This window comes from Aotus nancymaae, unplaced genomic scaffold, assembly GCF_030222135.1.
Source record: "Aotus nancymaae isolate 86718 unplaced genomic scaffold, 86718_ANA_hifiasm-v0.15.2.pri h1tg000029l, whole genome shotgun sequence".
Lineage (NCBI taxonomy): Eukaryota > Metazoa > Chordata > Mammalia > Primates > Aotidae > Aotus > Aotus nancymaae.
In genome coordinates this window covers 5776148-5841816 of record NW_026988442.1, presented here as the reverse complement: position 1 = coordinate 5841816, position 65669 = coordinate 5776148, and the positions used below count along the sequence as shown (strand labels likewise).

The window sequence follows — 65669 nt, the reverse complement described above, 5'->3', positions numbered from 1 at the left end:
ATGACAGGCATGAGCCACCTGCCTGGCCTCGAGGATTTTTTAATAGGCATAGGATGGGGACATGGTGGGCCAGGGTGGTCTTGGAAAATGCAACATTTGAGCATAAAGGCAGGAGTGCCTTTCCTCACCTAGGTCTGTGGGCACAGGCCTGAAGGTGGGACCCTGCCCCTCTCCAGGGACACTGCCCTTCTCCCAGCACTTCCCTGCCCACCTCCTGTGATCAATTTGATGAATTCTTGTTTTATATGTAGTATTTGCAAACAAGATTGATAATTGCATTTATAATAAAATAATTGAAAAAGTCAATAATATTGATTAATTATGCCAGGTAAAGCTAGTACAAAAATAAATGTTTTGTCTTTAACATGCTTTGGTGTTAATGGCTGACATTGGGAGCTTTTCTAATTTGCTAAGCACTATTCTGTGCCATTTGGATAAATGAACATTTTAAATAATTAAGATAATTCTAAGAGATAGCCCTGATGTTGCCCTCATTTTACAAAGAAAGACATTGAGACAAAGAAAGGTTAAATAACTTGTCTAAGGTCACACGCTTTGGAAGAAGCAGAGTTGAGATTTCAACCATGACACTGGCTCAGAGTTCCAGCTCCTTAACACGAGGCTGTAGTGTTGCTCTTTGTGCTAAAGTGGTTTCAACATGTGGTCCTGGGACCAGCAGCATCAGCATCACCTGGGGACCTTTTAGGAAGGCAAATCCTCTGGCTACAGCCCAAATTACTACATCAGAAATTCTGGGGATAGGGCCCAGCAAGCTGTGTTGAAACAAGCCCTCCAGGAATCAGATGCATGCCAGAGTTTGACAATACTTGTTTACTGGCATCTATGTTGCAAGTGGTTTTGGCTTTACCTTTTAAGTTATGCATCATTTTGGGAAGTAGTAGAAACTTATACTGTCTTAGCAGCTACATAGGGAGTAATGGGTTCTACTACTCTCTTTTGAGACAGGAAGATGCTACAAGTAGTTTCCCTAGAACTTCATTTTCTCCTGTATAGATGGATAAGACTCTCTCTTCCCACGTTCCTGGAAGCTTTGTGGAGGATAAAGGAAATGTCATATCTGATTGGCTTTTTTAAAATAACAGATATGGTGTGGATAAAATTTGAAGTCCATGGGTAAGTCATAAAGCTGGCCATCCTTACCTGAGGATTAGTTGTACTTACACTACTGATAACTGAAGAGGGCAAAAGTAAGTTCTGTTCTCTTCCTTTTAAGTTGTTAACTTTTACTGGCATGTTATTTACTGTAGACAGATAAGGTTAGAATAAAGCAGTTTTTCACATTCCTTTCCCAAAACCTCCAAAGCCATAGAGTGAGGAGAGCGTTACCCCTGGCCTCAAACTGATGAGAAGCAGTTTTGCTGTCTTGTTTGATTTGTGTGTGTGTGTGTGCGTGTGTGTGTGTGTGTGTGTGTGTGTGTGTGTGTCTTTTAAGGCAAGCCTTTTCTGACACGCCAATTTTTACTGATCATCCCCTGGAGTTCTTTATTACTCTGACACAGAGAGAAGTAATTTATTCTCTTCTGCTTTTATCACCTGTCTCTTTAAGTTTTCTTTCCTCCTTTTTGGCGTTTTGAAGAACCACTGCATAAAATACTAAGCTTAGGTTTTTCTCTATGCATTTAATTTCAGTTCCTGCAGCAAATGCCATATGGACCAACCTGTTTGATGTTCAGTTTCTGCCCATTACCAAGTATAGCCTGAGGTAGGGAGTACAGTAGTGCTTCTCAAACTTTAATGTTACAAAAGGTACCTGAGAATTCTTACTGCAATACAAATTCTGCTTTTAACAAGTTCCTGGGCCCACACTTGGAGTAGCAAAGCTCTATAGTTGGCTTTTGACCCTGGCTGCACATTGGAATCATTTGGGCAGGAAGCTGGGGTGGGGGGAACATTGTTTAAAGGCTACAATGCTTGGGTCGCATCTCATAGACTGTGCCTCAGTTGATCTTAAGTGAGGCTGCGCATTGGTAAATTTTCTAGGTGACCCTAAAATGCAGCCAGAATAAGAGGAATCCTTCCCTCCTTCAGTGGCTCTCTGAGCTGTCCTCCACGCTACCCCCAGAAATGTGTTCTAACCGATCTGAGATAGAGCAGTGTAGTGGTTGAGAGCAAGACTCTGGATCCTGGCCTAATGGGTTTGAATCTCTATTCCTATGCTTACTAGGTGTATGACCATAAACAACTTAATTAGCCTCTCTGTCTTGGTTTCCCCATCTATAAAATGGGGATAAGAAGGTAGGTCCCGTTAAAGGGTTATTGTGAGTTAAGTATGCAAAGTGCTTAGAATAGTTTATTAGTCATCTATTGCCATATAATGAATTACTCAAAAATGTAATGGCTTAAAACAAGCTATTTATTACCTTACCATTTCTTTTATTATTTTGACTCTGCTTGATATTATTTCTATAGATCGGGAATTTGGGAATAACTTTGGCTCTCATGAAGTTGCAGTCAAGATGTTAGTTGGGGATGCACTGATCTCGACAGGAACTGGAGTATTATCTTCTTCTAAAACAGCTCAATCACATGAGTGTTCACTGGAGCCTTGTTTCTCACGGCTGAGGCACATTCACAGGGCTGCTTAAAAGGTCTTCACAATATGACTGCTGGCTTCCCTCAGAGTGAACGATCCCAGGAAGAGAGAGAGCAAGGAGAAAGCCAAAATAACTTTTTGTGACTGAGATTTGAGAGTCACACCATCACATCTGTCACATTTTACACATTCATTAGAAATGAGGCTCTTAAAGAGATGAGTATCAAAAAATTTATGGACAAATCTTAAAACTACCACAGGTGTTTTTTGGCTGATGGCAAGCAATGTGTTTTAAAACATTAGCTATTTTCATTAGCTGATATCATATCCTTTTCTGAATTTACTTAATGGTGCTGTGTTGTCTTCTGGAATCAGTGGAACTTTCACTAACCAATGGAACTTCCTGTGATGATGAAAATGTCTTATTTCTGCATTGTCCGGGATAGCAACCACTAGCCTCGTGTGGTTATTGAGGATTTGAAATGTATTTAGTGTGATTGAGGAACTAAGCTTCAAGTTATTTATTGAGACAGAGTCTGTCACCCAGGCTGCAGTGAAGTGGCGTGATCTCAGTTCTCTGCAACCTTTGCCTCCCAGGTTCAAGGGAGTCTTGTTAGGCTTTAACTTTTATTTAACTTTAAGTAATAATAATTTAAATTTAACTAGCACGTGTGGCTAGTGGTTACTATATTGGGTAGCTCAGTTCTAGCACCTTGTTTTCTAAAGTGTGCTGCTGAGACCAGCAACATCTATGTCACTTGGGAGCTAGTTAGAAATGCAGAATCTCTGGCCATATCACAGAACTCTAGAATCCAAATCAGAACAAGATTCCCTAGTGATTCTAATGCACATTAAAGTTTTAAAACTACTGAGTTATAGTTTGAAATCTTTAAATTGCAAAACCCTTAAGAACCTGGGGCTTCTCACGTTCCAAGTCCCTTTCTAGTACCCTTTCCCATACATTCGATTCAATGTCTCCTAAAATAAGGACTTTGTCTAAGTTGTTTCATATTTCTGGAGGGTCTCAACCTGGCAAACCCTACTCATTCTCCAAGACCTGTTCCATGACATTTCCCTTCATCTCACTCAAGAAGTCATTGCTCCCTCACTGGTATTCCTCGAGAACTTTATACGCCTTCCTCAAGATGTCCATGATGTAATATAGTTTGTGTATGTGGGTTATTTGAGGCTTAGGATCACATCTTGATTTGTTTTTTTGTTGTATGCATCTAGCATAATGCCTCTTTTATCCAAAACCCTCAAATTTTAGAAACTGATCATGGTAAATATATTGCATACTTCCTAACACTGAAGCAGAAATCTGCAATCCCATACATGTATATATCTATAGAGAAATTTATAGATACTCACACTAAGTGAGAAGTTGGCCTGGTCTCTTCCTAAATTGTTGACACCATTCAACTGTATTGTATGCTCAGACGTAGTGATGGCTGACAGGAGCATTTTGAAGCATTAGCCCTCAGTTCTTCAGAATCTATAGAATTGAGTCACTCAAGAAAACAATGAAATTTCCTAGGGCAAGGCCGAGCTGCATTTTGTCAGATGAATGGCAACATCCAATTCCTTTTTTTTTTTTTTTTTTTTTTTTTTTTTTGAGACGGAGTTTCGCTCTTGTTACCCAGGCTGGAGTGCAATGGTGCGATCTCGGCTCACCGCAACCTCCGCCTCCTGGGTTCAGGCAATTCTCCTGCCTCAGCCTCCTGAGTAGCTGGGATTACAGGCACGCGCCACCATGCCCAGCTAATTTTTTGTATTTTTAGTAGAGATGGGGTTTCACCATGTTGACCAGGATGGTCTCGATCTCTTGACCTCGTGATCCACCCGCCTCGGCCTCCCAAAGTGCTGGGATTACAGGCGTGAGCCACCGCGCCCGGCCCTCCAATTCCTTTTTCTTGCTGCTCTCCATATGTAGAAAATGCACTCTAGTGATACTTGTGCCTCAGGGACACAAGCTGGAGAATTGGGGAGGCCTGAACTGCCAGCCAAGAAACCGGGACCTTACCCAAGGCTGACATTGTTCTTGCTGAATAAGTTTCCTTTTGAGTGAAATCCTAAATCTTCTCTTGTTTAGGAGGCAGGTGGTTGAGATGTTTACTTCTGTTTTTGCTTGACTCTAAAAGGAGAAGGCTGACATCTGTAGTTCAAAGTGCGGATTTATTTCCAAGTCTTAGAAACCAGGCAAAGATAGGGAAGTTGTGCAGTGCTTTTGAACAGAATATCCTTTATTGGCCCCAATGTCCATATGAATTAGCCCCCAAATATTACCTTTTTACTTTTTGTTCTGCAAGCACTGTCCCTCCAATGCTAGAATTTGCTGAAAAGTTTTAATTGGCCCTGCTCAGCTCCAAAATTAAGCATGTCCCATTCACTAAATCTTAATCCTGAATGCAAATCAAGTTCTCTTCCTCCTACCCCTTTTCTTATTGTATACCAAACAGAGGCCAAAACCTTAATAAGAATGACATCAAAGTAAGAAGATGTAGCTTTCTATACTTTGTCAGTTAATGATTTAACCCTATATTCGCCCTGCAATATGCAGGTAGCATAACCAGCTATTTGCAAAAGTCTGTAAAACTTTCTTGGAAATCTGATATATTGTATCCAATGTATGAGATTTTGAATAAGCACAGGAGAATAATTAATATACATTATAGTCTATTTTCTGAGGTCATAGGAGTATTATACTTTTTTTTTTTTTTTTTTTGAGACAAAGTCTTGCTCTGTCACTCAGGCTGGAGTACAGTGGTGTGATCTTGGCTTACTGCAACCTCCACCTCCCGGGTTCAAGCGATTCTTCTGCCTCAGCCTCTTGAGTAGCTGGGACTATAAGCACGCACCACCACGCCTGGCTCCTTTTTTTGTATTTTTAGTACAGACTGGGTTTCACCATGTTGGCCAGGCTGATCTTGAACTCCTGACCTCAGGTAATCCACCCACCTTGGCCTCCCAAAGTTCTGGGATTACAGGGGTGAGCCACTGTGCCTGGCCAAGAGTATTATAAAATTAAATGTTCAAGTCCAAGCACTCGAGGTCACCTGGTGGTCTAAACAGACACATGATTTCTTATATTACCCACATCAGAATTCCCAACTTAACCACGAGCAGGTGAAACAAGTGTGTTTAAATCAGCAGGAGCCAAGCTTCTTGAGCAGTGACGTAGCTTAACACCTGTCTTTAAAGATATTGCACATGTGAAACAAATGCATTTTCAGGCATTTAGGCTTATGAGCTTCCATTTTACATTTCCTTCAGCCTACTCACTAAAGAGCTCAAATCTTCATCCATGGTACAGACATCTTCCCTCAGTTCCAGAAACATGTTCATCTGCCTGTTGGTATCGTCAGCTGAATGTTCTACAGTTATCTGAAACTCAGTCTGTCCCACGCTACACTCATCATACTTCCTGTACTCATTCTTTGACAGAAAGTTGTAAGTCCTCTCAGATGCCCCGTCTCCCTGATTCCGTAATTCCTAAGTGATCATAGAGGAACACAGGAAGTAGCCTTGTTGTACTACATTTTGCCAAATTGTTTTCTGAAGAGTTCTACCAGTTTATATTCCTATCAGCAGTATATACAAATTTCTGATTTTTTTCTGAATCCTGTTGAACGTTTGAAATATTAGGTTTACATTTTTTTCTGATTTGATGAGTGTGGAGATGATAACTCATTTTGGTTTTATTTTGAATTTCCCTGATTATTCTCAGTGAGACTGAGAATACTTTCATGTATTTAGTGTACATTTTTTTTTTCCTTCTGTTAATTGTCTAATAATACCTTTTGCCCATTTTCCATTGGATTGCTTCTCTTTTGGTAAAAGTACTATATATATTCTGGGAACTAATCCTTTGTTGGTGTTATATATGGAAAAGAACTTTTTCTAGATTGTGTCTTGTCATTTCTTTTTCTATGCTGATTTTCATGAGATGAATTTAAAAAATTAGTGCAGTAAAGGTTTCAATCTTTTATTATCTGTATTGTGCTTTTGTATATCTTATTTAAAGGGATCCTTCCCTACCTCAAGGTCATAAAGACATTCTCGTACATATTCTAATTTTTAAAAGTTTTGAGTTTTGTATTTATGTCTTTAACTCAGCTGGAATTCATTTCCTATGAGGTGAAAATCTAATCTGTTTAAAAAAAATATGGACAACTAATTATCACAGGAATTAATGAATAGCCTATAGGTCTGTTTCTATATGTGTGCAGTGCCCTTTCTATCAAATATTTTGTGTCTGTGTATGTTTGGGTCCATTTTTGGGTCCTCTGTTTCGAGCAATAGTCAATTTATCCACCTTTGTATCAAATACGCTTTCTAGATTTCTATAGCTTTAAAATCTTTATATTTAAAAAGGCAAGTTTCTCTACTTTAAATTTTCCTTGTTTTTTTTTTTTTTTACTTTTTCTCTGAAATTTAGAATCAGTGTATCAAGTATGACAAAAATGTATAGACTAATTTGAGTTTTAAAAATTCAAATCTTCCTACTAATACTGTATCTTGTTTAAAAAAATTCAATTTCCTACCTCTTATGGCGCATAAAAATACAATTGATTCTTACATATTCTGTTTTTGGCAACCTTACTAAACTTTCTAATTAATAACGGTAAATTCTATGCATATTCTTTTGGATTCTCTACCTCAGTAGTTGTACCGATTTTTAAAAAGTCCACAAATTTTTTGATACTTCTCTGTTCGAGAGACAGAACCTAATCACTCTGCCTTTAGTATGGGCTAGACTAAGGAACACAATTTTAACAAATAGAAAAAAAAAGATGGAAGTGACGGTGTCACTTCTGAGATTTGGTTGTAAAAGACACTGCAGCTTCCATTTTGCCCTCTGTCTCTCCATCTCTTTCTCTAATGGCTTTCTCAGTGGGGAGCCAGCTACCGTCATGAGGACACTCAGGCAGCCTTGTGGAAAACCTCATGTGGTGAGGAACTGAGGCCACCTGCCAACAGTGGGAGGAAGTGAGGTGTTCTGCCAACAGCCGTGGGAGCGAACCATATTGAAAATGCATCCTCCAGTCCCAGTTAACCTTTCAGGGGACTGCAGCCTTAGCAGACACTTCAACTACAACCTTCTGAGAGACCTGGAGCCTTTATGCTGCTTCTAGATTCCTGACTCTCAGAAGCATCTTTGTTTGGGCAGGAAAAACTTCAACATATATTTTATTATAACTATATAAATATTACAGCCAAGTCACATAGTGTACTAAGAAGAAACTTACTTTCCTATGTAACCTTTTGCTTTTCCTAGAGCTAATAATTGTTTCCTCTCTTTTCTGTTTTATTTGCTTGTTTTCTTTGAACCTCTTAGCAATTCTTTCATGTTTAATGTTTCAGTTACTCTCCATCCTTGGGCCAAGTTTCAGATTTGCAAACACAGTAACAACTTTTAACTTTCAACTTCATAGGAAGCTCACTTTATACTCAGTGAGATATAATTCTTGAAAAAACTATTGACCAAAGAAAGTCTATTTTTTCCTCATTTATCTCTTTTAATAGCTTTATTGGAATATTATTGACATAACATTTTATGTACTTAAGCAGTACAATTTGATGTATTAATATATGTATGTATTGTGAAATGATCACCGCCTTCCAGCCAATTATCTGTCATCTCTACAGTTACTATTTTTGTTTTGTGTGTGTGTTAAGATTTACTTTAAAATCTATCAGTTTAGCAAATTTCAAGGATGCAATATAGTATTACTATTGTCACCATGATGTACATTAGATATCCAGAACTTATTCATCTTGCATAACTGAAACTTTGTGCCTTTTGGGCACTATAACCCCATTTTTCCCTCCCCTGAGTCCCTGGCACCCACCACTCTACTTTCAACTTCTATGAGTTTATTTTAGATTCCACATGTAAATGAGATCAGATAGTATTTCTCTTTCTATCTCACTCATTTTGCTTGGTATAATGTCCTTCATTTCCATCTCTGTTGTTGGCAAATAGTAGGATTTCCTTCTTTTTTCAGGCAGAATCACATTTCATTGTGTATGTAAACCACATTTTCCTTATCCACTAATTTGTCAAAGAAATTTAGGTTGTTTCTATGTTACTGTTATTGTGACTAATGCTGCAGTGAACATTGGAGTGCAGATAGCTCTTTGACATATTGATTTCATTTCCTTTAGATATATACCCAGAAGTGGGATTGCTGGATCATATGGTAATTCTTTTAATTTTTTAATGGATATTCACATTGTTTTTCATAATGGCTGTACTAGTTTACATTCTCAGCAATAGTGTACAAGGGTTCTTTGTCCCCACATCCTTACTAACACTTGTTATCTTTTTTTTTTTTTGAAAAGAGATATCCTAATAGGTATTACACGATACCTCATTGTGGTTTTGATTTGCAGTTCCATGATGATTAGAGGTACTCGGCACCTTTTCATGTCCCTGTTGGCTACTTGAATTTCTTTTTTTGAGAAATGTCTACTTAGGTCCTTTGGCTGTTGTTTACTCAGGTTATTTGTGTGTTTACTATTGAGTTGTAGGAGTTCATTATATATTTTGGACATCAACCCCTTATCAGATATATCATTTGTAAATATTTCCTCTCATTCTGTAGGTTGCCTTTTTACTCTGTTGGTTGTTTTCTTTGCTGTGCAGAAGCTTTTTGGTTTGATGTTGTCCTTCTTGTCTGTTTTTGCTTTTGTTGCCTGTGCTTTAGGTATCATATTTAAAAAATTATTGCCAAGACTTATGTCAAGACGGTTTTCCCCCATTTTTAGAAAAGGGTTTTATGGTTTCAAGCGTTACCCTTAAGTCTTTAATCCATCGATTTGATCTTTGTGTATAGAGTAAGATAAGGGTCCAATGTCATTCTTTTGCATGTGGATATCCAGTTTTCCCAACATTTTGGAAGAGACCGGCATTTTTCCCATTGTGTGCTCTTGGAACCCTTGTTGAAGATCATTTGACCATAAATGTGTAGGTTTATTTCTGGGTTATCTCTTCTGTTTCATTAGTCTATATATCTGCTCTATGCCAGTCTCATACTATTTTGATTACTATAGCTTTGTACGATGATTGATGTAAGGAAGTGTGATACCTCCAGCTTTTTTCTTTCCCCTCAAGATTGCTTTCTGTGTTGGTCTGTTTTTGTTGCTATTAAGGAATTCTTGAGACTGGGTAATTCATAATGAAAGAAGTTTAATTGACTCACAGTTCTGCAGGCTGTAGAGGAAGCATAGCAGCATCTGCTCCTAGTGGAGGCCTCAGGAATCCAATCCTACAATCATGGTAGAAGGCAAAGGGGGAGCCAGGATATCACATGGTTAGAGTGGGAGCAAGAGAGAAGGGAGTAGGGGGGCTGGAGGCGTCACACTCTTATTATTTTATAATTTTTTCAGAAACACTGTTGATTTATTATCACTTCATGTGTCAGACCTGTGAAAACATACAACCTTTGTTCTGTGGTCTCCAGTAAAAGACAAGCATCATTAAGATCACATAAAACATGAACAAACAAAATACAGACAATTTCATGATCAGCTATACCACTGGAAACACATGTGGCGTACGAGTTGGTGATAAAACTGAGGTCATTAGAGCCAGGTGAGATAGTCTGCATAGGTTTCTCCATAGAATTGCATTTTGAGGGAGATTTGTTGGGATTGAAGATAAACAGAAACTGAGAAAGAAGTTTGGGCAATTACCTGGTCTAGCCCCAAACAAGTGAAAATAAAGTCCTGGCTGTTGAGGAAAATCCATACATCGGTTCTCTCTTAGATGTCAAAATCAGAATCTCCAAGTGCATTGATTTAATAAAACAGTTTTTATCAACCTAATGATAAATATGTTCTCATGTATTAATCCCCTTTAAGTCCTTTTTAACTTTTGTGGTACTCTGAAGATGCAAGAAGCTAATTAGTATCATTTTCGTAAAATCTAATACATAAGACAGGAGGCTTATATAGTGAGTGATAGTCAGTATTGTGTCACCTAATGGCCAAAAATAACTCAAATCATTGAATCTTTCATCACATATCCTGTTTTGATCCTGACAATCATTTTTAAGAAAATTGAAGTCAGCTTTAAGAATTTCCAACATTGACAACTCTTATAAAAAGCATCCAAGCACAGGACTCAGAACTGTAGCAAACAGCATTCTTATGGATAACTAACAGACATTAGAACTTCCACCCTTCTTTGAGACACCTGAGCTCACTGTGAACTCTGCTTCCACGTACTCCTTCAAAGCACACCATAATCTTGGTTTATGTTCTCAATCTATCAGCTTCAGTTCATACTACCACACTTACATATCAGTAACAGAAGAGAACACACACCGTACAGCATTCACAGCAGCTGACAAAAGGATAGGGGTATACAAGTATTGTTTCACTTAACACATTCAACTAATGTGGGTTACCTAAGAACAAAACTCACTGAAAGTCTTCCAACACATGTGGTTGTCCTGTGAATGCAAAACAAAATTTATACATTATTTGCTATTATTGCTCTCTGTATACTCTTTCACCAAGGTCACAGGATTGAGAGACAGATCTCACCAAGTTAAAAAATATTCATGATGCACCATCCACTCTCTGCACGCACTCTCTCCTCCTCTTGCTCATATTAGCCTTCCATGCTTCGGCACCACCACCAAGCCCACACAAAGTTTCAAAAGTTCAGACAGCTTTCTGGTTCCATATTATAGCCCTGTGTTGATGACAATACGATTCCATGAAATAAAGAGTAGCGGATCAAAATGGGAACATCCACTGTCAAAGACGCAGCCTGTGAAGCATGATGATGAATTCTTGAATAAGAAAGCATGTAGACGAGTATTTCTAGGGCAGGATAACTACAGTGCTACTTTCAATAAAATACTTCTTTGGTAAACATTGGAAGTGAGATGCACTGCAGAGATTAAATAAAGGCTTCATATTGTACTTTTGTATATGTGGGGAACAAGTGTTTAAAAACAAAAACAAAAAAATCAAATACTGTGACACCATGATGTCCCAAAGGAGATTTTTCTTAAGGAAAAAAATCATATGGTAGGGTTCAAATTAAGACAAGGAGAAATGAATGTAGTTCTAATCAATGGTTTCCATTTTGAATATGCAAAGAATTCACTTGATAAGTCCAGAGATAAAATATTACCAGTATCAATTATAATATATTAATATATTGATTTTCTAACAAACAGCCATTCACTTTCAACCACTCAATATTTCAACTCTTTATGTATTCAACTCTTAATATATTCAACTCTTTGTGTAACTCTTTATGTAACGAAACTTACACAATTCCTTTTTCTTCCTTTTTCTGAAGAAAAAATGTCAAAAATATTGCTGAATATACTCCACACAGAACAAATCAATTTTGAAAATTTTTGTATCTTACCATATACTTACCATGAGTCTAGGAAAATTTGAATTCCCACCATTCCGTACCAACCAACCATAACCCCACTGTCTACATTTCCCAGCCGGAAGATTTAGAATCCATGCTTGACCCAAAGCCTCAATTAAAACCATTGTTTGATCCTGCATTTGATGCTGATTCCCAACCAATTGCTGTACCAGCATTAGAACCACTGTAAGAGTCATTTCTAGACCTACAAACCTGATTTGGCTCCCTCTGCATGTTGCCTTGACTTTGGTTATTACCTGATGGGCCTGACTGGTTCTGCTGGCTCACATGTTCGTCGTACCCTAACTGCTCTGCGGTGCTGCCTGGGCTGCAGCCATCATGGCTGGATTAATGCTGAGCACACCAAAGTTCATCCACCACCTATTAGTACCTTGATTGTTTTCCAAGGTACTAACTGTTTTCCAAGCCCCACCACTCTGCTGTTACCAAATCCACCCAGATTCTCAAATCTTCCTCTTCTATCTATTGCTATTGTGTGATTAGGTTTGGCATTGGATATATGTATGCTGAGTCCTTTAATGACCAAGTCCTCTCCACAAAGAGATTGGGCAAATACAACAAAGGCAAAGGCCCTGAATGGCTTGGGAACAAAGACATCCACCACTTCTTCATACTGAGAGAAGAACTGCCATAGTTCATCTGGAGTCATGTCCTCTGTACGGGGCCCCACAGACACTTTTCTGCTTCTCAAAGATTCATCTGGGCTTTCCTTAGAATTGGGAAATTTACAATCATACCATCATCCATCTGTCATATGTCACTGTGACAGTAATCTCATGTGTGTTTGATACTTTGTAAAACAAACAAAGCCAAACCCCTTTGACCAGTTTTAATATCTATCTTGACTTGCACATCTCCAAAGGTACTAAAATATTCTTTCAGATTCTGTTTCCATAGGGGGAAAAGCAAATTCAGCACAAACTCACTAATTACCAGCACTATTAAATAAAATGTTTTCTGGGCTGCTCTTCACTTTCACTGATGTCTCATCCATTTTTCTTTTGTTGGTTTTGGGATAGTTGACAACATAGACCAGATTTCCACAGTCAGCATCAGGGGCATGCAGAATTCCTTCTGCCAGCTAGATACCTCTCATACATTGAGACACTGGATTCTTATAGTGAAGCCCACATGCCCCCGGAAACTGGACTGTAACCATGGACAGCAGCACCTTCCCATTGTCTTCTGATGATATTTCAATGAGTTCCTTATTCTCACCTTCAGTTACTTGAGTGTATTCAGACATCTTTTATTTCTCCACTAGGCTACTGCTAGGAAGCCCAACTGGGACACCGAAGCAGTGACAGATCCAGGCACAGCTTAGTTTGTTCTCCTTGATAATCATTTTTATTGTTCTTCCTGGGACTCATTTCAAGACTTTCTGGAATTCATATTAACTCATGGCCAAACATGAAAATAAGCTGTAACAAGGGGGTGTGTAATGCAGAACATTTGGAAGCGCTGTCTCCTGGTCCTTCCCAGCCATGGTCCTTTGGATGTTTAGCTTGTCAGCAGCAATCATCATGGTTGATTACTTGATCTGCATCATCATTTCACATAAGCAATTGTTATGTCTTCAGTGATGACCTGAGAGGAGAATATATTCCAGTGACATGGTAAATGCCCTTTCTGGAGGAGGGACAAGAAAGATTCAGGATGCTGTAATTCAGGAGGCTGAGCTCTGACCCTTAGCCCCTAAACCCACTATCCATGAGAAGCCATGCTGAAATTTAGACAGCAGTACATCATAGATCTGTGCAGGCATAGAGCTGGCAGGTCATTGCTCATTGATGGTAGGTGCAGTGTTTACCGAAGTATGTAATGTGAAGTGCTAGTGCACAAGAAGGGCCCTGTAGTTAAATGTGCTTGAAAAACACTACAGGCTATATCCACTGGCCACACTTTTAAACAACCAGATTTTGTGCAAACTCAGCACAAACTCACTAGTTACCATGAGGATGGCACCAAACCCTTCATGAGGGATCTGTCGTCACGACACAAACATCTCCCACAGGCCCCACCTCCAGCATTGGGGATTACATTTCAACATGAGATTTGGAGGGAACAAATGTCCAAACCATGTCACCTTGGCTATTTGGGGTCCTTTGTGATTCCATATAAATTTAAGGATTGTTTTTTCTATTTCTGTAAAAGATGCTCTTGGGATTTTGATAGGGATTGCACTAAATCTGTAAATAGCTTAGGGTAATATGGAGATTTTTAACAATATTAATCTTTTAATCCAATGACAAGAGATATCTTTGTTTGTGTCTTTTAAAACTTCCTTCATCAAGGTTTTATAATTTTCAGGGTACAAGTCTTAGATATTTCATTTTGTTGCTAGTGCATATGAGACTGTTTTGTTAATTTCCTTTTTGGCTATTTCATTGTTGGTGTATAGAAATGCCACTAATTTTTGTATGATGATTTTGTACCCTGCAGCTTTACTGAATTTGCTTATTGGTTCCAACAGTTTTTTTTTTTTTGAGTTTTGAGAATTTTCTATGTATATGACCATGCCATCTTTAGAGATAATTTTATTTCTTCCTTTCTGATTTGTATGCTTTATAATTTCATTTTCTTGCCTGATTGCTCCAGCCAGGACTTCCAATACTATGTCGAATAGCACTGGCAAGAGTGAGCATCCTTATCTTGCTCTGGATCTTACAGGAAAAGCTTTGTTTTCCCCAGTGATTATGACTTTAACCATAGGTTTTTTATATATAGTTTTTATTGTGCTGAGGAAACCTCCTTCTATACCTATTTGGTTGAGAGTGTTTACCATGAAAAGATGTTGAATTTTGTCAAATGCTTTTTGTGCATCTATTGAGGTAATTTATGTGGGTTTTCTCTTTTATTTTGTTAAGTGTATCACATTGATTGATTTTCATCTTAAACCAGCTTTGCATCCCAGGAATAGATTCCACTTGATTATAGTGTGTGATCCTTTAAATGTGCTGTTAAATTCAGTTTGCTAGCAATTTATTAAATATTTTTACATGTATGTTCATCAGAGATAGTGGCCTACAGTTTTCTTGTATATGTTTATTTTTTTTCTGGCCTTGGAATTGGGGTGATGTTGTCTTTATAAAATGAGTTTGGGAGTGTCTCATCTTCTATTTTTGGAATAGTTTAAGAATGGTTAGCATTAGCTCTTCTTTGAATGTTTGATAAACTCATTTATGAAACCATCTCATCCTGGGGTTTTCTTTGTTGGAAAGGTTTTGATTACTGATTCAATCTCCTTGCTTGTTATTAGTCTCTTTGTCTTTCTAGTTCTTGTTTCAGTCTTGATAGCTTGTATGCTTTTAATAATTAATCCATTTCTTCTAGGTTATCCACTATGTTGGCATATAATTGTTCACAGTAGTCCTTGTGATTCTTTTTGTTTTTGTGTCATCTATTGTAATGTCTCCTTTTAAAAAAAATTCTGATTGTATTTATTTGAGTTTTCTCTTTCTGTTTTGTATTAGGCTAACAAAGGGTTTTATAATTTTACCTTCTCAAAAAAAATTATTAGTTTTACTTTTTTCTGTTTTTTGTTTATTTCTGCTCCAATCTTTATTTCCTTCCATCTGCTAACTTTGAGTTTAGTTTTTCTATTTTTAGTTCCTTGAATTGTTAAGTTGTTTGAGATATTTCTTGTTTTTAAGGTAGGCATTTAACACTATAAGATTTTTGTCTTAATGCTGCCTTTACTGCATACCATATACTTTGGTAAGATGTGTTTTTGTCTTCATTTATCTCAAGGTAATTTTAAAATTTCCTTTTAATTCTTTTATTCAATGGTTGTTCAAGTGTGTGAGGTTTAGTTTCTATGTTCCTGTGTGAATTTTCTTGTTTTCTTGATATTATTGATTTCTAATTTCATTCCACTGTGGTCTGGAAGATACTTGATATAATTTCAGTCTTCTTAAATTTTAAAGACTTGTTTAATGATCCAACATATGACCTGTTCTGGAGAATATTCTGTGTGTCCCTGAAAATAATATGCATTCTGCTGCTATTGGGTGGAAAAGTCTATGTCTATTGTCCATTTGATTTGTAGTGTTGCTCAAGTTGGTTTCCTTATTGTTTTTCTGCCTTGATGTTCTATTCATTCTTGAAAGTGGTGTATTGAAGTCTTCAATTATTATTGTATTGTGGTCTATTTCTTCCTTCAGATATATCAATATTTTATATATTTAGTTGCTCTGATGTTAGGTGCATTTATTTCTCTTGAATTGACTTTTTATCATATATAATATAAAAAATATGTATCATATATATCATATAATCATCTTTGCCAATTTTTGACTTAAAATCTTTTGTCAAGTATAGCTCTCCCTGCTTTCATTTTTTTTTTTTTTTGAGATGGAGTCTCACTCTTTCACCCAGGCTGGATTGCAGTGGCACGATCTCAGCTCACTGCACCCTCTGCCTCCTGGGTTCAAGTGATTCTCCTGCCTCAGCCTCTCAAGTAGCTGGGACTACAGGCATGTGCCACCATGCCTGGATAATTTTTGGTGTTTTTAGTAGAGATGGGGTTTCACGATGTTAGCCAGGATGGTCTCAATCTCCTGACCTCATGATCCACCCACCTCAGCCTCCCAAAGTGCTGGGATTACAGGTGTGAGCTACCGCACCTGGCTCCTGCTTTCTTTTGGTTGTCATTTGCATAGACTATCTCTTTCTATCCCTTCACTTTTAGGCTATGTGTGTCCTTACATTTAAAGTGAATCTTTGGTAGACACTAAGTCACTGTATTATGTTTTTTAATCCACTCAGCAACTCTGTGCCTTTACATTGGATAATTTAATCCATTTACATTTAAAGTGATTGCTGATATGTAAGAACTTACTATTACTATTTTGTTAATTGCTGTCTGTTTTCAGTTCTTTTGTCCCTTCCACACTTTTGGTGTCTCCTTTTGTTGTCTAGTTTTTTTTTTTTCCTGTGGCAGTTTGGTTGGGTTCCTTTGTCTTTGTCTTTTTGTGTATCTATTATAGACTTTTCTTTTGTGGTTACCTTGGGGCTTATATAATTCTTGTAGTTATAAGCATCTATTTACATTTTATTTTATTTTATTTTATTTTTTTTAGGGCTGGTTTTTTTTTTTTATTGCATTTTAGGTTTTGAGGTACATGTGAAAAACATGCAAGGTTGTTGCATAGGTACATATGTGGCAGTGTGATTTGCTGCCTTCCTCCCCTTCACCTATATCTGGCATTTCTCCCCATGCTATCCCTCCCCAACTCCCCACCCTCCTCTATCCCCCCCTCCCCCCCAACAGACCCCAGTGTATAGTGCTCCCCTCCCTGTGTCCATGTGTTCTCATTGTTCAACACCCACCTATGAGTGAGAACATGTGGTGTTTGATTTTCTGTTCTTGTGTCAGTTTGCTGAGAATGATGGTTTCCAGGTTCATCCATGTCCCTACAAAGGACGCGAACGCATCGTTTTTGATGGCTGCATAATATTCCATGGTGTATATGTGCCACATTTTTCCTGTCCAGTCTATCATCGATGGGCATTTGGGTTGGTTCCAGGTCTTTGCTATTGTAAACTGTGCTGCAATGAACATTCGTGTGCATGTGTCCTTATAGTAGAACGATTTATAATCCTTTGGATATATGCCCAGTAATGGGATTGCTGGGTCAAATGGAATTTCTATCTCTAGGTCCTTGAGGAATCGCCACACTGTTTTCCACAATGGTTGAACTAATTTACACTCCCACCAACAGTGTAAAAGTGTTCCTATTTCTCTACATCCTCTCCAGCATCTGTTGTCTCCAGATTTTTTAATGATCGCCATTCTAACTGGCGTGAGATGGTATCTCAATGTAGTTTTGATTTGCATTTCTCTAATGACCAGTGATGATGAGCATTTTTTCATATGTTTGTTGGCCTCTTGTATGTCTTCTTTTGTAAAGTATCTGTTCATATCCTTTGCCCATTTTTGAATGGGCTTGTTTGTTTTTTCTTGTAAATCTTTTTTAGCTCATTGTAAATTCTGGATATCAGCCCTTTGTCTGACGGGTAGGCTGCAAAAATTTTTTCCCATTCTGTTGGTTGCCGATTCACTCTATTGACTGTTTCTTTCGCCGTGCAGAAGCTGTGGAGTTTGATCAGGTCCCATTTGTCTATTTTGGCTTTTGTTGCCAATGCTTTTGGTGTTTTGGTCATAAAGTCCTTGCCTACGCCTATGTCCTGAATGGTTTTGCCTAGGTTTTCTTCTAGGGTTTTTATGGTGTTAGGTCTTATGTTTAAGTCTTTAATCCATCTGGAGTCAATTTTAGTGTAAGGTGTCAGGAAGGGGTCAAGTTTCTGCTTTCTGTATATGGCTAGCCAGTTTTTGCCTCCTCCCAAGCCTAAACCAGGAAGAAGTCGAAACCCTGAATAGACCAATAACAAGGTCTGAAGTCGAGGCAGCAATTAAGAGCCTACCAGCCAAAAAAAGCCCAGGTCCAGATGGGTTCACAGCCGAATTCTACCAGACATACAAAGAGGAACTGGTACCATTCCTACTGAAACTATTCCAAATAATCCAAAAAGACGGAATCCTTCCCAAATCATTTTATGAGACCAACATCATTCTAATACCAAAACCCGGCAGAGACTCAACAAGAAAAGAAAACTACAGGTCTATTTACATTTTATAACAACTCAGTTCAATTGCATATAAAATTCTGCACTTTACCCCCTCCCACATGTACACTTTGTGTTCTTGAAATCAGAATTTACTTCTTTTTTATTATGAGTCTGCTAACAATTTTTTTAAAAAGTATTTTTTAATCAACACAAAATTGTACATATTTATGGAGTACATAGTGATGTTTTAATATATGCAATGTATAGTGATCAAATCAGGGTAATTAGTATATTTATCACCTCAAACATTTATCATTTGTGTTGAGAACATTCAAAATCTTCTCTTGTAGATATTTGAAAATGTATAATGAATTATTGTTAGCTGTAGTCATCCTACAGTGCTATAAAACACTGGAACTTATTCCTGCTATCTAGCTGCAAATTTTTCATCATTTAATAGATCCCTCCTATTCTTCTCATTCATCTCAGCCCCTAGTAGCTACTATTGTACTCTCCACTTCCATAAGATCAGTAGTTTTAACTTCCAAATAAGAGTGGGAACATACACGCTACCAAATTTTTCTGTTTATAGTTCCTCCTAATACTTTTGTCTTTTAACTTTTATGTTAGGCTTATAGGTACTTTGCATACCACCATTACAGTGTTACATCATTCTATATTTGACTTTATTTTTACTTTTACTGGTGAAATTTGTACTTTTATATGATTTCACATTGTTGTTTTGTGTGTTTTTAATTCCATTTGAAGAACTCCCTTTGGCATTTCTTTTAAGGCAGGTTTGGTGGTAACAAACCATCCAGTTTTTTTTTTTTGGGGTCCTGAAAAGACTTAATGTCGCCTTCATTTTTAAAAGATTAGCTTTGCAGAGTCAAATATTCTATGCTGGCAATTATCTTTCCTTTTATTTTTGACAAAGAAGAGGAATATACATTCTTTCTTGATTCCTTCTGACTTAAGAATGAGGTTATTTGTAGTGTGTACATGGCTCCAGAATATTTTTCTTCTTACAGAATGTTCAACATTCCAGCTTACTCTCTGTACTTTGAATATATAATTTTACTTTCTTCTTGTCTGTAGGTTTTACGTTGAAAAATCTTCTAATTGTGGTGTAGATATTTTTGTATTAAACCTATTTGGTGTCCTGTATACTTCTTGAGTCTGAATGTCTGTTTACTTTCCCAGATTTATAAAGTTTTCTATTATTATTTCTTTAAATATACTTTCTTGCACTTTCTGTCTCTTTTTTGGTGACTCCTGTAATATGTATATTGGTTCACTTCACAATATGTATATTGTTTCCATAAAATTCTTAGTCTTTTTCACTCTTTTTCATTGTTTTAATATTTTCTCTCCTAATTGAATAATTTTAGATGATTTGTCTTCCAGTTCATGGATTCTTTCATCTGCTTGATTCAGTCTGCTATTGCAGTGTTCTCTTGCATTTTTAGTTCAGCCATTGTATTCTTAAGGTCCAGCATTTCTGGTTTTAAAAAATGGTTTCTATTTTTTTGTTGAATTTCTCATTTTGTTATTATATTTTCCTGATTGTTTTTTGTGAAATTTGTTTATGTTCTTTTGGGCACACTGAGCTTCTTTAGAACAATTATTTTGAATTCTTTGTCACACAATTCATGGATTTTCCTGTCTTTTGGGTCAGGTACTGGAAGTTTAGTATTATTATTATTTTTGGGGATGTTTTCTTGATTTTTATTGTTTCATGCTTTTATTGGTATTTGTGCATTTAAAGAAACAATCACCCCTTCTAGACTTTATAGACTGGCATTGGTAAGGAAAGAATTTCACTTGCAGTGGGGAGGGAGCATGGGATTCCTGGAATTGGGCATGGGAAGGCATGCTGGAGTGTGCTATGGCACACCAGATCCAGTGGTGTATGGGGCTCCAATTTGGACGCATGCAGAAGCTCTGTGTCCAAGGGAACTTCATGATTGGTGTCTCACGTAGCAGGAGTCTTTGATATGGGAAACTTTGTGGTCTTTGGCTTCAAAAGCTTCAAGGGAGTCAACAGTGACTGTAAAGGCTGTTGGAGTCCTCAGTAGTGCTTCTTGTTCCAGTGGCAAGTATGCTTTCTTAGGAGAGTCAGGGCAGGTGGTGGCAGGGGCCCGTGTTGGTGGTTGTGTGCACACTACTGGTATTGGGGGCTGAGGCTAGTGGCATGTGTTTGCTCAGCTGTGGAGGCTGGCTGCAACCACACATGTGGTGGTGGGGGCTGGCAGTGATGATTGAGGTTGGCTGCATATGTACACAAGGTGGTTGCATTAAGTCTCAGGATTGGGGTGACCATGGCCACCACACTGGCTGGAATGGCTCTAATGGTGGGAAGTGGGGAACTGCAGCTGAAGCAGTCATGGTCTGCAATGTAAAAACTGCACTGCCCTCACCAGCAAAAGCTGTGGGATGTCTGTGGCAGCTATGATGGCTATTTGTTTCTTCAGAAGCATCTGCACAACAGGCCTCTGGGGACCACCATGGGTTCTGTGTGTTGGGTAATAATGATAGTACCACCCTTCTTCTTTGTTTCTAGCCATCTCCAGATGTCTTGGTACACTGATCTCAGAAATCTGAGTGGAGTGAAACCAAAGTAAGTTTTTTCAGGAAGTACCTTGAAAGGCTGGGGAAGCTGATTCCTTACCTTGCTTGTTTCTCATGAGAGAAATTCATGGGTTGAAGAGATCTCTTTGGTACTTAGCTGTCCTTCCCTGGGGGATGGGCTGATGTAGGAAAAATAAAACTGTTCTTCTTACCTTTTTTATGTGGTTATTCAATTTTTTTTTTCAGTGTGCTGCTGCAGATTTTTAACTGCACTCTTGAACTCTACCAGAGCTATTTTTGTTCAGGGATATCTGTCTTAGTTGTTATTTTTGGGGGATGTTGAAGGCTAGGATCTCCTACTCCACATCTTGCTAATGTCCTCCAAAGATTTGTTATTTGAAACAGTTAAATGTTGGGGTAACTTGATACATAGCAATTGGTAATACTATATTATTAAGTATTATTGTCATACAGCCTGCTAATAAGGACAATTACCTTTCTCTCTCTCTCTCTAAATGTAGCTAATTTATGTGAATGTTCCACATGTACTTGAGATAAGTCTGTATTTAACAGGATTCTATATATGTCTATTAGACCAAGTTTGTTAATTGAGCATGCTCTATATATTTTTTTCCTGCATAATTTACTGATTACTGACAGAGTGTATTTAAATCTTCATTTCTCTTTGTTTTCCTTCCATGCTTTTGGCTTTATATAATCTAGTGCTCTGGCTTTTCAGTTGCATGTAAGTTTAGACTTACACAACTTTCTGGTTGGGTAAATGACTTATCATCACCTCTTTATCTTTGATAACTCATAATTTTAAAGCTTATGCTAAATAGAATTAAAAACAAAAACTATATAATCTCAATAGGCACAGAAAAAGCAGCAGATAAAATCCAACATCCCTTTATGATAAAAATTCTTAACAAACTAGGAATTGAAGTAACATACCTCAAAATAATAAGAGCCACCTGTGAGAAACGCACAGCCAATATCAGACTGAACAGGCAAAAGCTGGAAGCATTTCCCCCCAAGAGCAGAAACAAGATAAGGATGTCCATTCTCACTGCTCCTATTCAGCAGAGTACTGGAAGTCCTAACCAGAGTGACCAGATAAGAGATAGAAATAAAAGGCATCCAAATAGGAGGAGCAGAAGTCAAATTATCTCTTTCCTGATGATATAATTCTATACTTAGAATACTCTAAAGATTCTGCCAAAAGACTCATAGACCTGATAAGCAACTTCAGGAAAGTATGAGAATCAAAATTGACATATAAAAATCAGTAGCATTTCTATACACCAATAATGCTGAAGCTGAGAACCAGTTCAAGAGCTCAGTCTCATTTACAATAACCACTAAAGAATAAAATTCCTAGGACTGCATCTAGCCAAAGAGGTAAAAAAAAAATTTCTACAAGGAAAACTATAAAACATTGCTGAAGAAAATCATAGATGATAGAAACAAATGGAAAACCATTCATGCTTATGGATTTGAAGATCAATATTGTTAAAATGGCCATGCTGCCTAAAGCAATTCTATAGATTTAATGCTATTTTTATCAAATTGCCAACATTATTTTTCACAGAATTTGGAAAAACTATTCTAAAATTTATATGGAACCAAAAAAGAGCCCAAAATAGCCAAAACAATCCTTAGCAAAAAGAATAAAGCTAGAGACATCACCTTAGCTGGCTTCAAACTATATTATAAGGCTACAGTAACCAAAACAGGATGGTACTGGTATAAATCAGACACATAGACTAATGGAACAGAAGAGATAACCCAGAAATAAAGCTGCACACCAACAACCAACCGACTTTTGACAAAGTTGACAAAATTAAACAATAGGGAAAGGACTTTCTATTCAATAAATAGTACTGAGATAGCTGGCTGGCCATATGCAGAAGAATGAAACTGGATCCCTACGTCTTACCATATATAAAAATTAACTCAAGGTGGATTAAAGACTTACATATGTAAGACTCCAAATTATTAAAATCCAGGAAGAAAGTCTACAAAATACTCTTCTAGACATTGGCCTAGGCAAAGAATTTATGACTAAGTCTTCACAAGCAATCACAACAAAAACAAAAATTGATAAGTGGGACCAAATTAAACTAAGGGTTTCTGCACAGCAGAAAAAACTATCAACAGAATAAACAGACAACATACAGAGTGGCAGAAAAATTTGCAAACTATGTATCTGACAAAGGACTATTATCCAGAATCTATAAGAAACTTAAATAAATCAAAAAGAAAAAAAAAAAACACATTAAAAAGTAGAAAAAAGACATGGAGACACTTCTCAAAAGACACATAAGCAGCCAATGAACATATAAAAAAGGTTGAACCTCATTAATCATCAGAGAAATGCTAATCAAAACCAAAATGAGATACCATCTCACACTAGTTAGAATGACTGTTATTAAAAAGTCACAAAATAACAGATATTGGTGAGGTTGCAGAGAAAAAGGAACACTCATACACTATTGGTGAGGTTGCAGAGAAAAAGGAACACTTATACACTGTTAGTGAGATTGTACATTAGTTTAACCTCTGTGGAAAGCAGTTGGGGGATTTCTCAAAGAGCTAAAAATAGAATTACAATTTGACCCAGCAAACCCATTACTGGATGTATACTCAAAGGAGAATACATCATTCTACCAAAACACCTGAGCTTGCATGTTAATAGCAGCACTATTCACCATAGCAAAGACATGGAATTAACATAGATGCCCATCAATGATAAATTGGAAAACCAAAATGTAGTACATACATACCATGTAATAATCTGCAGCTATTAAACCCCAAATCATGTCTTTTGCAGCAACACGGATGCAGCTGAAAGCCATTGTTCTGTACAAATTAATACAGAAACAGATCAAATAATGTATGTTAACTCATAAGTGGGAGCTAAACACTGGATACTCATGAACATAAAGATGGGGACAATAGACACTTGTGACTTTAAAAGGAGAGAGAGAAAAGAGGGAGGCAGGGTTTGAAAAACTATATATTGTTTACTGTGTTCACTGTCTGGATGATAGGTTTAATTGAAGCTCAAACCTCAGCATCATACAATATATCCATATAACAAACCTGCACGTATAAAACCTTCATCTAAAAGTGACTTAAAATAAAACAAAGCTTTTGCCATCTGATGTTAATATTGTTGTACCAGTTTTCTTTAGATATTTACTTGGAATGAGCTGTTTATGTCACTGAACTCAATATTTCTGTTTCTTCTTATCTGATATTTATCTTTGGTTAACAGCAAATAGATGGATCTGACCTAAGAAACTTTCGCTTTAAACTGGCTAATTTAGTCTAATAACATAATTATGATAATGGATATGCTTACTTTATTTCAAGTATATTTTGTATTTCACTAATTTTGTATTTTGAACTCAATTTTCTATGTTGCTTTGTTTTTGCCTTCTTGCCCTCTTTTTGGTTAGTAAACTTTGTTACATTTTCCCTCTACCCTTTGAAAGTTTTATACTTTTTTTGATGGTTATTATTAAAATGCTAATATGCATATCTAAAGTCTAAAGTTAATATTTCTATCCTCCTCCATGCAATTCAGGATCATAGAACAGTTTAATCACCCGACCATTGTAAACTTTGTTGTTTTCCAGTATTTTATTCTAATCCTTAGTTTAACATTATTATGGTTATTTTATGTACTTCCTATTTGTAGAGGTTATATATTTACAGTTTATTTACTCACCATTCCTGCATCATGGACTTTTATTTATGGATAGTTTTCCTTTTTCCTGGAGTACATTTCTTTAGTAAATGCATCTAAGCAGTAATCTATTTCAGTTTTGGATTTCTGAAGAGTCTTAATTTTACCCTCAGTTTTGATTATTTAGCCATGTATAGAACAGGTTGACAATTATTTTTTTTCTTAGTATTTGATGATATTACACTAATGTCTTCTAATTTGCATAGTTGTTGAGATGTCAATTTCTGTCAATCTGTTGTACCTATGTAGATAACTAATAATAAGGTAACTCTTTAATTCCTCAATGTCCTCTGAACACCAGGAAGTGTGCCATTTCCCAAATGAAGATGGAAGAGGAAGAGCTGTAGTTCGAATAAAAAGAAAAGATAAGAAATAGTCATCTGGTAGAGTGAGCCTTGTGAATGAGTAAGAGAATTGTAAGATCCCTGGCACATGAGCAATCCACTTAAAAAGAGACCAGTCAGCATGGTTGTATATTTTTTGCTGTCCGTGTTGAACAACTCAAGGATAGGTTTACAGAAGGTGAAAAATTAGATTTAGCAAGGGCTGAGGGTCTGCTGTTCTGTAAAAGGGCCGTATAGTCAAAATGACCTACAAATGCCGAAGGTGCCAAGAAACCATAGAACAAGGCAGACAAGTCCAGTTTATCAGTGAAGGATGTCTTGTTGGAGGAACTTACAGACAGAAGGATGGTCTTGGGCCACTGCAACACAGATCTCCACATCTGTTACTCCCAGACCTAAGGTTTATATGCTATGGGGAAAAGGTATACATGCTCTAGCAAGACAAGCAAAAGCAAACCCGAACAGACAAGAATACCGTGTGTGTCACAGCTTATAATTTGTGTGATAACATCAAGATGACATGTTCTTACACTAAGGACAGTAAATAAAGTGAGAATCAGGAGACATTCACAGGACTGTGGCTAATCAGAAGTCAACATGGTGAATTAGCGCCCACAATGGAACCAACTTTGTCTCCACATCTGCTAAATAAATTTATTAATAAGAAAAGGAAGGGGAGCAAGTTGAACAAAAAACTTGAGGGTTGACGGTGGTGAAAAAGGTAAGAAAAAATGCAAAGGTGGTGAAAATGTTGGAAAATCAACAGGTTCAAGGTCTCGGCAGGTTTCATGGATTGTTCTAGTTGGGGGTACTAGAGAGGTGAGCTGGAAAGATAGAAGATGGTGGATAAAAGTGAGATGCTTAAAAGTGAGATTAATTGAAAACTAGATGTTTTTTCTATCCCTTTGCTCATACAGATGTTTTTAATTATTTCAGTTGTTTAATAACTCTAAGCCACTTTAATGTTGAGTTCCTTTTCCTTCAAAGTGTCTAGGCTACTCTTGTCCTTTGAGCCTACTGAATAAATTTTACAATCATATTGCCCAGTACCTTGAAAAACCCTGTTAGAAGAGCTTACAGAGGGCTGGTATGCCCATGGAAACTTTGTGCAGGCTGTGAGAGGCTTCTGGCCATTTGCTGGTTAGTGAGATATCCAACTTTGGCTACAAGTGATGCCATAGCATCTAAAGGAGACATACTGTCACAAATACTGGGTTTGTGCTCTGCACTGATATATGATACAAATATTGATGAAAATAGTACTGTTGCCCTCCTACCGAATGGGAAATTAATTTTATCACTGGATAAAGGCACATAGGAAGAAACTGGATTTCCAGGTTATCTATTTAATGAAGAGCTTACACCAGTGTTTACAGATGTTGACAAGCTTGTAGGACTCATACAGGACTGTTCATGAGGCCAATCAGAGAGAGGCCCTGCAGCAGACCCTGGGCCAGAACTGGGAGGAACATGTCTCTTTAGTGACTTGGATAGAAGTCAGAATTATATATAGAAAGAGTGAGAGAGGGAGGGAGGGAGGGATGGGGGAGAGAGAGAGGGACAGCATGCCACATGCACCCACCCCCTACACACACCCCAAGGGGCTACATGGAGCCTCAGCTCCTGGAGACCCCTTACTGGACTTTGGACTTGGCCCCAGTGGATGGCCAAGAAGCTGCTGGCTGCACCAGCCATCCAACTTTTTTAGGCATTCACTGCCTGGCCACTGGCAACTCTACTTCCCCCTCTTCCTGGTTGAGGAACTTCAAGGAGTTCCATGGGAAGCATCAGATTGGGTATCAAGCTGTGACACCAGCAGTGGAGCCTGATCATGGAGAGTGTGGTTCCCTTGGACAGTGGCCATTCCACCTGCATGGTGGAGAACAAGTTTTGTAGCATCCAACAGATGTACATGCTATACCTATTGGAGACTGTCAGCCAGCCAGAGGGTGGTGCTGGACAGTGAGGTGGAGTTGCACTGCAAGGTGTACAGAGACTTAGCATGTAGAGGTGAAAGGCAGCAAAGTGGGCTCTGAAGGCAACTCTACTTCACAGTGCTGAAGTAGCATCTGACAAGCTTGTGGGGTTTGGGGCAACTGCAGGAGGAAGGCATTCTTTCTTGTTCTGATAAGCGGTGGTCAGGTCAGTTTGTACTCAAGAAAGTTCAGTCTTTGGGATGTGCAGTTCCTTGGGTCTGAACCAATGTGTAGTGTCTCCTATACACTCCAGCACCTCAGGGAGCAGCTTCTTCATCCTGAAGGTCCCCAGTGTGTCCCCTTTGTTATCAAACTCTCGCCACTCTGTCAGCACCTGGCAACCACTGATTTGTTCTTAGTCTCTATGGTTTGGGTTTGGCCTTTTCCAGGATGACCTATGAATTGGAATCATGCTTTGGCTTCTTTCACTTAGTGAAATGCACCTAAGCTTCATTCATGTTAGTACGGATTCAGTGGTGTCTTCCCTTTTTTTCACTGAGTTGTTTATGGGTGTACCACCACTTCTTTCTTAATTCCCATGCTGAAGACCATTTGGTTGCTTCCAGGGTTTAGTGATTATGAATAAAGCAGTGAATGTGGCCTGAAAGAAAAAAAAGAAAAACACTGTTAGCAATTTTGTTTGGAATTATAGACCAATTTGGAGAGGAACTAACTTCTTTTTGCTGTTGTCTTTCCATCCAACCTAATCCCTTTCATTTAGGTCACCATCTCCAGCTTTTGATTGTTAGTTTTCCCCATTAAGGACTCTCATGTCTTTTATTCAATTTTTTTCTATTCCTAAATATTTAGATATGTTTTTGTTGCTACTGTGCTTTGTATTTTTTCCCTGATTAAGAAAAAAATTTTTTTTCTGATATTTAAGGATTTTTTTTTTCTGATGTTTAAGGAGACTTTTAATTTCTGCATGTTGACCTTTGTCTAGCAACTTCTGCTGAACTTTAAAGCTTTTAGTAGTTTGAGTATTTTCTTGTGTTTTATGTTTAGGCAATGATGTGACATGATTTTACTTCTTATATCTTTTATTTCTTTTGTCATCTTAATTTATCATACAACTCAGAAATCTAGACCAATGTTGAATTTAAGCAATAATAGCAGAAATCCTTTCTTTCCTCCCTGAATACTAAAGTAATGCATCAATCCATTTCAATTAAAAATGATTCTTACTGTAGATTATTTGGTAGGTACTCTATTACTAAGGTCTTTGACATCCACGTCTAAATGTTGGTATGTTTTCTTTTGGACTGTTGAGTTTCCCTAGAGTGGAACATTTAATCCTCTGCCTGCAGGTGAAGCCTGGCTGTCAAATATTCTCACTGCCAAGACAAGAAAGGCACTTGTAATCTTACCATGAAATTATCTCTCTTTTCATTTTGGCTCCTCTTCCCTGCTTCTTTTCACTGTGCTTCTTCTGATAGATATGAGCCTATCTGATACGGCTCTTCCTGGGAGTAGATTTATCTTTTGTTAGTCTTGAGAGGTCCTGCATGAGAGGGAACAAGTTTCTTAGAATTTAAAACAAACTTTCATCATTCGATGCTTTTCATCATTTGGATTCCATAGATACTTGATGCCTCCATTTCAGGTATTTCTGGGTTTCTGCTATGTGAGTCAGACACTTCATATTGCCTTCTTTACCCCACAGACTGGCTGTTAATTTTCAGATTTTTCTGCTCTGTTGAGCCAGTTGGCACTGATCCATCTATGTTCCTTCTTCCAAAACTTTATTGACATTTCTCATTTCTTCTATTACTTTGTGTTTGTATATTTATTCCTTTTTAAAATTCCTTTTTGGGGCTTTAGGGGGAAGTAAGGATAAATAATTGGATTGAGTTTCTATGTTTAACTGGAAGTTCTGATTCATCTTTTCATCACTCTTTCATAATTTCAATTTCATCTATGTCATATCTACCACAAATAGCATATAGCTGAATAAAAATTGATAAAATTTCAATCTTAGAATCTTTGTTTTTTTAATCAGTGAGTTTAACTCATTTATATTTATTGAGAGTATGGTTACACTTTATTTATTTATATTACGTTACTTCATTTTTTTTTTTTTTTTGAGACAGTCTCGCTCTGTAGCCAGGCTAGAGCACAGTGGCACGATCTTGGCTCACTGCAACCTCCGCCTCTTGGGTCCAAGCAATTCTCCTTCCTCAGCCTCCCAAGCAACTTGGACTACAGGCATGTGCCATGATGCCCAGCTAATTTTTGTATTTTTAGTAGAGACAGGGTTTCACCATATTGGCCAGGATGGTCTCAATCTCTTGACCTCATGATCCACCTGCCTCGGCCTCCCAAAGTGCTGGGATTACAAGCGTGAGCCACTGTGCCTGGCCTATATTTTTTACATACATAGTTTTTTCTTACTCTTCTCTTTTTCTGCTATTTTATTGAATTTTTTGTATTCCCTGTTTTCTCCTCTCTATTAGTTTAGAAATCATAGCTTCTATTTCTGTGGTTTTAGGGATTACACTTAAATGTTAAATCAGTAAGAAAAAAACATCCCATTAAAAACTGGGCTAAGAAACTGACACAAAAACACAAAATCAAACACCGCATGTTCTCACTCATAGGCGGGTGTTGAACAATGAGAACACATGGATACAGGGAGGGGAGCACTACACACTGGGGTCTGTTGGGGGAAATAGGGGAGGGACAGCGGGAGGTGGGGAGTTGGGGAGAGATAGCATGGGGAGAAATGCCAGATATAGGTGAAGGGGAGGAAGGCAGCAAATCACACTGCCACGTATGCACCTATGCAACAATTTTGCATGTTCTTCACATGTACCCCAAAACCTAAAATGCAATAAAAAAAACTGGGCTAAGGACATGAATAGACATTCTCAAATGGAGCATACAAATGGCCAATAAACATGAAAAAATGCTTAACATCACTAATGATCAGGGAAATATAAATCAAAACCACAATGTGATACCACCTTGCTCTTGAAGAATGGCCATAATCAAAAAATCAAAAAACAGTAGATGTTGACGTGGATGTGGTGAACAGGGAACACTTCTTACACTGCTGGTGGGAATGTAAACTAGTATGGCCACTAAGGAAAATGGTGTGTGAAGATTGCTTACAAAACTGAAAGTAGAACTACCATTTGATCCAGCAATCCCACTACTGGGTATCTACTCAGAGGAAAATGAGTCATTATTTAAAAAAGATACCGGCATATGCATGTTTATAGCAGCACAATTCATAATTGAAAAAATTGTTGAACCAACCTAAATGCCCATCAATCAATGAGTGGATAAGGAAATTGTGGTGTGTGTGTATATGTGTGTGCGTGTGTGTGTGTGTATATATATATATATATATATATTTATATATATATATATATTTATATATATATATTTATATATATATATTTATATATATTTATATATATTTATATATTTATATATATATATTTATTTATATATTTATATATATATATTTATATATATATTTATATATATATTTATATATATATTTATTTATATATTTATATATATATATATTTATATATATATTTATTTATATATATATTTATATATATATATTTATATATATATTTATATATATATATATATTTATATATATATATATTTATATATATATTTATATATATATATATATATATTTATATATATATATATATGATGGAATACTATGTATCCATAAAAAGGAATGAGTTAATAGCATTTGCAGTGACCAGGATGTAGACCAGAGACTATTATTCCGAGTGAAGTAACTCAGGAATGGAAAACCAAACATCGTATGTTCTCACTGATATGTGGGAGCTAAGCTATGAGGATGCCAAGGAATAAGAATGATAGAATGGACTTTAGGGACTTGGGGGAAAGAGTGGAAGGTGGTGTGAGGGATAAAAGACTACAAATATGGTGCAGTGTATACTGCTTGGTGGTAGGTGCAACATCTCACATGTCACCACTAAACAATTTACTCATGTAACCAATTGCTATGTGTACCCCAATAACTTATGTAAAAATTAAAATTAAAAAATTTGTATACTCGATTTAACCAAATTTAAACTTAACCAATGCCTCTACCCTTATCCTGATCAACACAAGCTCCTTAGAATCAATAATTCTGGTTACCAACTCTTGATTGCCATTTTCTTCCATCTTTCAGGATTCGTTTGCCTTATGTTTAGCGATATATTTTTCTATATACCCAAATGAGTCATCATTGATTCTTATTATTATTGTAACTGTGTTTTTAACAACTTATTTGCTCACAATTTTTTCTTGCATTTAACATTTTTCTTCTGGGCTCAGTTAATATGTTACTGAAGAATATGATTTAGTAATTCTTTCAGTAAAAGTCATCGAGTAATACATTCTCTTTAGACAACTAAAAATGTATTTTTTTCACTTTTCATTTTGAAATCATGGTTAGCTGGGTACAGAGTTTTAAGGCTATAGCGAGCTCTTTCTACACATTGGAGATATTTTTCATTGTCTCTGATACCTGTTACTGCTTTGGAAAAGTATTCTACTTGTTCTTTGTAGTTACTTTCCCTTTATTATTTTTTTTTTCCTGTAAGACTGTCTCTTTTGTTTTCCAGATTTGTTAAAATATATCCAGGCATGGATTTATTTTTATTTTTGTTTTATTTATTTGAGGCAGAGTCTCACTCTGTTGCCTAGGGTGAAGTGCAGTGCCACACTCATGGCTCACTGCAGCCTTAACTTCTCAGACTCAAGTGATCCTCCCACCTCAGCCTTCTGAATAATGGGGACTACAGGTGCACACCACCATGTCCAGTTAATTTTTTTTTTCCATAGAGACAGGGTGTCTCTATGTTGTCCAGACTGGTTTCAAACTCCTGGGCTCATGGGATCATCCTGCTTTGGCCTCCCAAAGTATTGGGATTACAGGTGTAAGCCACTATGCCTGGCCTAGTTTTATGTCTACGAGATTAAAACAAAACATTTTTGGTGTGAATTTATTTCTGTTTTTTATGCTTATATGTTTTGTGCTTCTTTAATCTGGGAGTTATATTTTGCAATTCTTGGAAATTCCTAGCCATTATCTTCTCAAATATAATCTATTTTTTTTTAAACTTTTTTGGTGGGGATACCTGTAGTTTTTTGTATGTTAAATCTTCTCATTCTGCCACATTTCTACATGTCTAATTTAAAACAAAAATTTGTCTCTGGATAATTCTCTCTGCTCTATTTTCTATAATACTAATTCTTTAAATTTAACCAATCTGTGTTTTAACCCATCTGTTGAGATTTAATTTCAATTTGACTGGTTCTTTATGCAAACCTTTCAGCTATTTTTTTCCTGAGAGTATTCTGTTCTTTCATTATAGTTTCCATGTCTTTTGTTAGCTGTTTATATAAAACATATTTTTCCTAATCTTTCTCAGATTATTTTACTATCTCAAATTCTTGGTATGATACAAGAATTTGATTGTATGATTCCAGTTTGTTGGTATGATTCCAGTTTGTTGTATTTGCTGACTTTCTCCAATAGTGGAATTTTTTCCTCATGTGTTGTATAATTTTTGAATGTGAGTTTATTTTCATCAGTGTTTAAAAATGCTTTGCATATGTGTATACGTGTTGTGTGCAGCCTAAACTGCAGTTTTATTTTGCCTCTGCCTAATGCCCTTGGGATTCTTAGGATATCCAATCAGCCTGGAACTCTGACATCAATTGAATGGTAGAACTCCAGAATTGCTCAGGCTTGACATTTTAATTTTTTATGAGAAAATTATATTTTATTTCACCCAACATTTTGGGAACAGATAAACTTCCTTGATACATCCCTAGGCCAAAACACTGATTATTTAAATTTTTAACACAGCAGCTACTATTATCAGTGTAAGTAAAAATTTTGTTAGGGAATCTACTTAGCATTAACTGCTGTGTGGGAGTCCACTGGATTAATCTTGCAGATGGTCTTTCTGATCACTGATCCTCAAGAGGTGGTAAAGGGGGACTAGAGAGAAAAGCAAGACTAGTGCATCTTGAGGGTCTTTTAGGGGATAATAGCTCCTTTGACATATTCTTTAGTGGTTCCAAGACAAAATTGTTCTTTTTTAAGGTCATTTCATTTCTGAAAGTCAGTAATTGATGAGATTCCTTTGAGTTTTTCTGGTTTATATTCCCCTCTCCTTGAAATCGTTCTTTCTCTGAAGATGCCCTGCCTGTACTGTATATGACTGACTTCATTTTTAATATCAGTTTTACCTTTTTGTTCTTTGCTATTTTGGTAATCATCAGTGATGTATTATCTCTGATGGCTAGTCTCCATGTGTGGTATTACCTAATCTAAATTTCTCTAAATATTATTTAAGCCTCAGAATTCTGAGTCACACTTTTCTCTCCTCTTTCTGGTGTTCTTCGTTCTTAGAGTTAGTAACACATCATTTAGCACTTCATTATTTCCTGCTTGTATTGCTCAAGTTATGGTGAATGATTTAAAATTTGGGGTCATATCTTGGGGAAACTTTGTAGTTCAGATCAATCTAATTCATGATATTGCAAATCATGGATACTTCTTTTCTGAGACACATTTTTTAGGCTCCTAAGCATATTCTTTTTTAGTTCATATCAATTGTCAAAGGACAATCTAGGTATTTTAAAAATAAATGGTGGAGGGCTATGAATATTCTTCCCCTCCTTATTAGGACTAGAAATATAATTTACTGAATTTGGTCTTCTTTTCCCCTTGTTTATTCTTTGCTAAGCAAAATATATTTTTGGTAGTATGTAAAAGATAAATGCAAACAAAGCAGCTCTTTTAAGTTATAAACTACATTTTCCCTACATTTTGAATAGTTACACTATTCAAAAGCCAGAGGAATGAGATAATTTGCCTACATTAATAGAAAAGTATCGCTAGTTTTTATATTTTAAAGTTTCTACTTTAGAATTTATTGAGATTATCTCAGACAGCATTAAATATGAGGTTTTCAATGATGGCTTTTTTTCTGATTTTTATTGTGGTCTTTTAAAATATACCTATTAGAGAACTGACATATTTCTACTTTTCCTCAGAAGTAAAGGACAATAGTATTATTTAAGTACTAACAGGTATTTATAGAGATGCATGCGTGTCTGTCTAGTTCACTTTGTTTTTCTTAGACACAGAATTTGAAGAGAAATATAGACGTTCTAGTCAAACAATTAACATGTGGGCAGAATATATTGGTTTTTCTTTAAAAAGTCAGAATTTCTTCCATATTCCCCAAAGTGTGTTATTAATTCTCTTGGCAAGTTACACAGCAAAATGAAAGTATTTATGAATGTGGCTACTTCTTTTAACAAGTTCCAATAACTGCTTCCTAAACCTTGTGTTTTTATATCAATTACATACAGTAAGCACTGAAATCAACCAAAGAGAACTGCAGAGGCCAACTTGAGATATTCTCGTTAAATGAGGACTGCTGCCTGCCAAAAGTAAAATGTGGATATAATTTTATAACACCATTTTATAATTAAAGTCATAAGTGAGGTTTCCTGCTATTGTTGAAAAATGTGTCATGACAAATTTAAATCAAAGATACAGGCAAAGAAAGGTCTGCAAAGTAACAGATGAAGGCAACTCAGATGGTACAGGAACAAGGCCTGGTGCAGAAAAGAAACACATGCAAACAATTTTAGTGAAATTACATTTATTGTAGAAGGATTTCTGTTTTAGAAACTATAACCACTTAGAAACGGTTTTCATTCATGTCAGATTAAGGTTAACTTGTTGGTACTGTCTGTCTATAGAAAGATTCTTTTTTTACCAGCAGGGAAATTTAATACATTGATTTAGTGATAAGACTATATCTTCTGACCACTCACTCACCAAAGAAAGTTCTCTAAAACTGAAGAATGTGACTGTAACATGTGGAAGTCCACAGTAGTTAGCATTTCCAGATTTAGGAAATAAAAAATACAGGACACTCAGTTGAATTTAAATTTTAGATAAGCAATGAATACTTTTTTAATATAAGTGTGTACCAAATATGACATGAGACATACTAAGAATGTATTTGCTGCTTACCTGAAACTCAAATATAACTGGGTATTCGGTATTTCACCTGGCAACCTTAGCACATAGAAAAATACAAATTTTGGGAATGAATTTTGTATTTCTGAACTAAATATTTGACAGAGAATAAATTTAAGCGATCCGAGCAGAGAACGAGGTGAATTTATTTTTGCACCGTCAGCCTATTAAATTTCTAACATTCACAGTTATATCAATGATGATTTCTGTTCAGTGATGAGGAAGATTTTTGCCTTGCTGCTGGACCCACTTTGCTGCTGAACACGGCCCATTTAAAAGAGCTTTTCCCCAAAGGAGACATGTTGATTCACATACATGGATAGATTTAATCACTGGGACATTCCTGGCTTTAGTAAGTCGTGTTCGTCTAATGTGAAGCCTGTTCCCAATGTATCAATTCATTCATATTGTCTCTAATACAAGCCATGTGTTTCATATGGGAGTTGAAAGGACATTAATCAGAATCTCCCCCTCAGCCAGTCCAAGGGATGCAAAGTCTGTGGTTACATCTCAAATGTCAAGATATGGGGAAATGGAAATAACATTCAAAGCATCTCACTTGTAATCCATACCTTTGTTACAATTGCTATGAAGTATGTTGGGGATGGGAAGGCAGTGTACCATAAAGCAGTGTCTGTTCAGTGGAAACTGGTTAGAACGGGCTGAAGGAGCTGTATTTGCTTTTCCTCAGCACACATCACTCCCATTGAATCTATGAGAAGGCAGAAATTCGTAGCCAAACTTATGTTTCATTCCTTTAAGAGTATAGAAAATGTATAGTCATCTATACCTCAATTTTCCTGTTACAGGTCAGTGGTTCTCCATCTTGGCTGCACATAGGAACCACTTGGAAATTTTTAGAACTTCCAATGCCAAGGCCACTCCCAAGACCAATTAAGTTATCTTTGGGGTGGGAACTCGGGCATCAGTTGTTATCAAAACTCCCCAGGAGGTGCCAATATGCAGCCAGATGTGAGAACCACTAGATCAACATAGGAAATTCTGGCCATAGACTCGGGAATACTTACTGACTCATTGTCATCTATGGCGTTTGTTTCTTACCAATTTACCATGTTATATTTGGCATCTACTCTACTTTTTTTTTTTTTTTTTTTTTTTTGAGATGGAGTTTCGCTCTTGTTACCCAGGCTGGAGTGCAATGGCGCGATCTCGGCTCACCGCAACCTCCGCCTCCTGGGTTCAGGCAATTCTCCTGCCTCAGCCTCCTGAGTAGCTGGGGTTACAGGCACGTGCCACCATGCCCAGCTAATTTTTTGTATTTTTTAGTAGAGACGGGGTTTCACCATGTTGACCAGGATGGTCTTGATCTCTTGACCTCATGATCCACCCGCCTCGGCCTCCCAAAGTGCTGGGATTACAGGCGTGAGCCACCGCGCCCGGCCCTACTCCACATTTTAAAAACTTTGCCGGTTCATCATCATCACCATCATATCATTATGATCATCTCTTATGCTCTTGGAGGAAAAATGGTAAATAGTTAAACAACTTGTAATTAGATGTTAAAATGTAAAACGAATGAAATGTACCAGGTGCTGAGTTAGGTGGTCAGAGAAGACCTTCTCTAGAGGGGACATTTAAGTAGAAATATAACACAATGGTTCTCAAAGTGCAGTCCCCACAGTGGTTCTCAAACGGTGGCCCCAGGACCAGCAGCCTCAACATCAACTGGAAACTTGGCCAAAATGCAAATTCTCAGGCCCTAACTCGGCATTTCTGAATCGGAAACTCTGGAGGTGGATCTCAGATGTCTGTATGCTAAAATAAGATCTCCAGGTGATTCTCATGCCTGATCAAGTTTGAGGCTATAAATATTTCTCCAAATACTGATTTACAGTTTCCTATAGGAATTTGTGTTTTCACTTATTAAAATATGTACTTTCAATTTTAGTCTATCTTAAGATTAATATGGATATATGTTCTAAAATTCCAAGCTGGATGACTTGTTGATTTCCAGTTTTTCTTGTATTGCATTTAGATAACATAACACAAGTGATCTTTAGTTTTTGGGTTTAAGTGAACATTTCCTTGGGGCCATCCAGACCAATTTTGCAATGTTTCATAGGCTTTTTTTTTTTCTTTTTTGAGGCAGAGTCTCTTGCTCTGTTGCCCAGGCTGGAGTGCAGTGGTGCACTCTCTGCCCACTGCAACCCTCCACCTCCCAGGTTCAAGTGATTCTCATGCCTCAGCCACTGGAGTAGCAGCTGAGATTACAGGCATGTACCACCATGCCTGGCTAATTTAATTTTAATTTTTTTTGTAGAGACAGGGTTTTGCCATGTTGGCCAGGCTGGTCTTGAACTCCTGACCTCAAGTGATCCACCCACCTTGGCCTCTCAAAGTGGTGGCATTACAGGCATGAACCACCACACCTGGTGTTTCATAGGTTTCTGAAGAGTATGTATCCTTTTTGAGTATGTGTATTTGTATCTATTAATTCAGGCTTGCAGATTCAGTTATTTATTGTGTGCTTGATCTATTTCTGACTATGCAGAAATGAAAGACTTCACAACTTTGTGATTTGCCAATTGTTCTTTGACTTTCCAAAAATCTTTGTTTGGTATATTTCAAAACTATGCCCTTAAATAAAAATTTATGACTGTTATATCTTCTGGATAATTTTATTAGCATAATTGTACTTTATTAGCTTATATTATTCTACACTAATGTTGTTTTTTCCATTGATTCTCTTTTATGTGATATTTAATTTGCTTAACATATCCCTTTTCATATTTCCTTTCACACCTTAAGTGTGTATCTAAAAATAACAGACAGTAGATATCTTTTAGCTTTGTTAATTTTTAATACAATTTGTAAGTCTGTGTTTTTAACACCAGAAATGAGCCATTCATGTTAACTGTTTTTGAAATGTTAAAATTGCTACCTTATTTTTGTTTACTATGTTTGAATTGTTTTATTTTTTTCTGACTTTTAGCCAGACTATATATTTTTTTGTGTGTGCTCTCTCTTTAAACTGCTAGTTATTTTTTGGAAATAATATATCTGAAATAATTTAAGAACTTGTCTGCAAGTTCTTTGACGTTTCCCAGTGAGAGGTGGAGTCTAAATCCTTTCCTCTTGAACACTGGCCAACCTTAATGACTTGCTTCTAACCCAGAAAATGTGATGGAAGTGATATGAATAGCTTCCAAAGCGGGTTCACTAAAGACATTATGTAATCTTGCCTGGTGCCCTCTCTCTCTCTTTCCCTCTCCCCCCACCTCTCCTCTCCCTCTCCTTCTCTCTGTTGAGATACTTTCCATTGGAACCTAGCCACCATGCTTTCAGGAAGCCCAAGCTGCATGGAAAGGCCATGTCTAGGTGTTCTGGGTAACGGCTTCTGCTGAGGTGCCAGTGGAAAGTCAGTACCAGTTGCTGGATGTGTAAGTGGAGGCTTTATGCTTAGTTGTGCCAAGTCATCCCCCAAACCATGAACGATGAGAAAGTAATTCTTGTTGTTTTAAGTTACAGCAATAGATACTGAAGAAAATTTTTATTTTTATTCTTCTATTAAAGTAATTGTCAAGCATTTATGTAGATATAACATCAAATATTAATCAGTATTTATAACCTATAATCAGAACAAGGCAAGATTTTTAACAAAGAGAGGAAGGAAAGAGAAAGGGCACAAAATGAATAGCAGCACAGCAATGAACCCTCTGGTCTACTCATTGGCAGAGAGCAAGAATGAGCATTATGAATTTGCGATGTGTCACTCAGAGTTGAGCATCTCATCAGGCTGAATGTGATTATAACATTTAAAGATTTGTGCTATTTTCTGTACCTTGTGCACTCTCAGTGCAAGTCAAGAACTTTATTTGGTGCTCAAGTGGAAAACTAAGATCTGTTCCAATGCTGGAGAGAAAGCTGTCTTGAGAGGCAGCATCTCTATAGTCTCTGGCAATTGAAGGCATTTTTAAAGTCAGTGATGATGCCAGTCCATTTTTGCCTTGCCTAATAACCTTTGTGGCAACCTCCTTGGGGACCTGTCTGACCACATGGAGGTGGCAATTTTTTAAGCGCCTGCAGGCTTGTTCCATTCCCTGTTTGTATTCTTTGCCTTGTTAACTCAGAGCTTGAGAGTCTTTGGGGCCATTTGAGGAAGTTATTTTACCTATATAAACTCCTATGCAAGGTCTACTTTAGGGTGGGGTTTTTCTCTGTTCCGTTTTCTATGTTAGCCTATTCTTTGTCTTTTTTTTTTTTTTTTTGACAATGTCTTGCTCTGCTGCCCAGGCTGGAGTGCAGTGGCACCATCATGGCTTACGGCAGCCTCGCCTCCTGTTCTCAAGCAATCCTCCCAGCTCAGCCTCCAGAGTAGCTGGGACCCACAGGCACATGCCACCAGCATGGTTAATTTTTTATTTTTAGTAGAGATGGAGTCTTGCTGTGTTGCTCAGGCTGGTCTTGAACTCCTGGGCTTTTACATTATTGAATTTCATCTGCCTACATTAAAACAATTCTTGTTTTTGAAACTGCCTATTAATCCATTCTCCTTGTTAAAATTTCAAACCATAGAAAATTATAAGAAAGGCCTTCTTCGACCAATCTAGAGTAGACGTCAATCCCTTTCTTTCTCATCACTCTGTTAAATTTCTATTCAAGTGTATTTTTTAGAACTTGATTGTTCTTGCCCATACGTGTATATGTGCATAATTTGTGTGTGTGTGTCTTAGCTATCTAGTGGTCTTTTTGCTCTTTTACAAACAACACCAAACTACATGGCTTAAAACATTTATTTGACTATATTTCATGGTTCTATGGGTTGGCTGAGGAGTAGGTCAGTTCTTCTACTGGCCTTGGTTAGACTTCATGGACAAAAATGTCTACAACAGTGTTCTCTATTCTGTGTACCCATTGAGAGTCTTGCCAGGCCTGGATCAAATGGTTGAATCCTTCTCTTGAGCTGGGTAGGCCATTGTGAATGGCTCAACTAATAGAGTATGGCAGAAGAGATGCTATGTGAATTTGACAGTAGTTTACAAAAGATAATGCCACTACCCCTCGCTCTCTTTTGGGACATTTTCATTTGGAACCCAGACACCATACTTTGAAGAAACCCAGGCCAGAAGAACCCTCAGTCCTGGCTGAGATTCCAGCTGATAGCCAGCACCAACTTGATACCCAAATAAGTGAGCCAGCTTGGATGTGAATCCTTTATTTCTCAGTCGGGTTTGCTCCAGCTGATGCCATGTGCAGCATTACATGGAGATGCCAGGCTCTGCCCAAATTGAAGGTTCATAAGCAAAATAATGTTATTGTTTTGAGTCACTATGTTCTGGGATAGTTTGTTATGCAGCAGTAGGATAGATTGTCTTAGGCAGTTGCAGTCAGAAGGTGATGTGGAGTTGGATATAGGATGCCTTAATATTCTTCCGCAGGGCCTGTCATTCCAGAATGGGAGCCTGCTCACTTCTTGTGGCAGCTCAAAGCTTCAAAAAAAAAAAAAAAGACAGTGAGAACTTCAGCACTTTTTGATGCCTGAACTTGTACATCCTGGAATGTCAGTTTGTCCAGATTCCAGGTGAGGAACCATAAGCTCTACTTTCTGATAGGAGGAACAAGGAATAGCATGTGTACACAGAAAAGGAAGGGATTGACAGTGGCTATCTCTGGAAATCAGCCAACACCCCGGCCCTTATTAAAATATTAGGTCCATGAAGGCCCTAACCTTGTCTCCTCTGTTCCCCATTGGATCTCCAGCGCCTATTGCTGTATTTGATACATGTTATCTGTGAAAGTATTGCAAAAATGACTAAATACATAGTGCAAGAGTGAAAGCATACAGCTTTTGTATGAGCCTATTTCCACTAGAGTACTTTCTTCTCTTTCCCTAAGCTCTCTCATTCTTTATCAAAACTCAGTTTAAATGCCATTTCCTCCATGGCCCATGCAGTTAGTTACCCTCTCATCTTGGCTCCCTTAGTATTTTGCTCATGTCTCGTTGTGTTGGACATTTGTTGGTTTCTCTTTGGGAGGATCTCAAAATGCAAAAATTACATCTTAGTAATATCTTTGAATGACTTCCAGCATCTCACAGGTAGTATGCTCAGAAATACAGCCATGGCCTAGAGCAGACAAACACTCAAAAATGGAATCAATTAATTCTATTTCTGGGCTCCACAACTCAATATGGAAATTAAAAAATTTGAAGTACATTTTAAGGAGAGCTGATGACTAAAAGGCCTTGGGTGGGGTTGAGGATAAGTGGGAAGAGAAAGATTTTTAACCTAGAAAGGGAAAGTGATTTCTAAAGAAAAATACTGAGATTACTGAAATATTAAAAATACTTACATGAACTCCAACAACAGAAATATCTAATCGGTACTTCATCTGTAAAATGGGGGATAATAGTCCTGATGATCGTTTAAAGTTGATGTAAGGAATAAATGAAATAAAATATACATAGTGCTCAGACCAGTGCCTGGAACACAGTGTTCAGTAAGGGTAGCTATCATAATCAACCTTCCAACAATATCTGCCACTTGTTCACTGACCACTTGTGCAGGAACTGTATTCAGTGATAATATGGATGCCAAATAATGAGTGTTTCTTTATGAAAGTAATTCAACATGAAGCAAGAAAGGAGGAGAGGCCTTTCCTGAAACATCAACAAGGTTGGATGTCACTTCCAGGATCTCCCTCCTATCATTTTTCAGTGTCACTTTTCAATGGCTAGCGTCTTCTCCAATGTAAGATTGGAGGAAAGAGCAGGTAAAACAGATTTGCTGATTCTGCAATTAGGTGAATAGGTAAGAAAAGTGTGGTACATGCTCAGCTGTCACTTAGAAGAGCAGAGAAACCCAGCAGCAAACGGCTCACACCTGTAATCCTAGCACTTTGGGAGGCTGGGGTGGGATGACAGCCTGAGTTTGGAAGTTCAAGACCAGCCTGGGCAACATAGCAAGACATTGTCTCTAGAAAAATAAAAATAAAAATTAGCTCGATGTGGGTGGTGCATGCCTGTAGTCCCAGCTACTTGAGTGACTGAGGTGGGAGGACTGCTTGAGCCCAGGAAGTTGAGGCTGCAATGAACTGAGGTAGTGCCACTATACTATAGCCAGGGCAACAGAAAGAGACACTGTCTCAAAAAGCAGCAGCAGCACAGAGAAACTGACATCTGATAAGAAACCTCCAGGCCTAAGATTTCTAGCTCTTGAACATTCGAGGCTTGCTTTATATAGCAATTCCTTTCTGTCCATTTATAGAGCGAAAAATCAGGTGGTTATATCACAAACTAGCCTTCCAATGAGAGTTACTCTGAATAGAGAACTGGCAGAGACTCAGCTTAACTACCTTGGAGATGCTGATAAAGGATCCAGTATGTGTCTCGGGCAGCCTCTCATGCAACCTCCACAACTAAACCATCAACGTTTTCAGAGAATCCATCATCAACTGAAATTGCTTTGTTTGATACCTTAGGCAGTCAGTTCAAGGGCACACTGCCCAGACAGACCTCTTTGCTAGCTGCCAGGTAATTAATTTACCTCCAAAAATGCAAAGTAAGCCTCATTGTTCTCACTGTTTCTTTTTTTTTTCCTTAAAATAAATCCTGTTTTTTACCTTTGTTCATTGATGACAGTATAATAACCATCTCCTTTATATACAAGTAAATTTTTTGGCATGCAGATAATTAACTGTACATCTGTGTCATTCTTTGACATATGACATCATGGAGATTCACTGTCATCTTACATGCAGTCCTTTAGGTGATCAGTGAATGATCTGTTTTGATTTTTTTTTAAGATATAAATTTTATTTTTGGAGCCTAGGCTTATAATAAATGAAAAAAGTTGCCTTGTTGAAATAGGATGGCTCATTACACAAGTGGCCCTTGAAGACTTTTTGATCTGGATGCACAGATACAAAAAATACTTGCAGATGCTTTGGCTAAAGATACAATTAAATGGGCCGGGTGCCGTGGCTCACGTCTGTAATCCTAGCACTTTGGGAGGCGGAGGTGGACGGATCGCAAGGTCAGGAGTTCGAGACCATCCTGGCTAATGTGGTGAAACCCCATCTCTACTAAAAGTACAAAAAATTAGCTGGACATGGTGGCATGCGCCTGCAATCCCAGCTACTCGGAAGGTTGAGGCAGGAGAATTGCTTGAACCCAGGAGGCAGAGGTTGCGGTGAGCCAAGATCGAGCCACTGCATTCCAGCCTGAGCGACAGAGCAAGACTCTGTCTCAAAAACAAAAAATGCAATTAAATGTTTTAATGAGTACTGTTCAGTTAACAGGGAAGGAAAGTTATTTTCTGAGCTCTCTAGGGCATCTGAGATCTCTGAGATTCTCAACTGAGGGACAGTTTTGCCCTCCAAGGGGCATTTGGCAATGGTTTGGAGATATTTTTGGTTGTCAAAACAGAATGGGGCAGTCAAGTGCTACTGTTATCTAGTGGGAAAAAGCCAGGGATGCAGGTAAACATCCTACAGTGCACATCTACTCACAACAAAGAATTACCTGACCCAAAATGTCAGTAGTGTCAAGGTTAAGAAACCCTGCTATAGGGCTAGAAGTCCTATTGATAGTCACCCTGGATTGCATTAATTAGTTTAAGTGTACCTTTTATTCTTATCCCATATCTTTGATGTATTACAGTCTTCTACCCATCTCTAAGCCAGTATGAAACACAAGGCCTAGCATATATTATTATTCAAATGTTTCTTCCTTGAATAAATACATGCTTGTCAGTGAACATCTGTTGAATGGACAAAGGGATTAAATTTAACAGCTAATTGCAGTATTTATGCTACTTAAACACGGTGAGCTTTCTAGGTGTTCTTGCCTCAGTTTTTGAGAGCTTTGCTCCTTCACTGGGACTTAGGCTTCTAATTATGAGGAGTTAAACTCTACAGAGGTGTGGAAAGAGTAATGAAGCTACAGACAGCAGGGCAATAATTAATATTTCTCTGCTTGGATACTGAGTTTTCCATACCTGCTGGATAACAGTGAATTTATAAGGGATTATATATTTAATGGTAACACTTATACATAAAATACATTTATTTAAAAAAACTCACATGAATTAACTAATCTCTACAATGTTCCTATATGGGATCTTCTATCAGTCTTTGTCTTTATAAGCATTTATTAAGCAGCTTTTGTATACCAAGCACCAGTTATTTCCCCAAACTTTGGTGAGACAACAGACTTTATATCTTTAGCTAGTGAGTTCTAAAAGTCTAAAAGTGTTGGCTTACTTAGAACCAGTGAGTTCCATCTCTTTTGTGGTGCTGGTCAGATTTTGTAAAGTGTAGCTTCTTGTTTATTTATAATGGACTTTGAGATCCTTGGATGAGATGTATTACATATGTGTGAAGGATTAGAGGGCACTTTTTAATAACAGGAATAATACTGCTTTGTGCTGCTAAACTGTAGATCTTTTCTTCAAAGATTTAAAGCCCATTATAGACATAATGTGATTGTTGCTCTATTGCAACAGTTTTTCCTTCTCGCCTCATCCAGGCAGATTTTTTGTCTTTATTAAAGATGGCATGAATACTTTCTCATGTTATGACCTCTTTGATAAACAGCTCAGGATGTTATAAAAGCAAAGCAGGAGATGTCTTAAATAATTAGTGGCAGAAAGCTTGCTGCTTCTCGGGTGTTAATCTTGCCAGCAAGCTCAGATATTTGTGGGTTGCTCTGTACGTTTCTGTACAGATGTGTGTGAGGTTGAGTTTCAGCCATACGCCTGTAACAGCATCAGGAAACATTTTGTCATGCTACTTCCTTGGGTGATCTTCCATGACCAAAAGGAAAAAAAAGTCAAATTTCTTTCGTGAAATTGAGCTCGAATTCTGGGTAGTTTAGCAGTAATCAATATATGCCTGAATCACAGCTGCGTGGGATGGTTTGTATTATATACCAATGGCAACTACTGCTCTAAATATGGAAATTAAATACTTTAGGTTTAGGCTGATTCCAATCTGCGGTAGGAAACGTCTGATCTATCACAAGATAAGTTTAAAAGTGTGTGGAGGTTTCTCTGGGGCTGCAGATCCTGTTCACATTCATATGTATTTCTTTCAAGACAGTCCCTTGAGGTCTCTTGGCAGCTGCCTTCTTGAACATGGGAAGAGGTTGGGATCTGTAAGAATGCAGAGAAGGAGAAATCAAAATGTCCTCAGAAGATTACCAGAGTGTGGTTGATCTATAGACGCAATCCAACAGTTCCAAGACTCAAAAGATGAGTATCGAACTATACTTGGCTTCCCTCTCTCCAGGCATGAGACATCCACATGTACCCCCAATCAGTTCCTAATTTGGAAGCTTCTTGTGTTACCAGCATTCTCAGATCTTGTACCAAATTTTTCATCCACTCTCCTAATAATGAGTAGTTATGTATAGTATTATGGTTGTGGTCTTGATGCTTCTGTTATCAGTTGATCATCCTGACTCTGTTTCTCAGGGGCTCTGTGGCCATGGAACAACACTTTAATAGCTACAAGAGGACTGGTGGAACTCACCTAGAAGCTATGGGCTTTCCTTAATGTGTATAATTAGTGTATATTATATCTCACTTAAAAATATGTTAATGGGTGAAATTAACACGATGCCTCAGAAGTTGTTTATTATTTATTTATTTTTGAGACAGCATCTCTATTATCCAGGCTGGAGTACAGTGGTCCACTGCAGCCTCAACCTCACTAGGCTCAGGTGATCCTCCCAACCTCCCGAGTAGCTGGTACTACAGGCATGTACCATCACAGCTGGCTACTTTTTGTATTTTTTGTAGAGACAGATTCTTGTCATGTTGCCCAGGCTGGTCTCAGACTCCTGGGCTCAAGCAATCCACCTGCCTTGGCCTCCTAAAGTGCTGGGATTACAAATGTGAACCACTGTGCCTGGCAAGAAGTTATTTATTATTATCTTGCTAGACAATCTGTCTGTTACCTCCTAGATACCTAATGGAATGTGCTGAGCCCTGCTGTTACCCCTCCATCTATTTTGGAGGTCACCTGTAACATTGGTGGATACTTTCAGGCACACCAACAGCTTCCCCCCTCAGGCACTTGTGTCCCTTTGAAGGCTTTCATTGGTCTGAGGACTTGCTCAGCCTGGCTTGGGGCAGGTCACAAGTGCTGGGGAATCAACGCTGTCAGGAGTGACCCTCAACTGTTGAGGGATGAGAGTTGGTGGATATGTACCAGGCTTCCCCATCTCTGGGTCAGTTCTGTATTCTACATTGTATCTGAGAGGGTCCAGTGGGATTGAGCCCTCATGCCCACAGGGATGTGCTGCTCACAACATTCCCTTTCCTAATTCCTTCTCTGACCTGTTCCACTCCTCCCTTATGCTTCCTGTTGTCACCTCCCAATTCTTGTCTAAGGATCCATTGCTGGGGTGACTCAAACCAAGGCAACATCTCCTCCGGTAGCCCACTAAGCAGCCTCCCTTCACATCCTGCATTCAGTGAATTACTAAGCGCTTTGCTTCTGCTTCCTAAATAACCCTCCAATTATCTTCCCCTCTACTTCCAGAGCTTAGTTTAGTTCAGATCTTTACTATCTCTCTTAGTCGATTACAATGGCATTCCAGTGGGTCTCTCCTTTTCAGTCTATTTTCCCATAATGGGTCTTCTACGATGCTGCTAGAGATTCTTTTCCAAAAGGCGAGCCCTATCTTGTTCCTTCCCAGCTTCAAACCTTTCATGGCTCAGGTCTTTCATCATCTGGCCCTTTTCTACCCATCCCGTGCCTTTCCTGAGCACCACAGTGTTGTTAACCTCCATGGCTGTAGCATGTGGGGGTTCCATGCTGCTTTTGCCCCTCTGTGAACTTCAGCCTGATTTTTCTTATTTTTTTTTCAGGTGTACAGTGCATTGTTATTAACTGTAGTTACCATGTTGTATAGTAGATCTCTTGAATTTATTCTCACTGAATTTATTCTATCTCTCTAACTGAAATTTTGTATCTTTTGGCATCTGCTCCATTTCCCCTACTCCCTAGGCCCCAGTAACCATCCTTCTACTCTCTGACTCCAAGAGTTTGACGTTTTTAGATTCTACATATCAGTGGGATGATGAGATATTTTGCTTTCTGTGCTTACCTTATTTCACTTAACATAATGTCCTCCAGGTTCATCTATGTTGTTGAAAATGACAGGATTTCCTTCTTTTTTAAGGCAGAATAGTATTCCATTGTGTATATATGCCGCATTTAAAAAAATTCATCCATCGATGGACACAGGCTCCTTCTATATTTTGGCTATTGTCAAAAGAGCTGCAGTAAACATGGGAGTGCAGATATCTCTTCAACATACTGATTTCATTTGTTTTGCACAAAAGAATATACCAAGAATTGGGATTGCTAGATTGTATGGTAGTTCTATTTTTAAGTTTTTGAAGAACCTCTATACTGTTTTCTATAAAGGCTACACTAACCTACATTTCTACCAACAGTGTACAAGGGTTCCCTTTTCTCTTCATCCCTGCCAACACTTAATATCTTTTGTCTTTTTGGTAATAACCATTCTAACAGGTGACATCTCGTTGTGGTTTTGATGTGCATTTCCATGATAATGAATGAAGTTTAACATTTTTTTCATATACCTGTTGGCCATTTAGAAATCTTCCTTTAAAAAATGTCTACTCAGGTTCTTTGCCCATTTTAAAATTGGGTCGTTTTCTTGCTGTTGAGTTTTGAGCAGCATAATTTTAGAGATAACACGAACTTCACCTTATATCTGGAACTGTTCTTTGCTGACCATACCCTAGCAGTGTCTTCCTCAGTCACACTGCCCCCAGCCGTGTGCTCAGATTTTTACTGACCTTGTACGTACCCCACATGTGGCTTTATTATTTATTGGTGTGTGAATATGTAGGCCTTTACCACTCAACTCTGAGTTCCTTGAGAGCAGTAACCACATGTGATTCCCAGCTCCTAGTGCAGTACCAGGCATGAAATCAGCACTTGATCCTCCAAGAACAGTTGACCATTTGGTTCGTGCTTAAGAAATTTGCTCTGGAAAATATGGTAGCACTAAGGGTTGGGAGGAGGCTCTCTATTCTGCTAACACATAGAATGGTTTAATTAAGAGAGACTAACGATGATAGTTGCATAACCTAGAGGTTTAGTGGCAGGAAGTGATTAAAATCCTCACTAAATATTTTATATCTTCAGTGCTTACTGGTTAGACCTACCTATTCTACCATGTTTAATTTCTTTTGGATGCTTATACTTCTAAGCCCTTGCTGAATAGGTAGGAGGGAATAGAGGTAAATTTGCAGAAAACTCCGGTTCTCTGGGGGTAGAGTTTGCTTCCATCACCAGATTTGTTTTGTTAGGGCCTAGTGAGTCACTGAGATCAAGTTAAATAAAAATTATAAAATAAGACAGTGTTCAGTTCTTTACAATCTTGGTTTTGATTTCTGTTTGCTAGTTGCACCTCTATGGTGAACAATATGTAGACCAGCCAAAATATCCATCTCTCTTCCTTCCAAGGGAGGACTTGTGGGGAGGACTCTGTTTTCTTAGTGCTCTGACTTGGTTATGGTCTTTGGCACCTTTCCCTATGGAAATTCTCCGTTCTGCAAACCAGATTCCAATCTCCTGTCCCAGGGAAGGGGTGGGGCAGACTTTCATCATAGTTTATATATAGTCTAGAATGGGGAGTCAGTTCTAGTTCTGTGATGCTACTCTCCATAACTTCAGTATCATCCCCTGTAACTTCCTAGTGTCAGGGTGATCTGGTGTAACAGAGAAAGTGTGGTACTGGGTGGAGGTCTCCACGGAAACTCCATGTGTGTGAATAAGGGCTAAGGGGCAGAGTCGTTAAGCAGGGTTGAGATCAACTGTTCATCAGAGCTACCTCTTAGCTGCATTGAAACACAGTCACACTTGTGGTGGCTGGGATATGTCTTCAGGCAGGATGGGAAGTGAGTTGTTCCCAGCCTTACAAGGGGCTGGGAAATTCTTTTTAATTGAGTAGAGCCCTGAGGCCTTTGTGATGAGATATAGGCGTACCCTGCAATACAAATAAAGCCACAGGTGTGGGTCTACCCTGAGGAATGGAGACAGGAGACACTGGCCAGGATGAGGCAGAGAGGAGGCAGGGAAGCCACTTCCCATACTTAAGGTGAGGGGGTCCAGTTCCCACACACACTGAGCGGCCTTGTTTGCTGCCTGAGTTCCCAGCAAAGCAGCCTTCTCTGACCCGGCCTGGGGTTTCACCCTCTTGGTATTGGTTTCCTCACTCTTTCCACGGGGAGCCCGTGTGCTCTGTCCTTTCATGTTCTCACTTTTCCCAGGCCCATCCGAGCTTGGACGGTGGTGAGTCGCAAACTCTGCAGTCCATCTGTACTCTCAAATGAGGTCTATTTATTAAACACGAAAGGCAAAGATAAAAAAAATTATTCCATCAGTGGTCTCAACACTCCTGTTTATTTTGCTTCATTTTGAGAAGTATTGAAGGATCAGATAATTTCATTTCAACAAAAATAACTAATAGCTTATATTTAAAAAAATTTTCATGTGGCTCAGTCCTATGTGAAGCACTTCGTTTTTGTCATTTTGTTCAATCCTCATGACAGTCCTCTAAGGAAGGTATTACCATTCATTCCATCTTATAGACAAGGAAACACAGGAACAGAGAAAGTCAACAAATTGTCCAAGGTCACACTGTGAGTGGAAAAGCTGGGCTGGCAGCTTCACTGAAGTGTTATAAATACTTCCTATCATTCACTCCTTGCTTAAGTACACGTAAATAATGTAGGTGGGAAAGAAAAAGAAAAAAGCTCAAATATAAAAGAAACTCAAAATTTAAAAAAATGACATGGACACAGACATTTTGTGTCCCAAGGAGACACGCAGTGATGCAGCAACACTGCTAAGAGGGCACGCTTTCCTTGTTGCAAAGCAAAGTGGACACAGGTGTCCATATTTATTTCTTAGAGACAGGGTCTTACTGTGTTGCTCAGGCTGGAGCGCAGCTGCAAGATCAAAACTCACCATAACCTCAAACTCCTGGGATCAAGAGATCCTCCCACCTCAGCATCCCATGTAGCTAGGATTACAAGGTGGTACCACCACACTCAGCTAATGGTTTTTATTTTTATTTTAGAGACAGGGTCTCACTGTGTTGCCCAGGCTGGTCTTGAGCTCCTGGCCTCAAGCGATCCTCCTGTCTTGGCCTCCAAAAGTGCTGGGATTACAGGTGTGAGCCACTGCAACTGGCATGTGTCCATATTTTTAATGGCCTGTTACTTCCTACCCACGTGCATCTGTCTCCCTAGAGCACTCTTGTGTTCATTCCCTGCCACCTCAGATTTCCAGGAAAATCGTTTGCATGTCCCTCTGTCCAACTTGTTGCCTTTCTCTCTCTCTCAAATCTACTTGGCCCCTATTTCCTCTCCCACAGAACTATATTACAATGGTATCAATACCTGTAGCAAGTTTTTGGTTGTCTGTTCCATGGGAAGGAATAATCTATTTAGGAATGCTCAAATAAGCAATTGCTGTCTTGTAAACCTGCACTTCCCAATATGGGAGCCACCAGCCCCATGTGGCTTGTGAGCCCTTGAAATTGTGCTAATTGGAATTGAGATGGGCTCTGAATATAAACTATATATCTGACTCTGAAGACTTAGTATGGGAAATTGGGAAGAACGTAAAACATCTCATTGATAATTTGTAAAAAATTGACCACAGGTTGACATAATGGCATAGATAAATATTTCACTGAAATTAATTTTGCCTATTTCTCTTTACCTTTTTCTAATGTGGTTACTAGATAGTTTAAAGTTGCACACGTGGCTCACATTGGAGAGCTCTGCTCTAAACCCTGTGCTTGATGCTTTGGATGAAGAAAGGAGAGGCCTAGCCACTGCCCTGAGGGAAACTCCAAGTTCATGGGTGCATGGCTTAGTTTTTTTTTTTTGAGACAGTATCTTGCTATGTTGCCCAGGCTGGTCTCAAAGTCTTGGCTTCAAGCAACCCTCCTGCCTTGGCTTCCCAAAGCATTGGGATTATAGTCATCAGCCGCTGTGCCCAGCCTGCTTCTTTAGCCTTTGCTGTGAAGGATGCAAGGCCTGTGGTTTTCCTTGTGGGAAGCGTCTGCATTTAACAGAGGCAAATGCTTTAATCTAGCAATGGGAGTTCTGGTCAATGACCTGTTGGAGAGATCAATGTCAGCTGTCAGCTCCTGGAGGCCACAGCTTCTTTGCAGCTGCTGGGTACTGTGCTTAGAGTCCGATAGAGAGCAGTCAGGGGCTATTCAGTGATTAGTGATTTGGGTCAGAGAGGTTTTCTGTCTGGCAGTCTATCAACTTCATCACATGGACGCTTGCTTCTCCTGCTTGTTTCAAACAGACACCTCCTTTCCTGTTGCCACAACTGCCCTGTCACCAGTTCTGCCAGCATACTTCTTTAGTTACTCTCCAAGCAGGACACCCTCCATGTCTCATGTCTCAACCAGAGCCTTCCTCATCTTTCATGGAGACTCTAGCTAGTCCTCCCACCTCCAGGCTAGCCCAAAGCTTTTCAAACTCTAGCATGATTCTGAGTCACCTGGAGGATTTGTTAATACAGATTGCTGGGCCCCACCCCCAGAGTGTCTGACTTACTAGGTTCCAGATGGGGACCAAGAACTTGCATTTCCAGCAAGCTTCCAGATGATGCTGGTGCCACTGTTCCAGAGCCCACACTCTGAGGATCGCTGGTATAGCCTAGTGATCTTCCTAAAACACAAATCTAACCTTGACATTCTCTTCCTAAACATGCCAATTGCTTCTTTGAGTCTTTTGGATGAAGTCTGGGCTCCTCAGGGCCCACCCAAGGGCCTTCACAGTCTGTTCCCTATGTACAGCCCCAGCTCCATCACTGAGGCCTTTGCTTGGTGCATAGTACCTGCAGTTCTCCCAGTGGACCAGGCTCTGCCTCAGCTCTGAGTCCTGCCTGCTGCACCCTTCTCTTCTTTCCTTGTGGACTGCCTTTCCCAGGCTCTTATGCAGCTGGTTTCAAGCTGGGTTGAACCAATAGAAGGTACTGGTACAATACGGGAAGGCAGTAGGAGGGAGAAAGCAGGTATAATTATTTATTGTCTCTGCTTTGAGCAGCATCTGTAGTAGTAGCTGTGTTTCGTATATGGATTCAGCTTCCATCACACAGACCTGCTATGTTTTTAGCTTCCACAAGATCACCCCAGCCATGGGCACCAGAAACACCATCTCCTCTAGAGGTCACTGCTGTCCTAGGGTAGAAGCGGCTTACTGCTGTTCACAGTGCCTGGGTGCTCCTCTGGCTCTGTTTGGCTTCTTAACTCTTTTATAATCAGTATCATATACACAGTTCATCTCTGGGGTAAGTATATAAAGGTCAGACCTTTGATGTTCAATAGAACTCTCCATCATCATGGACATTTTCCCTATCCGAGGTGTCCAATACAGTACCCACTGGCTACATATGACCATTGAGCAGTCAAAATGTGGCTAGTGCAGCTGAGAACCTGAATTTTAACTTTAAATCAAATTAAATTTAAATAGCCACATGTGGCTAGTGCCTACTAAATAGGATATTTCAGGCTTAGCATCTGCCTAATATACAGCCGCTGAAGTTTAGGAATAGATTCTGAAATTGGCATCAAAATAATAGGTATTCTGTGTTCTGTGTGGTCCAGCACAGTCTTGCTATCTGCATATAAGCTTCATGACTTTCAAAACTTTTAAATCTGTTTCTACAGTATAGATCTACAAGGGCTGAGATTACAAAGAAGAAGAAAGAGTAACAAGAATTATTAAGTAAATTAAAGCAAGTTATAGAAGAATATATATAGTACCATCTGATTTGGTGAAAATGAAACTAAGCAAAAATGTTAGTCCTCATGTGAAAATGTCTAAAGGGATACACAAAACACTGTTAATGGTGGGAATGACATCAGGAGGGAGGAGGAGGAGAACTATTATTTTCACTTAATTTTCTATCTCTGTTGTCTAGATACACACACACACACACACACGTGGGTGGAGGTATATTTTTCCATGAGCAGGTGTCACTTCTATTGTATATCTTTATCCATTCACTTTAAAACCTATGTCTTTATATTTAAAGAGGGCTTCTTATAGCAACATAGAGTTGGATCTTGTTTGTTGATTTTCTCTGACCATCTGTTTTTCAATTACTGCGTTTAGACCATTGATGTTCAAAGTGATTACTGATACAGTTAGACTCACATCTACTACATTTATTACTATTTTCCATTTGTTGCCCTTGTTCTTTGTTCCTATTTTTGTCTTCCACTTTTTCTTCCTTTTGTGTTTAATTAAGCATTTTATGAGATTCTATTTTCTCTCGTTTCTTAGCACATCAGTTAAACTGACTTTTTTTTTTTAAAAAAAACAACAACCTTTTTTAGTGGTTGTCCTAGAGTTTGCAATACACACAGCTAATCCAAGGCCACTTTCAAATGACACCATACCACTTGACGGGTAGTGTGAGTACCTTATAAGAACAAAATATCCTTAATCCCTCCCTCCAGTCCCTTGTATCACTGCCATCATTCATTTCACTTACACCTAAGCATACATAAATAGACAGAGCTGACCCTTGAACAAACAGGTTTGAACTGTGGAGGTCTACTTAGACACAGATTTTCCTCTGCCTCTGCAACCCCTGAGATAGCAGGGCCAACCCCTCTTCTTCTTCCTTTTTTTCAGCCTACTCAAAGTGAAGATGAGGAGGGTGAAGACCTTTCTAATGGTCCACTTCTACTTAATGAATTGTAAATATATTTTCTCCTATGATTTTCTTAATATTTTCTTTAGCTTTATTGTAAGAATATAGTACATAATACATATAACATACAAAATACATGTTAACTGATTATACTGTTGGTATGGCTTTTAGTCGATAGTATGCTATTAGTAGTTAAGCATTTCGAAAATCAAAAGTTATAAATGGAGGCTGAGCGCAGTGGCTCATACCTGTCATCCCAGTACTTTGGGAGGCGGAGGCAGGCAGATCACTTGAGGTCAGGAGTTCTAGACCAGTCTGATCAATATAGTGAAACCCTGTTTGTACTAAAAATACAAAAAATAGCTTGGTGTGGTGGGAGGTACCTGTAATCTCGGCTACTTGGGAGGCTGAGGCAGGAGAATCACTTGAATCTGAGAGGTGGAGGTTGCAGTGAGCTGAGATTATGCCACTGCACTCCAGCCTGGGCAATAGAGAAAGCCTTCATCTCCAAAAAAAAAAAAAAAAAGTTTACATGGATTTCCAACTGCATGGGGAGTGAGCACCCCAATCCCCAAATTGTTTAAGGGTCAACTGCGAGTGTATTTATACACATACACCCATATACATATATCAAATACTGTATATTGCTATTATCTTTACAAAGTATTATCTGTTAGATCAATTAAAATTAAGAAAAATTTTTCTTTTACTTATTCTTTCTCCAATGCTCCTCTTTATGTAGTTCTGTATTTTTGGCCTATATTGTTTTCCTTCTTTCCAGAGAACTTCTTTTAATATTTTCTGCAGGGCATGTCGACTAGCAAAAAATTTCTTTATTTCTCCTTTGCTTTTGAAGCATACCTTTACAGGGTGCAGAATTTTAAGTTGGAATTTTTTTTCTCTCAACCCTTTAAATATTTCGCTTCACTGTCTTCTTGCTTGCATGGTTTCTGAGGAGAAGCTGGATAGAATTCTTACTTGCTCCTCTGTAGCTAAGATTTATTTTCCCTCTGGCTTCTTTCAGGATATTTAAAAAAAATCTTCAGTTTTCTCTACTTTGAATTTAATATACCTGGATGTAGTTTTTATTTACGTATTTATGTATTTGGTATTTATCTTGCTTGGTGTTCTGAGCTGGCTGGATCTGGGATTTAGTATCTGAAATTAATTTATGGAATTATATACCCAAAGCTCATGCCGAATTGTAATTCCCAACGTTGGAGGTGGGGCCTAGTGGGAGGCGATTGGGTCATGGAGGTGGTTTTCATGAATGGTTTAGTGCCATCCCTTTGGTGCTGTCCTCACAATAGTGAGTTCTTGCAAGACCTGATTGTTTAAAAGTGTGTAGCATTCCCCTGCCTTGCTCCTGCCCCCATTGTATCGATGCCTTCTTCCCCCTTTGCCTTCCACCATGACTGGAAGCTTCCTGAGGTCTCCCCAAAAGCAGAAGCTGCTATGCTTCCCATACAGCCTATAGAACCCTAAGCCAATTCAAGCTCTTTTCTTTATAAATTACCCTGTCTCAGGTATTTCCTTGTAGCAGTGTGAGAAGAGATTAACACATCGATCTTTGGCCTTTGTTATTTAGATTACGCTGAGCAGGATTTAGCCATTTTCTTGGTATCCTTTTTAATCAGACATGGTAAGACACCCAGCCATGAAATGACCGTTGTAAAATAAGAGGTTTTTATAGTTACAGATCCCTAGAAACAGGAGGCACAGCATGCCATGCCAGGGCCACATGGGAAGCACCAGAGCTGATGAGGGAGCAAAGGAAGCAGCAAGAGGAAATCATGGGCAAGAGCGTTTATTGTGATTTCTGTGGCAAGGAACAGGCAAGACAGGTAAGCAGGTTTCAGATTGGCTAGTTTGAATAATTTCAGTGAGCTCTGGGGCATATGGATTGTCCCTAGTTACCTGGTCCCTGGCCTCAGGGTGATTAGGGCAGGGAAGTAGTGGCTCACCTGTGAGAGCCCCATTAAGAGGTGGTTGGAGTGGGGGCTCTGAATTGTTTGGTTTGCATATGAAAAATGTGCTCCTAGGCAAATTATTTGTTATCTCTAGGAACTGGTTAGCCCCAGGAGGAGCAGTTTTTCCAGGGTTAGCAAGACCTCAGATGTCTAATCATCAGAAATACAGAAAATAAAAAGGCATGATTAATACATATGAAGTCTTCAGGAAGTTAGGTAAGACCCTGTTTCTGTTAGCTGAAATGTCTATGATCTTTGAGTTCTGCTCTCTGCTTGTCAGGATGTCAGAGATCCTTTCTCTTGCTCTGTGTGGGTTTGCATCTGGCCTGTTTTCTTCTTTCTCTTTTAAATTTGTTAGACTTATATTAGATGTCAACTAAGACTAAATAGGCTCTAACTGAGGGCCTCAGGTGTTTGCTCCTGTGTTAGTACTCATTGTGGCATTTCTGGTAGAATATCAATTTTTTAAAAAAGTGATCACCCCTTACCATTGTAAGGTAGATTTTATCTGAGGACATGTAATCTCATTAGAAGTCAAGGGACCAGTCAGTGCAGGAGTTCATGCAGTGTAGCTTTGCTGGCTACCCTAAGTTACTGTTGCCTGTCTCCATACCAAGCTTAAAACCTGCATGGGCCAAGTGCTTTGTGTAAGGTTTGTTCTCGCCGAGTTTAAAATGAAGAAACTGAGGCCAGCACAACAAGAGCCAATGCAAAGGGTTTATTCAGGCTCCCGGGTGAGGTTCTGTGGTCCGACAGGAGGGGCCAGAGAAGTCGTGCGGACTTCTCTCAGAGGTGGGGTTTTATAGGGAGTGGAGGCGTTCGATTGGTTGTGCCCAAGGTGAGTGGGGCCTGGATGGGACAAAATGGCGGGGAGTGGGGCCCGGATGGGACAAAATGGCAGGGAGTGGGGTCCGGATGGGACAAAATGGCAGGCAGGGAGTGGGGACTGGATGGGACAAAATGGTATTGGGTAGGTCCTGGCGGGGATTTTTTCCGGGCTCCCAGTGAGGGGGGTGCGTCCGAGCTCCTGGCGAGGGAAGGGGGGAGTGTCCGAGCTCCCAGCGAGGGAGTGGGGAGCGTCTGAGCTCCCGGCAAGGAAGCGGGGAGCATCCGAGCTCCTGGCGGGGGGTGGGGGGTGGTGTGTGTGTGTGTGCGTCCATGCTCCCGGCAAGGCAACCGGCCTTACACTTTGCTTTCAGCACCCAGTTATACAGCCTGCATTGCTGCTCAGGGAAAACTTGCTGCAAACAAACTATGCCCCAAATAGAAAAACTTGGGATATTGAAGGCCTTTTTTTTTCTTGAGCCAGCCTTAGCAACAACAAGACCACATCCCCATCTCTGGGATCTCCAGCATCTTAGAATAATATGTCCACCTCTAGATTTTAAGGATCCTGGAAAGCTCTTGTATTGTTTCTTTTTTCCTTTGTCTTAAATGTATACTATATTTTTGAGGCTGTAGCTTCTGGATAAATAAAGTCATTCTTTTATGGTGCACCTATTTTCTCATGGCTTAGTGCAAAAAAATGATGCAAAACAAGCCAATGAACGTAGCAGCATGATTTGGATTGCTGACTAACTTGGGCAAGTTACTTAATCTTTCTGTGCCTGTTTCCTTAATTATAAAATCAGAAAAATAATGGGACCTATCTCCTAGGGTAGCTATGAAGGTTAAATAACTGAATCTTTGTAGAGTCAATACATCTATAAGTCGAGATGAATATGTGATATTTACAGCTTGCTTTAAAGGAATTGTAAAATAAGGAGTGACTTTAGTACAGGCTACATAAAAACTCATAGGGGATTTTGAGAATTTTCCCCCTGGAAAAAACAAAACAAAACAAAATACCCCTAAAAAGATGCTTTCCCCTGCCCCCTAGAGGTTCATATCAGCATTTCATGTTGGATGTAGTTCATGGAGTATGTGTGTGAATCCCTGATTCTGCTGTTCACTGAATCTGCTGTCCTGTTGCTGTTCTAGAGGAAGCCTCAAATTTGGGCAGTCTATTCAATATAAGTAGGTTAATGCAGATAGCTGTCAATCCCATACTGAGGCCAAGTACCTGAGAGCAATATCTCATGGACTAGGGTGCATGAGCATGAGGGAGTGTTGTGATGGATACCCACTCTATGTTGCCTTCCTGGATCTTCTCTCCTGATGCCTGGGTGTCTTCAAGCTATCCATTGACTTGGGCCTAGTCTCCCTTACCATAACCTGGGTTTGCAGACTTACTATCCCTGACTTTTTCCCACAGTGGAATGGGTTTATTGCTTTCTAATTGGGCAATGGGAAAGGAGGATTCAATACACAGAATTTCTACAGCTAATTATAAACATTTCTAATGGGATATGCAAGAAGTTTCTTATAAGCCTTCTTCATAATTACCAAACCCTAGAGACAATCCAAATAGCCATCAACAGGAGAACGGATAAAGAAATTGTGCTGTATCCATCCAGTAAAATGCTACTCAGCAATAGAAAGGAACAAACCAATATACTCAACAACATGGATGGAAATTAAAAAGCATATTGTTGAACCAAAAGAACCAGACAGAAAATAATATGTACTGTGGGAATCCATTTATATGAAAGTTGGTTACATTGACAGAAATCAGAACAGAAGTTGTCTCTTGGGGGGATGATTTAAAGGAAAGGTGAAGGAAAAGTGCTGTGTCTTAATGTGGATGATGTTTACATGAGTTAAATGGTTACATTAATCAAACTATAGTCTAAAGGTTTGTGCATGTTACTGTATGTAAATCATACCTCAATAAAGTACTGTTAGCATGCCAAAAACATTTCTGATGGGAAAAGCTGCTCCCCTTTTTCTGTATCCTCACCAACATCTGTTGTTTTTTGACTTTAATAATAGCCATTCTGGGGCACAATGGAAACTGGAGGCTTCTAGAGAGGGGAGAGAGGGATGGGGGCAAGAGTTGAAAGGCTAGCTGTTATGTATGATGCTCAGTACCTGGGTGACAGAATCATTTATACCCTGAACCTCAGCATTATGCATATAACCAGGTAGCAAACCTGTACACGCACTCACTGAATCTAAAATAAAAGTCGAAAGAAAGAAAGCCCTTCTCAACCAAATAAAATAAATACCTCAGATGAATCCTCATTTCCATGTTTTAAATTTATTTTGACCACTTGTGTTTGATCCAAGCAAGTCAAGGGAAATAGGAACGGAGCTTCTTGCCAAGATTATATTCTAAATAAGAGGATATTCTTAAAGACACACTGTAAAACTCATGCAATCCTCAAAAAGTTGTATGGTATAGGAAAATGAGAAAACCACCAGATAATCACTATCAGCTATTAAGATATAACAGGACAATTTTAAGTCCCTTGTGTCAAAGTTTCATAGAGAAGCGATCTTAGGTCTCTTTTGCCTCTAGCTATAAAAAGTGCTTGGCAAATCATAGGGAATAAATGCTTTTCTACCCTAAAATTTTTAGCTTGCAGCAATGCCTGCAATCTCCCCATTAGTGAATCTTAGTTTTGAGTTTAAAGGCCTCTCAGTTTTCAAGATCCCTTGGCACCAAGCTCTCAACACAGACCCATTATGGTGTAAAGCTTTAGTGAGGGGGTGACTGGTTTGTAATGAAATGCTGAACAAGATTTTGACAGATAGCAGGGATCTCAGATGCTAGAAGATACAGAAAGGAGAAGAAGGTGGTTAAAGATAAACTTCACTCCGTGCTCAATTTTCCCAGGGCTGATCCTTCCAAAGTACATTACATTATTTGTTCTTACCTTTGGTCTTCTTAGAGACCTACCTACAGCTAGGGCAAAAATAGTCAAGCACTTTTGTGGAACCAAATGTATATAACTCTTTTTTCCAGAGGTCAAATCTCACGTTTAAATCTTGGGAAATCTATGTAAAACCTATAACCAATCATGAATAGCCTTAAGGTTAAGAGCTCTTTCTCGATGAGCATCATGCCAGGCAAATATTAACTGTTTTATAAAAGTATTTTACTGAGTATAGCTGAAGAGCATTTCTAATGGTAAAGACGGTTCCTTAGTGAATCATGTATCTAGCAGTTTTCCAGTTTGAAGAATTGAGTGAGAGTCATTAAGACTGACTCAATTTCTATCTGTACTTGCATTTCTAAATTGGCAAAAGAATCTGCGATGAAAAACAGATTTCAAAATGATGACATTAAAAGAAAAATGAGTTATTTTATATTTGTTTATGATATCATAAATTATTCATCCAGAAGCTGAAAGACTTATGTTACTTCATGCTTACAATAATCAAGAGCAAAGTGGGTTCAAATACTAAAAATGAGGAGACAGGGAGAAGCCACCAGAAAAAAAGACTTAATGATGAAGTGCTATTCTGTCAAAATGAAGCTGTGTAGAACTTTCTAGGTCATAACATTTTAAGGGAATTTAAACTTGTAAGCATAAAGAAATAAGTAAAGTATCAAATCTATATTTCACTGACTAGAAAGAAAAGCATAGTTAACCATAAATTATTGTATATTTCAAAATAGTTAGATGAGAAAATGTGAAATGTCCCCAACACAAGAAATGATAAATGTTTGAACTGATGGGTATCTTAAATACCTTGATTTGATTGTTGCACATTGCATGCATGTATCAAAATATCCCATGTACCCTGAAATATGTAAATTTATGATGAATCAATAAAATGATCCATTAAAAATAGCATCTGACTAGTGCGAGATGGTATCTCATTGTGGTTTTAATTTGTATTTCCCTGATTAGCAATGCTGCACATTTTTTCATGTTTTAGCAGCTACTTGTATGTCTTCTTTTGAAAAATGTCTCTTCAACCTCTAAAAAAGACTTAATTTGGTTGTTGGATCCAAGATGGCCAAATAGGAACAGCTCTGGAGTGCAGTTCCCAGCAAGAACAACACAGAGGGTGAGTGATCACTGCATTTCCAAACAAGTTATTACTGCCCACAGACCAGGAGATTCCCAGGCTGTGAAAAGTAACATGAGAGTTTCCAGCATGGCTGTTTCAGCCAGTGCAGTGGGTCTCTGCACAAAAACTAACACAAATCTGGGTGGCTGTTTCAACTGGTGCCTGGAACACCTGGGAGACAGAGCCACCAATTCAGCTGAAAAAAAGGAGCCTGAAACAGGGAACCAGGTGATCTGGTTTGGCGGATCCCACCCCCACAAAGACCAGCAATCTGAAATGCTCTGGATTGAGAGTTTTACAGCAAGTGCAGCTGGACCCAGGACGGTGCAGCTCTGTGAGGGGAAGGGCGTCTGCCGTGACAGAGGCAGTCCACCGTGACAGAGGCAGTCCGCCATGACAGAGGCAGTCCGCCATGACAGAGGCAGTTCTAATGATACCTCTATAAACAAAACCACAAGGAAGTTGATGCAGCAGCTGGACATAGACCATGGCAGCTCAGCAGCACCTCTGCTGACAGACTGTGATTAGGCTACCTCCTAGCTGGGCAGAGCATCTCTGAAAAAAGGCAGCAGTATGTCAGGAACTCATAAATAAAGTCCTACCTTCCCAGGACAGAGCACCTTGGAAAAAAGGTCATTATGAGTTCCACTGCAGCAGACTTAAACATACTGGCCCAGCAGCTCTGAATGGAACAATGGAGCTCACAGCTCAGCACTTGAGCTCCTTTAAAAGCCAGACTGTCTCCTCAGGCAGCTCCCTGACCCCTGTATGTCCAAAGAGACACCTCATAAAGGAGAGCCCAGGCTGATATCTGGTGGGTATCCTTCTGGGACGAAGATAATAAAAGCAGAAACTGGCAGCAAACCTTACTGTTTGTCAGCTGCCACAGGTGATTCCCAGGCAGCAGGGTCTGGAGTGGACCTCCAGCAGTCCTGCAGCAAAGAGACCTGACTGTTAGAAGGAAAACTAAAAGAAAGAAATAACTTCATCATCAACAAAAAGGACATCCACTCAGAGAACCCTGTATGAAAGTCACCAACTACAAAGACCACGGGTACATAAATTCACAAAGATGGGAAGAAACGGTGCAAAAAGGATGAAAACACCCAAAACCAGAACGCTTCTTTTCCTCCAAGGGATCACAACTCATCACCAGTAAGGGAACAAAGCTAGATGGAGACTGAGCCTGATGAATTGACAGAAACAGGCTTCAGAAGGTGGGTAATAACAAACTACTCTGAACTAAAAAAAAAAAAAAAAAAAAAAAAGTTCTAACCCAATGCAAAGAAACTAAGAACCTTGAAAAAAGGTTTGATGAAATGCTAACGAGAATAAACAGCTTAGAGAAGAATATAAATGACCTGATGGAGCTGAAAAACACAACACGAGAACTTGGCGAAGCATACACATGTTTCAATAGTCAAATCAACCAAGCAGAAGAAAGGATATCAGAGATTGAAGATCAACTCAATGAAGTAAAATGAGAAGGTAAGATTAGAGAAAAAAGAGTGAAAAGAAATGAACAAAGCCTCCAAGAAATATGGGATTACATGAAAAGACCTAATCTACGTTTGATAGGTGTACCTGAATGTGATGGAGAGAGTGAATCCAAGCTGGAAAACACTCTTCAGGATATTATCCAGGAGAACTTACCCAACCTAGCAAGGCAGGCCACTATTCAAGTCCAGGAAATACAGAGAACACCACAAAGATATTCCTCAAGAAGAGCAATCCCAAGGCACATAATCCTCAGATTCGCCAGGGGTGAAATTAAGGAAAAAATGCTAAGGGCAGCTAGAGAGGAAAGGCTGGTTACCCACAAAGGGAAGCCCATCAGACTCACAGCAGATCTCTCAGCAGAAACCCTACAAGCCAGAAGAGAGTGGGGGCCAATATTCAGCATCCTTAAAGAAAAGAGCTTTCAACCTAGAATTTCATATCCAGCCCAACTAATCTTCATAAGTGAAGGAGAAATAAAATCCTTTATGAACAAGCAATTGCTGAGAGATTTCATTACCACCAGGCCTGCCTTACAAGAGCTTCTGAAAGAAGCACTAAACATAGAAAGGAACAACCAGTACCAGCCACTCCAAAAACGTACCATATGGTAAAGAGCATCAACACAATGAAGAAACTGTCAACTAATGGGCAAAACAACCTATACACCAATAACAGAGAGCCAAATCATGAGTGAACTCCCATTCACAATTGCTACAAAGCGAATAAAATACCTAGGAATAAAACTAACAAAGGATGTAAAGGACCTCTTCAAAGAGAACTACAAACCACTGCTCAAGGAAATAAGAGGACGCAAACAGATGGAAAAACATTCCATGATCATGGTTAGGAAGAATCAATATTGTGAAAATGTCCATACTGCCCAAAGTAATTTATAGATTCTATGCTATCCTCATCAAGCTGCCTATGACCCTCTTCACAGAACTGGAAAAAAACACCTTAAACTTCATGTGATACCAAAAGAGAGCCTGCATAGCCAAGACAATTCCAAGCAAAAAGAACAAAGCTGGAGGCATCACGCTACCTGACTTCAAACTATACTACAAGGCTACAGTAATCAAAACAGCATGGTACTAGTACCAAAACAGAGATACAGACCAATGGAACAGAACAACGGCCTCAGAGGCAACGCCACACATCTACAAACATCTGATCTTTGACAAACCTGACAAAAACAAGCAATGGGGAAAGGATTCCCTGTTTAATAAGTGGTGTTGGGAAAACTGGCTAGCCATGTGCAGAAAGCAGAAACTGGACCCCTTCCTGACACCTTACACTAAAATTAACTTCAGATGGATTAAAGACTTAAACATAAGACCTAACACCATAAAAACCCTAGAAGAAAACCTAGGCAAAACCATTGAAGACATAGGCATAGGCAAGGACTTCATAACTAAAACACCAAAAGCATTGGCAACAAAAGCCAAAATAGACAAATGGGATCTAATTAAACTCCAGAGCTTCTGTACAGCAAAAGAAACAATTATTAGAGTGAACCAGCAACCAACAGAATGGGTAAAATTTTTTGCAATCTACCCATCTGATCAAGGGCTAATATCGATAATCTACAAAGAACTAAACAGATTTACAAGAAAAAACCCAAACCCATTCAAAAGTGGATGAAGGATATGAACAGACACTTTTCAAAAGAAGACATTTATGAGGCCAACAAACATATGAAAAAATGCTCATCATCACTGGTCGTTAGAGAAATGCAAATCAAAACCACATTGAGATGCCATCTCACGCCAGTGAGAATGGCAATCATTAAAAAATCTAGAGACAACAGATGCTGGAGAGGATGTGGAGAAATAGGAACACTTTTACACTGTTGGTGGGAGTGTAAATTAGTTCAACCATCGTGGAAGACAGTGTGGCTATTCCTTTAGGACCTAGAAATAGAAATTCCATTGACCCAGCAATCCCATTACTGGGTATATATCCAAAGGATTATAATTCGTTCTAATTTAAAGACACATACACACGTATGTTCATTGCAGCACCATTAACAATAGTGAAGACCTGGAACCAACCCAAATGCCTATCGATGATAGGCTGGACAAGGAAAATATGGCACATATACACCATGGAATACTATGCAGCCATAAAAAACAATGAGTTTGTGTCCTTTGTAGGGAAATGGATGAATCTGGAAACCATCATTCTCAGCAAACTGAAGAACAGAAAATCAAACACTGCATGTTCCCACTCATAGGCAGGTGTTGAACAATGAGAACACATGGACACAGGGAGGGGAGCATCACACACTGGGGTCTGTTGGGGGGAAATAGGGTAGGGACAGCGGGGAGTAGGGAGGTTGGGGAGGGATAACTTGGGGAGAAATGCCAGATATAGGTGATGGGAGGATGGAGGGAGCAAACCACATTGCCATGTATGTACCTATGCAACAATCCTGCATGTTCTGCACATGTATCCCAGAACCTAAAGTGCAATTTTTTTTTTGTGTGTGTGTATATATATATATATATATATATATATGAAGACTTAATTTGAGGTAGTTCCATTTCATTTGACACTTTTCCTGTTTCATACCTGAGGAAATCCAGAATAGTATTTGACAAAAACTGTTTTCAATTTACTTTTGACATCTGTCCCACTCCATTTTGCTTGTGAATGCTTCATTTAATAATCAATAGTATCTGTCCATGTTCTTTGCCAACTTTTTTTTCTTTCTGAGCTGTTTGAGTTTCTTGTAGCTTCTGGATATTAGCCTTTTGTCTGATGTGTAGTTTGCAAATATTTTTTCCCATTTTTAAGGTTGTCTGTTGTCACTGTTGGTGGGAATGTAAATTAGTACAACCTATATGGAAAACAGTATGGAGAATTCTCAGAACCGAAAGAGTTACTATTTGATCCAGCAATCCTACTGGTGGGCACATACCCAAAGGAAAATAAATCATTATGTCAAAAAGATACCTGCACTCATATGTTTATCATAACATTTTTCACAACAGTAAAGATACGGAATCAACTTAAGTATCCATCAAGGGAATATTGAATAAAGAAAATGTGGTGTATATATATACACCATAGAATACTACTCAGCCATGAAAATAATGAAATCATGTCTTTTACAGCAATATGGACTTAACTGGAAACCACTATCCTAAGTGAAATAACTCAGTCAAATACCACGTGTTCTCACCTATAAATGAGAGCCAAACAATGAGTACACATGAGCATACAGAGTGGAGTAATAGACATTGGAGGCTACAACACATGGAAGGGTGCGGGGGGATGAGGGTTGATAAATTACCTTTCAGGCACCATGTTCACTCTTTGGGTGATGGGTACACTAAAAGCCCAGACTTCATCATGACAC

General features: G+C 38.6%; 1 pseudogene; it reads right to left on the bottom strand.

Annotated features, from left to right (window-relative positions):
- Positions 1-12020: 12020 nt before the first annotated feature.
- LOC105719083 (TAR DNA-binding protein 43-like) lies at positions 12021-13224 on the bottom strand (annotated as a pseudogene).
- Between the last annotated feature and the right edge of the window lie 52445 nt (positions 13225-65669).